We start from the raw sequence: 64,274 nt of genomic DNA, 5'->3' as shown, positions 1-64,274 counted from the left end.
GAGAGAAGAGAGAGAGAAGAGAGAGAGAGAGAGAGAGAGAGAGAGAGGAAGGAAAAGAGAAAGAAGAGGGAGGAAGGGAGGGAGAGGGAGGAAGAGAGAGACAGAGAGACAGAGAGACAGAGAGAGGGGGGGAGGGAGGGAGGGGAGAATTATTTTATTTCTGGTGATGGAAAGGGAAGAAGCAAATAATGAATGATATGTCTGCCAATTTGGTGCTACAGGATTTAGATCTCTTCATCAAACCAATAGTCTAGCAATGCTGTGTACCACCATACTTCAATGGATATATACTCTTAATGATGTATTGTTTTTTTCCAGTGGTGCAGATTTCAATTTCAAGTTCTCATCCTGTGTAACTCTTTTCTATGTCCTCTCACATTCCTATACAACATACACTAGACCTTTTATTGGAACTCTTATTATTTCATGAATATTAATATATTATATTAGTTACATATGTCTTTTTCCTCAGTCTTACCACTTCTTGACAAGCCTCCCTCTTTCTTGTCCCAAATTTTTGGATATCTTACACTCTTCTCTTGCATAGACTACAACTTTTTTTTCACAATATAACTATCTTGAATATGAGAGGAATGACTACTGACCTCTGATAAATATTGGTTGTGTTATCTTTAGCAAGTCATTTAACTGCTTTAAATTTCTTTCTTTGTGTGTAAAATGGGGATACAGTTGTTATGAAGATAAAATGAAATGTTATATGTAAAATGCTTTGAAAAGCTTAAATTTTTGTATCAGTTGTTATTATCATTATTTCTTTGATATTTATAAAATCTTGAATTCAAAACTAAGATTGAAAGAATTTTTATTTAAAAGGTATTAATGGTAAGTTTGAGCTTCCAATTGGAGAGGTATGAAAAAGTTGGAGAAACTCTAGGGAGAAACAAACATGATTAAGAATCATTGGATCATAGGATCAATGGAGAGAAATTAATAGTCAATAAGGATCCTTTTTTTTACAGGAAGAGAAGATTGAGAGATATTTTAGATATTTTCAAGGCATTAAGGAATGTTATATACCAGCTGATGCTCAGCTGTTCTCCATTAAAAACACAAGAAGAAATAAATATAAAAAAGTGAGTGGAATTTGATAACCCAAATAATAGGAACTTTTACTGATTACCAATGAAGAGTGTGAGCTGCTTACTTTGGAAGTCTTTAATAATAATATAAAGTTGTTCATCTATCTAAAATAGTTTAGACAAAACATCCTGGAAGAATAAAGAATAACCTCTGGAAATCCTTCCTATCCTTAATTTTTTATGACTTTTTAGGTTGCTTTTGATTTTGCTTAGTATTCATAGACAAGAGGTACTTCTAATATAGCTGAGCCAGAGGTAAGTTTGATTCTCAGGATTTGTGAGTTTTACTTAGTGACAGTCCTGATTTCTTGTATCACTTTGTCATAAACAAATCACTTTTGACAGATATGTCACTCATGTTAGATGGACTACTATGAAATTGCATTTTCCTCACTAGTAAAACAAGATTAATAATGCTTGCTCCAATGAATAATTATCAAGAAACATTGAAAATAATTACCACTTCTCTTTTCTACCCCAATCCCTTCAACCTTTGAGTGACAGTGAAGTCTTACATAGTGGCTTGAGGTTTTGTAACCAGAGAGACTGTAAGGTATTAGAATAAAGTACTATACAATATTCTTTTTGGCCCTAAATATACTTGTGAGTATCTTCTAGTTTTACTGTGATTTTTTTTTTTTTTTTTTTTTTTTTTTTTAGCTATGCCATTAGATTATTGTATTACTTTTCACTGAGGTGCAAGATTTTAGACTGAAGTCATTGCGTGGGCTGAAGTCATTCAAGGTTGGGTTAGGTAGGTGTGTTGCTCTTTTAGAACTAGTTAGATTAGGTGCAAATATGCATAAAATAAGGGTGGTGATATATAGTTTCTTGTGTGGGGCACAAGTGAATTCTTGGACTTAGAACTAATTAACTAGAGGGAGAAAAGTGTAAAAAAAAAAAGACTTTCATGTGTTTTAAATGGAATAACATGGGAAACACATTAAATACTGTAAATGAAGTATATGTATAAATACCCCTCACTAGAGGGGTAGGGAATGAATGTGATATACATACATATATATATATATATATATATATATATATATATACATTGAGCCATTCAGAATAGGTAATAAGATCTTTTAAGTTGATTAGAAAAAAGTGCTCTTTGTGCATTATATTTTTGAATTATCCCCTGCTCAATTCCTATTTGTGTTTTGCTTTTTTAACTAGTCCAGTGGATCTAACAAAATATCAGAAATGTAACTTAATCAGTACCATAACTAGATTATACACCATTCTGAATACTTACATAATAAAACATATAAATCTGAAATTAACTCCTGGTAAAGTTTTTTTTGACCTTTTTTATTTTTTCTGGCAATCAAGTAGTTGGCCTTAAAACAAACAAACCAACCCCAAACTGAAGCATCCCAGATAATTCTTTTCTCTTTTCAATCTTTACTTTGCCAGTTTGTTTTGTATATGCCTCACTATCCCTTTCCTCAAAGAGTGTTTTAAAAAAATCTTTTTCCTATTATTTTCTTAATTCTTTTTAAAGCTTTTATCTTTTGGAGAAACAGTTATGAAAGGAAATGCATTTGAAATTTTTAGAATTTACTAGTTTCTTTGGCAAACTGACTATTTAAAAATATTACCAAAAATTACCTAGAATTACCAATTGTAGCATTAATGGTAAATATTAATGACCACCAAATGACTCAGTTAAAATAGATACAACATCCCTGTTATAACTTCAGAAAGAGGTCAAGTTCCCTAGTATGTCTCTTTTTAGTCTTTAAAGTTGGAGATAATTTTATCTTATATTATTCAGTTAGATTGTAAGTTTCTTAAGGGCAGGAAGATTTTACTTATATTAAAAAATTTACCTTGATTTGTACTTTTCATTCTTTACTAAACATCTGCACTGTACAGAATTCCTTTTCAGCTAATAGCTTGTCTGCTGGTCTTTATTACCCTCCAGCTTGTATCCTCTTATATTCTTAAACTGATATAACATTTATAAAATCTTTTTTTAATAATGCCTTTAATTGCCCTTATATATACATATACATATATACATATATATGTGTGTGTATATATATATATACATATATATGTGTGTATATATATATATATATATATACAAATATATACATATATGTGTGTATATATATATATATATATATAAAACTATAGACTAATCCCAGACAGTTATTTACTTATAAAGATGCTATGTTGTCCTATAAAATTATGATAAATAGAGCTCACAGCAAAACAACTTAAATTGACTGGGAGCAAGGCAAATGAACATAGCCAGCTTTTCACTCACCAGGATTCTGTATACAATTAAATTTCAATATTTCTTCCTATATATTACTCACAAAACCCATCTTTCCCTTTTCTAATTTTCTCTCTCAAACAAGAGAAGGGATGCAAAAAGCAATAGACACTTATAAGAAGCTTCATCTCTTAAACTGTAGGGGATACTGAAAAACACATAATGCTCCTGTACAATGAGATTAAATTTCTCTGCACTTATCAGGAATCTGAAGCTGAAATTTTCTGCCTATTCACACACACACACACACACACACACACACACACACACACACACACAGAGCTACTTTTATGATCTGATGTTTTTTCAGTCACTTTTTGCTTCAACTATCTCCTTTATCTTAAATCAGAGCTTCCTGGCACTCATTGAGTCACCGTTCATATAAAAGCTAACAAGTCATCAGTTTTTCTTTATGAAGAGGGTTTTTAGTCATCCTTCATTCTCTAAATAGTTATATACTTTTGCATTTTAAAAACAAGTTTGATCTTCTTAAGTCTTAAAACACTTATATTCAAATAAACTAGAGAATCACAATGCCCTACAGTTCTGATTTCTCAACGTAACATACCTTCTCGTTTTGTGTTCTTGAAATAGCTTTTAATCATTTCTCTAATTTTCAATAAATAAAGGTTCTTTCTTTGCCCCTTTACTACTATTACCATTACCATTGACACTACTACTATTACTATCACTACTACTACTACTACTACTACTACTACTACTACTACTACTACTACTACTACTACTATTACTACTACTACTACTATTACTACTACTACTACAATAAGAGCTTGGGACTATGTGCCAGACAGCATGTTCAATGCTTTACAATTATTATCTCATTTGATTGTCACAATAGTCCAGTGAAATAGGTAGTAGCTATTATCATCTACATTATACAGATAAGGAAATTGAGGTAAACAGAGGTTAAGTGATTTTTCCCTTTAAATCATTAAGTTCACATACAAAAAAGGCATCACTCAATAGTTTTCACAACATGGTTTAAGTCTTCATATTTACTACTCAAATCTATCTGAAAACTGTGTGTGTGTGTGTATATATATATATATATATATATATATATATATATATATATATATTTCAACACTATCAAGTCAAGATTCTTTTTAAAAAAACTTTTTTTCAGGCAGAAAAAAATGTTCAGCTATGAGAGAGGAAATATTTTATATTTTCTTCCCAATTCATATAACTTTTCTGCGAGTTTCAGTACCTATCTGATTCATATAGATAAGAATGGTGACTTGTCTGTGCTTCCTTTTGTTCTCTGCATTTCTTATGGACCCTCTTTTCTTTCTTTTTTATTGTTTTATCCCTATCCTCTCCCCACTTTTCTAAATATTTCCTTCCATTATTGACGAAAAAATAAAAATAAAGCCCTTTCTAACAAATTTGTGTAGACAAGCAAAACAAATTCCCAAGTTGGTTGGATCAGAATATATACACCTTATTTCCTACCTTGAGTCGGTTACATTTCATGAGTAACATGCTTCATCATCAGTTCTCTGGAATTGTACTGAATCATTGCATTGATTAGATTTCTTAAGGTTTTAAAATTATTTTATAGAACACTTTTACTTTACAAATTGTTTAACTAGGTTTCTCACTTCCCTTTATATCAATTCAGACAGGTCTTCCTGTTTCAAAGAAACCTCATATTTCTTCATTTCTTACAGTGAAATAATATTCCATTCCATTCATATACCATTTTAAAAAGCCATTCCTCAATAGGTGGTCATTTTCTTTTTTTATCCCTAGTACCTTACTACCAAACCCCATTCTACTTTAAAACAGCTTTAAAAGACAAGCCCCCATCATCACTATATTAAAACCATAGTCTAGGCATCACATTTTCAATTAACAATTCATCTCCCATGTCTGTCTTTATCTTTTAAAATCCTTCCCTTTAATTGGAAACAGTGATGAAAATATCAGTTATCCTAATAAGGTCTTTAGTTTCTTGCTACCAACATCATAAATTTTAGCAATGCTTTCTAGATTTCTTCTGGCAGTATAATTTGTGCCTTTGTCAATCAGCAGAAGCAGGTTCTAGTTACTCAGTTTTACAAGTCTTGGAAGAGTCTCCATTATATAATGGATCTATGCCCTGAGAAGACAATATACTTTTCTGCTGTTATTCAGGTTGACAAATAACTGCCTCAATACCCCTTTAGCAATGAGTCATCCATCAACTGCCACGACTCTGCTTTTTTCCCCTCTGACCCTTAATGGATGATCTCTCACCTGGCCGTACCTGTGTGTCCACATCATCATTTTTTGGAAGGACTAACAGAGGCTTTCTTCTCAAAGCATCCAGCTCCCTCCTCTTTGGGACATAGTTCAAGATGTTCAGTGTTTTCTTTCTTCTCTGCCATTCTTCAAGGACCTAACAAGGATCAAATTTCTCCTTTGCTTCTTCAGATGCTTCTTCTTTGTTTTTACATTAAAACTCTATCTTTTTTTTTCTTTTTGTTAAGGAAATTCTTCATTTTCCCCACATCTCATATTGCTGCTATGGTGAAGAGAGGATAGTCAAATATTTAATAGAGTAAGAGGAATGGGGATGAGAGCAAAAACTGAATGTAATCTCTCCTTAGAAGTTGTAATTCGAAATGGAGCAAAAGGCACTGAAAGCTATAAATTTCTATTAAACATGTCGCTATAAAACAAAAGTGGAGTGGGGATGACTATGATGAAGTTTTGTTTATTTTAAGATATAATTCATGTTTTAGATAATGTATTTTAAATATAATAACTCATATTGATGTAGATTTGAAACTTCACTAGCATTTTCCTCACCTGGGAGGTAGGTAATGAAAGAATCATTATCCCTATTTTATATATGAGAAAATTGAATCATGATGAAAGGTTGTCCAAGGTTATACTGCTGTAAGTGGCAGAACTAGGATATCAACTTAGTTTCATTTAGTTGGATCCATGACAGCTAACCTAGTTAAATAAGACTGATTACAAATCATTTTTCTTGTCTATCTTTTGAAATCTTATCCAAATAATAGTGCTGATAGCACTTATACAGAATTTTAAGGTTTGCAAAAAACACCCAACAAATGTTATTTTGTTTGATTCTCATAAAAATTCTCAGAGGGGAGTGCTATTTTTATCACCCTTTTACAGATAAAGAAACTGAGGCAGATGGGATTAAATTATTTGTTCAGGATCATATAGCTGATAACTGTCTGAATTCATATTAGAACTCAGATCTTTTTGACTCTAGGTGCAACAATCTGTTTATGGAACCACTTAGTTTACTAATCACTTTGGGGACTAAATTTTCTAATTTTATTAGTTAAAACAGTTGTCTTCATGAAAGAGCCTGCCCCATGGGACAAACACAGCTTATATGCCCATCCCTTTTTGCTAAGGCAAAAGAAAAAAAATCCCAGGTATTAATGGAATGATTGGTGCCACTTTTGATGAGACAACAGTGAATTATAATGCCTGTTTTTATAAGGAGGAATATATAAATTACTCATGTCAGAAACAAGAATAGGTATTCTCATTTAATAGGTGGTAATATAAAGGATGAGACCATCCTTTTCACAGAGCCCTAATGATCCCTGGGCTACACATTGGGAACTATTATCTACAAGCTGGAGTATTTTTTATGTCATGATCCTCTTTGGAAGTCTGGTTAGGTCTGCTAAAAATGATGTTTTTAAATGCACATAATAAAATTTATAGTGTTATAAAAATGAATTATAACAAAATGCAAATATCAAATTATTGAAGACAAAATAAAACAAACAAGAAAACAAATTCAGAGAATATAGGTTAAGATGTCCCTTATCTGCAGAAATGACTGTCAGATTTCTACTCCTGTTACAGCTATAAATTCATGAGAAATGAATATATGTGTATACATATATATATATACATAACCTTTTATAGATATATGGAATAGTCATATATTTCTTTTTCTTCAGGTTGTTAATAAAGTAAACATCTTCCACACATCACCAAGAACGTTAAACACCTGGTTCCAGTGTACAGAGATGTACCTGATGTTAGGTTTCTTCAGATATGCCAATTAACATGTTAGGGGCCATTCCTTGGGAGCTTTTTAAGTTTATCTTGGCTGGGACAGTGGCATTTTATTACTGGGGAATTTTGATATGTGATATTAAAATGTAAGCTGTTTTTCCTATCTAGATTAAAACAACTTTTATCTATAAATAGTATCTATAGTACAGAGAAGGAAGGGACCTGATATTGATTTTGTTACCAAAATTTTGGGATGAACACAAATAACTTCTCTCTCCTTTATGAGCCATAATATCTTTTAGTTATAAGAATATCTGTTGTAGTGGTGCAGGGATCATCAGTGTCATGGACCCTTTGGCAGTCTGCTAAATTCTATAAACTTCTTTTAAGAATCATATTTTAAATAATAAAATAAAATACATGGGATTACAAAGAAAACAAATTATCTTAAAATACAGTAATCAAAATGTTAAAAAAATGTACGGATCCCAATTTAGAAACCCCTGCTATCGTGAGTCGCTTTTTTTCATCTTGGCCAACATTACAGTCAAGATAAAAATATTTGAAAAAAAAAGTTTCTTGGCATGATAGTTGACACATTTAAATAAAAAAGATAGCACTGATTCCCTCTGTAAAAGTCCAAATATTAGTAATGGTATTCATATTGAGTTGCTATGGCTAAGAATATGTATCACCTGGCTTCTAACCATCTGTGAGGAATCTCTTGACATTGTCTTTGCTAATCTTTGGACAATAGACACAAGCCCATCACTGGGCCCATAATTAAAAGTAAAATTACTAGCTAAGACCCTCTGCCATAGCCTTTGAGACTTTAGAATCAAGTCTACCATGATTTATCCATAATAATTCCTTGTTTCTGTCTCGATGCCAAAGACACACTTTGGAAAGATGTGACTACCTCCTCTAAGATCATTTTTAAAAAGGCTATGTATGTTCTTCCTCAAATTCCAACTTCCTTGAATTAGATTTAGTACATAGTTTTACTAACGAAGTCTACAATCAGTGATCTACTTTAAGTATAAGGAAAGAGAGGGGGAAAAATCAGTAAATATGATCTGGTCAGAAGTTCAAACTCTTATAATTCCCACTTCCTTTTAGGGCTAATAGGATATTTTTGTAATTTAAACTAACCATCCTGAAAGTCTCCTCTTTCAAATAGCACATCCATGAGTCTTCCTGAGGGTAAAGGTCATGTATTGAGTTGACTGTGTGTGTCTTTTACATCATCACACAAAAATTATATCAGTACAAAAATAATTTTATTTATAATTCTTTAAAAGATGTGTGATTTCATTGGTCTGATACTATCTCTATTGAACTCAGATCTAAACCTGCCTATACCTTAGCAGTGTAGTGCAGGCCATTTTTTATGTTTGTGTGGCCAAAAAATAATTCATACCAACAATGTGGAGATGAACCTTTTATATACTCACTTTGGCCTATCCTTAGATTATATAGATGCATAGGCTGCTTTTGGGTCCCTATTAGCTGGTAGTTACTGTTGGTATAGACTTTGGGAAAATAGTCACTTTTATGGTCAGCTAAAGCATCACTTGCTACATCCTTTCCTTTAGTCTTTTTTTGTTCCCCAATTTCTCACGTCTTCACTAAAAAGTGTACAATGGTAAGAATATTACATTTAAAGTCAAAAGACATGGGTTTGAAGCTTTGGGCTAACCACTTAAACTTTTTGAACCTCCATTTCCTCATCTGTAAAATGGGAGTATTGAACTAGATGGCTTTTGAGGTCCCTTCTAGCTCTAAATCTGTAATCCCACTTGTATGTATTTATACACATATCTTTTAATAGAATGTAACGTCCTTGAGGATAGAGAATTTTTCATTTTTTGCCTGTATTCTCAGTGCTTGGCATATAATTTAACAAAGGCTGGTTAATTAATAAGGATTCTGCAGAATAAGGTTTTTATGCAGGTTATTTTAAATTTCTTATAAATCTTTTTCTTATTTTAGTGAATTCAGGCCAAATTCTTCACTTGCCTAAAGTGACTTTTAGGGACCTTTTCATCATGTTCTCCTAAAGATATATATAAATTAGTTGGGTTATAAGAGCCACTGACATGATTCTGGCCCTGCTTTAATTCTAACTGGGGCAGGCTCCTGTGGTGTTGATTCTTCTGGTGCAGTTTCATTCCCATAACAGGAAAAAAGTTTCTCTGTTTCTCTTTTTAACGCTTGTTCTCTCTTCTACAGTTCTCCTCTCTTAGGTTCATCTTTTTTTTAACTGGTCAGGGTTTCAGTTTCTGCTTATCTAAAAAGGGCATACCTATATGCTTTTAAAATTTTTATTGATGCCTTTGGTTTTATACCCCAGTAATTCCCTGATTTATTCCCCCTTCCCTCTATTGATCCTTCTCTTGTAGCAAATAAGAACACTAAAGCAGGACTGATCTTGACATACTTATGTTCTTTCCGAAGATATTAATGCTATTAATGATTTCTTCTACTTCTATCCCTGAATTTCTTTTCCTAGTTCTAGTGACCTCCTCAGTAAGAATGCTGCATGTGCAAGTAAAGGATTGAACTTCGTGCATCTGAAAGGTAATTTAAAGTCTACTTGGGAAATGAAGAAGAGCAATATATTTCCAAACTCAACAAACCATATTTTGTTAATAAAGCAACTCAACTCCCTGAATAGTTTTGCATGAAATAGAAAAAAAAATAGTGTACAACATATAACTTGACTGGGAGAAAATAATGAGGACTGGCCCATAATCCATGACAGTCCAAGAACTGAAAATGGAAATAGACACAACTTTTACTCTCCTGGTGCTAGCAGGTACCCATCTACTAAGTAAACATTTTCAATGCTGTTGAGAAGGAAACGGTTGCATTCCTGTAATTTCACATTGCTAGGCACCACATACCATGCAGTCTACCTTCTCCAGTGGAGCCATTTAGCTTTCTGCAGAAACTCAGGGGAAACTACCATTCTGGAACCTTTTTTCATCTGAGGAGGAGCAGTCCAGAAGGACTCTGAGTGACTGGCAGTGAGCTGTAAAATGAATTGCGAACAACTAATGATTTATGACTCTCCTATAAATGTTCAAGTCATGAAGTGCTCAAGTCATGAGCCTCATGCTATTATTATATGCTTAATGCGGCTAGTCATTCTTTCACTGACACTGGTAGCCTACTGAATCTAGTGCACTAGGCTGCTCTTTTATATTTGAGAGCCTTTATTTATAGGATTTTTAGCATATACTATAATTTCTGAGCTCAATCCTCTTACCCTAGAACATTACATTCTTTCCTTCCTAATATCTTTCTTCTAGTCCCTCCCTCTTTCCAATTTCCTCCATTCTTAGAAATGTCATATAATATAAATCAGGAACACTACTAGTGTTCCTAGGTGGTTACAGAATGTAGTGGTGAGCTTTAATGGAGTGGGTATTCCAGGTTCAGTCTCAGATGGAATATGCAATTCATCAGGTATTAGGAATGTGTAGTCATCTAAAGATCACCTTTAACCTATTTCATTGTCAACAAGGGACAGACTTAGAATTTGAATTTGCTTAGATCTCTCCAGTATGGAGCAATAGAATGATTTTTCAGTGGAAAAAATCTTGAAGGTGGACTCCTCAGATTTGAGTTCCAAACTTGGCTTTGCAACTTACTACCTATGTCACTTAAACTCAATGAGCTTCAGTTTGCTAACTGTAAAATGAAAGGATTGGATTCTAAGGTCCCTTCCAGATCTAAATATTAAAGTTCTTAAATCAATTGACAAGCAAGTGTATTTAGCATGCTGCAAATCACTGTGTGGGTTTTGTAATACCAAAGAAATTATTTCGATGCAACAGAGAAGAGTATATAATTTTTAAATAGTCTTTTAGAAACTTTAAAAAATATAGCAGCTTTGCTTTCTCATTCAACTTTTCCTTATAATAAAAACAGGTAAGCAAACCAAAACTACTGAATCTGACATCATATGTAACAAACTATTTCAGAAGTCCCCTATATCTTTTCAAAATAATAGAATTTGAAAATTGGAATGGACCTTGGCAGTCATATGGTCCAACAAAAAACACAAACATAGAGTAGCTGACAAATGGTTATCCAGTCTCTGCTTGAAAATCTTCAAGGTGAGGGAGTCTTTCCACTCTTGGACAGCTCTTATTGTTAGGAAGCATTTCCTGAAAACAAGCCCAAATTTGCCTCTTTGCAACATCTGCCCATTGCTCCTGGTTCTGCCCTGTGGGGCTAAATGGAACAAGTCTAATCCTTCTTCACATACTTGAAGATAGTGATCAAGTCCCCCATGAGTCTTTTCTTCTCCAGAATAAACATGTCTGTTTCTTTAATCAATTCCTAAATAAAATGAACTCAAAGTTCTTCACCATTCTGGTTGTCCTTCTGATCAATACTCAAACTGAGAGTGCTCCAGAAAAAGTCCAATAGAGGTTAAATGATGGGACTCTCACTTCCATATTCCTGGGCCATACTCCTTTTGATGTAGCCCAAGATCATATTAGGTTTTTTTGGGTGCTACATCACAGAGTTGGCTCATATTCAGCTTAAGGTCCACTAAAATCTTCAGATACTTCTCAGGACAACCCTGATCTATCCATATTCCTTCGTCTTATACTTTTAAAGATTTTTTAAAAATTCACAAGTGCAAGATATTTATTTATAGACGTATTTATATTTATATAAATATATATATATATTTAAAGATGTATTTATCTTTATTGATTTCAATTTATTAGATTTATCCCAATATTCATTTAATTTCTCACTTACTTTTCAGTGCCTTGCAGTCTAGCTTATGATAAAGTGCTTTTTACAAGGTATTTGCCACAAGGCAGGTAATTAATGAATATTAATTGGTTAACTTTCTTAATTACTAAAACCAATGAACTTTTATAAAGTCTCCTCTTACATTTGTTCTCCTAAGCTTTTGTCACTGTTAATCACTTTCCCTTCACCCCTTGCCCTGAAATTTTCTCCTTCTTCAGCATATAGCTCTTGCTGTGTTCTTTTTCTACTTGTATCATAGTTTGTCCTCAGTATCCTTTGCTGAATTATCATTTACCCTTCAAATGTCCATATTTTGTTGAAAACATCCCCATTCTTCCAGGCATCCAAATTCACAGCCTCAGGGTCCTTTTTGATTCTCCACTCTCCCTCCTTCTTATATCTAATCTGTTGACAAGTTTTATCAATTCTATCTCCACCCCAAATCTCACATTTGACACCTACCATCTATTCACTTGGATAATTCAGGCCCTCACCACTATTCATTTGGACTATCACAATGTCCTTCCCCTTGGTTTCTCTGATTTCTGACTCTTCTTTTCCAAGCCATCCATGTAACTACAATATTCCTAAGACACAGCCAGACAATGTGAGTCTCCTACACAAAAAAAAAAAAAAAAAAAAAAATTCATTGGCTCCTATTGCTTATAGATTAAAATGCAAATCCCTAGCCTGGTATTGAAAGCCCTACCTGATCTGGCTCCTACCTGCCTTTGCAATCTTATTCCGTACCACGTCTTGCCAGATATTCGGTTTCAGCCAAATTTGTCTTTTAGCTATACCCTGAAATCAACCTAGCATCACATATTTAGAGCTGAAAGGGACCTAAGAGGGCATCTAGTTCAACTGCCATATTTTACACGAGAAGAAACTGAGAGATTGAATGTGAATGCACACAGGCACTTTGACCCCAAAAGGTAGCACTGTTTGTTTGCTTTTTGGAAATTGGGCTCTCTGTCCTGGCCAGGCTAAAGTGCAGCAGCCATTTGTGGGCCTGATCCTTGGTGATCAGTATAGGTCTCTGACCACCTCTGTTTCCCACAGACACTGGTTTGCCCTACTTTCATTAGTATGAAGACCTGAGGCTCCCAGAGACTCACTGCATTGTGCTCTTAGTCAGCACACCTTGGTTTGCTTTAGCTGGACTTCAGCCCGGATTCCCCCTGGAGAAGAGGTCTACCAGCTTTTGTTTCCCCAAGTAGCAGGGCTTCCAGGTGTGAATCACCAAACCAGGCCCCAGCCCTGCCATCTTTCTGCCATACCCATTTTCCACTTGGATGCCTTTAGATGAGATGAACTGTCCTCCAGTACTTGAATATACTTCTCTTAGAATCCCCTTGCTTCCTTCATTGCTCAGGTCAAGTGCTACCTCACAGAAATCTGCAGATATATTTATTCTCTCTGTCTTTGTCTCTGTCTCTGGTCTATGTCTCTGCTTCTCTGCTTCTCTCTCTGTCTATATGTCTCTCTCTGTCTCTCTCCATCTTTCTCTTTTTTTCTTTATCTCTGTCTGTCGGTCTCTGTATCTCTCTGAATTATCTTGCATTTCCCATAGGCACTATACTTCTTTGGGACACAGATTTATTTTTCTCTGAATCAGTAATACTAGAGAGAGAGCTTTGCACAAAGTAAGCACCAATCAACAAATGTTGGTTGATTTAAATTGAAGCACAAAATAATGAGCTCTCCAAAGGGGAAAAAAAAAAAAAAAAAGAGCAAGAAAGAGGGCCAAGGACTGAAATGTTTACACTTTAGGGGTTGGAGAAGAAAAGGAACCAGTATAAATCGTGAGTTTTCTCAGCCAACCAAAGATTTTAGGAACCATTTTTAGGGCTTGCATATTTCTGAAGCTGAAAATTCTGAGTAGTTTGCCTTATCACCAGTAGACACCCCATAAATGTTCAATTTACATAAAGTGGCAGTTTACATAGTTTAATTAGGCCTAATTGCCCTGATTAAGAACACATTTTGACTCAGTGTAAAGCAGAATTACATCATGCTTTCCTTCTACAACAGGGCCATTGTCAAAAGAAGGTGAACGATTCCTTAACAAGGGCTGACTCCATCACTCAGTTTCTGGGGGCTTACTTTGGCTGAGGATTGTCTATTGTATTGTCATCTCTCGGGTCTTTTGCGTATGAGAAAACTAAGGCAGCATGCTTCAGTTAAATTGATTTTTTTTTTTTTTTTGGTAAAGCAAAGACTGTCCAGGAATTGAGAGGAATTAGCTGAGACTAAATAAAAAAAAAAAAAAAAAGAGCAATTTTGCCTTTGATTTTTAGCGGGACCTCAGTTATCTTTGAGTCACACCTTCCAACTTCACCACCAGAAACAAGTTTCTACTCCTGCCTTGGAAAAGCAGGAAAGGTGCAGCTGTGGGAGAATGAGTTGTATGATATTTTGCCTCAAGCATCTTGTACTCAATTGTCAACTAACTTTTTGATTGCAGAATCTTTCTCGATGGTAATAATGATGTAAGAGGCAGAAAAACAGCGCTTAGTTTTCAGATCTCGGGTTGGGTTTGCAGTGTTGGCAGTTGGGAAAGTCATGTTTTAACTTGCAAAACTGAACTAATTTGAACTAAAAGTCACAGAGATGATAAATGTCATTTACAGATTTTTCCCCCGAGAAAAGACTCATGTCAAACTTTTGTGACAGAATGAAATTTTATATATCTGTAGACTGGGTAATAAAAAAAATTCGATGTTTAACATTAAAAATAAGAATTTAAGTGAGATGCATATTAAAGTGTGTTCTCCATAATCCCAGTTTTTTTCTGCTCTAGTATATATTTTACTTAGCGAAAATCATATAGCCAAGAATCTTTGCTTACTCCAATATAGGGATGCATATTGGTGTTGTGGATAGACCACTGGAATTGGAGATAGAAAGACCTGGGCTTAAATATCATCTTAGGTATTTTCTAGTTGTGTGACCTGAGAAAATCAATTAACCTCATGCAACCCCAATTTCCTCATATGTAAAAGGGGATAATAACAGCACCTACCTCACAGGTGTGTCGTAAAGATCAGAAATGATAATATGTGCAAAATGTTTTACAAATCATAAAGTACCACATGAATGTTATTGTTATGATGATGTTGATGATGATAATGATGATGCAGAGAATATTCTGTCTGACCTCCATCCTAGGTTGGCTACTCTAAGTTCCCATAGATATGCTAAATTCATTTTTAACAGCCTATTGCCAAATTTTCTTTTTGAACTTTAATACCTTGGAAATTGGCAACCACTACACATAAAGCTTGATCTATTGTTTTGTTAATTGTGTAAAACTAAGGAAGTAATAGAGAAATGTTAATAATAAGTATTAAATTTTAAAGAATATTTTGTGTTCATCCTCTCTCTTCACCCTCTCCCCACCTGATTGCTACCACATATCCCTATTTCCTAGGGATATTTCTCTTCTAATGTTTGATCCTGCATTCCAGATATGTGTCTTCCATTGTTAGCCACCAAAACCCAGCAGCCTTAATTCCATTTAACTTCACAATATCAATATTCCTTTTACAAAGGGAAATTTCCTTCAAACATAAGTATAATAAAACCAAAGTACAGATGTTTCTCCTGAACACCTGAAGGATATACTCTCTCCTATACAATTTTGGTCTTCGGGGAAAGTAGGCTCAGGCTTAGCATAGTATCTACATAGTACTGATCCCACCAAGTTCATATCCAGATGGAGAATTATTGATGGCTATATCTTAGCTATAACTGGGCCACATCTGATGGTCCTCAGGGTATTAATGCAAGACCCAGAAAAGACTACTGACTCCTGGCAACTTTTCCTGATCTTTCAAAATTTAGAAAATCTGTCTTCAACTTCTTTCTACAATGAAACAGCCAAAATCTAGGCAAAAAACTGGAGGACTTGTATCCATAGGGCCCACAGCAGCCTCATAGGGAGAAGGCCCAAGGTCTCAACTCTTATAATATTGTCTCTCACTATATACTAGAACAAACCAAAAATCAAGAAGAGTCCTAACCAAGATAAAATGCTAAACTCTTTTGAATCCCTTCTTCCCTGATTCAGTTCTGGTTTTGCAGTTATAACCAATCAAGAAGCTCCTATTAAGTACATAGTTATATATTGAAAAAACATATTGAACGAGATAAGAACTAGTTTATATGGGCTCCGAAATCTCTCCAAGTAACTTCTATTACATGTAATCATGACTTTCCAGGAAATTCAGACTTCTATATAGAATTATATCAAATACATGTTGTTTAGACTCATAAAGATTGGGCCCAAATGTGAAAATTGTTTCAAATGTGAAAGTCTAGCAGTGGTCCTCAAACTTTTTAAATCGGGGGCCAGTTCACTGTCCCTCAGCCTGTGGGAGGGCTGGACTAGAATAAAAACAAAAACTCACACTCTGTCCCTGCCCCTCAGCCCATTTGCCACAACCCGGCTGCTGCATAAACGTCCTTAGCAGGCAGCATTTGACCCGTGGGCCATAGTTTGAGAACCTCTAGCTAGAGCAATGGTATCAAACCCAACTAGAACAGGATCCCTACACATTGACTTGGAAAACTACAAATTAACATCATCTCTATGGTCTTATATTTTATTTTGTTATATATTTATATTTTAATCTGTTTCAGGTATTAGGAGTGTTGTGGGTTTCAGGCATATTTGATGCCTCTAAATCTAGAGGATTCTAAAAGCAAAATGGATATGTTTTTCTTGAATGATTTAAGTATAATCTTACCTAGAATCTGAGAGATGAATTACATATGATTCCATGAACTAATGTTATCAAAACAAAATTCTTTTTTTTGGACCCAACAGATAGCCTCACATGCTAAGAGGAGTTTACCGAGGATACCAGGAAGACAGAAAAGGACTTTTATCCAACCAGGAGTTGTGCTATGAGTTATTTTGTAGCCACATATGCTCCCTAATCTTGAGTCTATTTTCCTCTGGATTCTATATATATTTGTGGGAAAGCATATCCCAGATTTTTAGGGACAATATTTTATACCAATTGTTTTTGCTATACTGTTTTTATACTATACTATACTATAAAATGTTTTTACTATATATATATATATATATATATATACTATATATATTTATACTGTATAATACTATATACTTAGTACATGTTTTTACTATATATATATTATATATATTTGTACTGTATAATACTATATACTTAGTAAATGTTTTTACTATATATATTATATATATATTTATACTGTATAATACTATATACTTAGTACATGTTTTTACTATATATATATACTATATATATTTATACTGTATAATACTATATACTTAGTAAATATCCCAAATAACATTTAGCTAATGTTAATTAACTTTGTCTGGCTAATTGATATCAATTATGTAGTCAATGGGAAATAATCTATGGAGGCTCATGAGCAATAGTATTAGAGATTTCCTTCTATTCCTTTCTTCCCCCCTCTGTAGATATTCAGGACTCTAGAGGTAATAACCTAATATAGAAGAAATGGTTATCTATCCTCTGAGAGACTGATATTCCAAAAGGGGGGAGGTATTGTGTAGCACTGGAGGATTGATATAAGGACATTGTCTCTTCCACATTAGAATAGAAGCTTTTTGAGTAAAGAGACTGTTTAATTTTTTTGTCTTTGTGTTCTCACTATTTAGTATATCTCATGATATATATTAAGCACTTAGTAAAGTTTATTGATTAATTGATTAACAATTGATTAATTGATCTTTTAGACTTCAACCTAGAGTAGAAGTGATTAATATAAGAATTTCAACCACCCTAGCAAGCTCGTGAGAAGATAATATTGTTAGTTATCTCTCAAATTTCACTATGTTCATGTTGGCAATCTATTTAATATGTTGTAAAGTTGGCCTTCCTTGATCCATTCTCATAATATTCAAAAGGCACTAAAGGATAGGGCAGCAGATTATGTATTAAAGGGTATCAAATATTAAGACAAGTAGTGCTTTTGTATTCCTAACACCTCTGCCAGTAATGAACTTATATTTCTTTAAAAGAAGAAGAAGAATCAAGAGGAGGATTAGAATACCACTGCTTGGCTTCATTTTTACTCTTAGGATCTATTATCATTACTGAGAGTATAAACAAACTTTGTGTGGTTTAGAAATGTGCCTAAAAAGCATAGGTAGATTAATTCAGGCTTTTGTCATAGGATCCTACAATTAAGAGACAAAAAGAGCTTTCAGGCTTATCCAGTGAAAATTTATCCTCTTCAGAACTTTCCCAAATGCTTTGTCAGATTCCAGTTTGACGACTGTTTATGGTCAACTTGACCTCATTTTGAGGAACTGTATTTAAAAAAAAAACCTATGGTGGTATCAGGTATCTTTTAGGAAAACACTGTCATACATCATAGAAATATAAACCATCATAATGGCATCTGGGGAGAGTTAAATAGTTGTCACAATTCAGATACTATTCAATTTCAAAAATAATACTATAGTTTCTTTCGTTCACATATATGGTACATTTTTTCATCCTAAGAAACACATATGTGCAAAGATCATTTCATTGGTTAGAATCATACAGAGGATGGCAATTCTTGTGAAAACATAAGGATTACCATAAGCATTGCAAGATTACTCTCAGTAATATCAAACCCTAATGGTTAGAAATTTATCCCTTCTCCTCAGATTAAAACCTATCATCCATTTGTTTAAATTTATTTAAACCTTTTCTAGAATCTATTTATGTGCTTTTTTTTTCATCTGTATAATATTTTAGGGTATATTATGGATATAGTGAATAGGTAGATTCATATCTTAGGTGATTTTTATTCATTCATTAAATATTTATTACATACCTGGTAAGTATAAGACATTGTATAATAGTCTACAGAGATGAATAAGATGTGATCTTGCCTCAAGTCTAATAGAAGAGGTAAGGCATAAAATAGTTCAATTCAATTTAGCAAATATTTATTAAGTACCTGACACTGTAGTGGATACCAGGAATATAAAAGCAAAAATGAGATTTTTTTTCAAGGTGCAAAACAGAATATGATAGGTGCAAAGATCAGAAATAAAGAAAAAGGTTGGAGTAATTTAGAAGATTGAAACATCATTTTGAAGTTGAAGAGGAAGTTTTAGAATTAGGCATTTAAGAATGGATAGAATTTTAATCAGTAGAAATGGGAACAGATAGATGGATGTTTATTAGGTAGGTAGGAAGGTAGGTAGTTAGATAGAAATAGATGATAGATAGAGATAGCTAGCTAGCTAGCTAGATGGATAGATTAACACTTTGAACATTTCTTAAGCCCTTCTATGGGCAAAATATCATGTTAAATCTTGTGAATATAAATACAAGCCAAAAACCCCCACTAGAAATCACAGAAGTCAACAGATTAGAAGTAAGCATACCAGATAAGGGGCCTTCCTCAAATGGAGATTCTGTGAAGGAAATTTTTTCAATACCTGAAGGAGGTGAATGGGATGGAGTCATCCCTAGCATGATGAGATGTCTGAGATACAAGTTGAAAGTCAGGAACTGAATTGGTTGCCAGAGGAAGGGGGAGGAGGAGAATATATTAAAAGAACATGCAATACTGTGAGCAAAAGTATTGAGGAAAGGAAAGTATAGTACATATTTGAGGAATGGTAAGTAATCTAATTTGGTTGGAGCTTAAGATACCTGAAAAGTTTTAGTAGTGTAAGATAAAGCTGAAAGTGTGTTAGTGGACTTTGAATGCTAGTCCAAAAGATTTGTATTTTATTTAGTAGACAAGGAGAACCATTAAAGGTTTTCAAACAGGAGAAATGATGTAGCAAAATTAAGAATTACGAAAATTCAAATTTAAAAAATTCTGAATTTAATAAGCATTGAAAAAAAGAACATTTTCTTATACAGAACAGAACAGAAAAAAGAGGATTATACGTGAAAATGCAAATCTCTATTATGAATAGCTTGGGTTTTTCAAAAATCTGTAATAAATTTAAAATGTTAGTTTAAAGATGTCCTGCTTCTCTGGTCAATTAGAAAGATTAAACTGGCAACAATGTGGCTCCCTGTTGCCTCTTGGATAAAGTACAGACTCATCTCTTTTGCATTTAAAGCCCTTAACAGTCTGGCTCCAGTCTACCTTTGTAGAATTATTTCACATTATTTCCTATTTTACATGCTGCATTTCATTCAAAGTGGTCATTTTCTTGTCCTCCTTCCATCTTACCTAACCCTCCATGTCTTCAAATGCCATGGCTAGAACATATTGCATTTTTGCTTCTTCCTAGGAGAACTTCTAGTTTGCTTTAAGGTTCAGCTCAAGGGTTGCTTTCTACCTGTAGCTTTTCATTAATCTTCTATCACTTTTTGTCCCCTTCCTCATCCTGCCAAAAATGTGTGCATTTTAATTTGTAGACATTTGAATTTCTGTATCTGTGTAAATGTTACTCATCTTTGACCTAGTAGAATCTAAACCCCTTATGGACAGGACTGTTTCTTGTTTATTTTTGTATTTCTAGAACCTAGGAGAGTGTTTTTCACATTGTAGATGTTTTTGGATGAATGAATGTAAAGTTTCTTAAAGAGAGGTATATTTTTTTAATTCTGTTTTTGTACTTCTAATGCCTAATGTAGAGCATATGTTTTATAAATACTTGCTGATTGATAAGTTAGATTGGAGGTGAGAAAGAACAGTCAGGAAGTTATTTTACTAGTTCTTTGAAAAAAACCATAGAGACTTGTTCTAAAGTAGTGTTGATAAAAATAGAAAAGAAGGGACATTCAAGATATATTGAAATGATAGACTCAGCAAGAACTTGGTGATTAGGTATGAGGGAAAATAAGAGGGAGGAGTCAAAATGACTTCATACTATTAAGAATAGATGGAGGGGATAATGGTGCCATTAACAGAAAGAGGGAAGTTAGGAGGCATAAGAACAGGTTTTCAATTTGCCCAGGCCTCCAGAGAAAGATGCCAAATAGGCTACTGAAGATGTGAATCTGGGATTCAAATAATAGAGCCTAGGGTTTGAAGGTATAGAGTTAAAAGCCAGTCACAAAGAGATAATAGTAATAGCAAGTGGGTATGGAAGAGATCAGTAAAAAGGAGGTGGCAAAGAATTTCTGTTTCTTTGAAAAAAAAAAAAAACAAATAAGAGGAAGAGAAAGAGGAGGAGAAAAAAAGAAGAGGAGGAAGAGGGAAACCTAATCTGTTAGGAGGTTAGAGGGTAAAAGATTGACAAGGAAGGAATTAAAAAGGGTCTACTGAACTCATGAAAATAATAAACATATGCTTCTTTCCAAATAGAAGGAAGGTGGATCCTCTGTGGAAGAAACAATTTCTAGTCTTCCCAGAAATAATAATGTGAACCTACCAGTGCTTTACAGTAAGAGATCCTGCAGGAAGGGTGAGAGGAAGAAGGGTCAAGTTGATGTTGGTATTCCTGCTGAGGGGTCATTATATGTCAACATGATCCTAACAATGTAGAAGTCTTCCATCTTGTCTTCATGGAATATGCATCCACTGCAGAATAGTTTAATCAAGTCAATTGCCACCCAAAAATACTAAAAGAATTTAAAGTGAACCTTAATTGATAAACAGTTTTTCTTACAAACATAAAATTTATTTTATTTACAATTAACTAGCATTTTTTTGCCTTCCCAATTCACAAAAAGGAAAAGAAAACTCTCATAATAAATATGCATAATAAAATCAAACAAATTATTTGGTAGCACAAAAAATGCTTCTATAAATATTTTGGTATATCTGGAGCTTTTTTTTGTCAATGATTTCCTTAAGGCATATGTCTCAAGTAGTAGAATCTTCTGGGTCAAAGAGCAGTAGGCATTTTAGCCATTTTATTTTCATAATTCCAAGTTGCTATTCAGAATGGTTACACTAATTCACAGCTTAACCAAGTATGCATCATTGTACCTATCTTTCCACAATGTTTCCAACACTAACTATTTTTGCTTGGCATTTTTGAAGTAGAACTGAAGGGAAATTTTGGTGGAATTTATGACAGAGAATGGAGGAAAGCAGGGAGCTGTTTGATGTGCACCCCAGGTTGGAGGAAATCATATTTCAAATGGTTCAGTGAAGGAACAGGTAGAATGCCATGAAGTAAAAATCTGTGTAGGAAGTCAGTACAGAAAGGATGGGAGGTAGAAGGAAAAAAATCCAAAGACACAAAGAAAAACAATTACAACGAGGAGAAAAAGAGGCCTTAGAGCAGTGGTCCTCAAACTTTTTAAATAGGGGGGCCAGTTCACTGTCCCTCAGACTGTTGGAGGGCCGGACTATAATAAAAACAAAAACTATGAACCTCAGTCTAGTGCTGGAAGTGTGCGATGCTAATGCGAGTCACTTCTGGTCTGATTTTGCCATAACCCGCCACCGGGACACATAAACGTCCTCAGCGGGCTGCATCTGGCCTGCATGCTGTGCCGAAGTTTGAGGATCCCTGCCTTAGATCTTTAAAAAGAGATATAAAAAATATGGAAGCCAGGACAGGTAATGAAAGGTGAATAGAAAAAATATGTAGCATGATTGTTTTGGAATAGTGTTTAGATTTAGCTCAGACTGAGCTAACTTTGATGAAGAATGCTAAGAACAATTAAAAATACATTAAAAAAGCTATAGACAGAAAAAAAGGATAGTTAAATAATAGGATTACTTATGGGGACATATGAGACAGTCTTCCTCTCAAAATATCTTGGAATATTTTGAGTTTACTTATCTGCATAAATATTGTTTCTCATCTCCCATTTCCCAGCAGAATACAAATTCCTTTTTGTCAAGGGACCCCCCAATGCCTTTTTTTAAGAATCTTACATATAGTAGGTACTTATTAATTTGTTGAATTGATAGTGGGGGAAAGGCAGAACTATTCAATTCATAATTCATTTCTGTTTTCTTTGCAAAGGAGAATAATGTTTGGATTTTACACATTAGATTAAAAATGCTTAATTAGTGGGTTGAAGCCAAAGATAAGTAGGAAGATAGTGAAATCATACTTAACTTCTTTGATAAGTTACAAGTCACAAAGCATAGATGAACTGGATCATTTCTGCACACTTTTGAAAGAAGTGGCTGTTTTGATTACTGAGCAATTGGTGATCTTTGAAAGATCATGGGCAGACCACAGGAGAGGTATTATGGGCCTGAAAATAGCAAATGCTTTCCCCACTTTCAAAAAAGACATGTAATTTGTGAACCATAGGCCAATGAGCTTAATTTCAGATATTGTTAAAATTCTAGCATATATTATCAAAGGAACGGTTTGTTAATGAATATCCTGGAGAGGAAATGGTGATCACAAAGGGTCAGAATGACTTCATCAAGAATAAGTCATGCCAAACTAATCTCATTTCCTTTTCTGACAGTATTACTAGATCAGTGGATCAAGGGAATGTTGTTGATATAGTTCACTTAGATTTCTGAGCAAAACTAGAACCATACAACCACATGAGGTGGAAAGGATCTCAGCAGTCATGTATTAAAAGTCTTTTTGACAAATCTTTTCATATCATTCTGGTGTATATGATGGAAGTTGTGGGCTATAATGATAGTACCATTATGTAGATTCTGTTCTGGTAGAAAAAGCAGGGATCAAATTTTTTGAAGATGTTACTGGAAGTAAATGTATTATTAAGTGTAAAATACTCAGGACTTTGTGCAAAGGCTGGTCATTTTTTTCTACTTCCTAATAATGATTAGAACTTTGTTGACATTTTGTTCATAGCTACTCATTGAGTAGGATTTTCAGTGCAATGAGATTTTAAAGTAATGGTTATGTGTTAACCACATAAAGGTGAAAAATGATATATTTTCTGCCCTTTAAGGGCTTACATCTTCCTCAGGGGATAGGTTGGAATAAGCAGAGGAAGAAGCATATATATATATATGTAAATCATATGTAAATAAAAACATATAGATAAATATGTGTGCATACATATATATGTATGTATATGTGTGTGTGTGTGTGTGTGTGTGTGTGTGTATACAATTTAGGGAGTCAGATAACTAGAACAATAAGGGAATGGAATTAGGGAAAGCTTAATGGATGAGGGGACACAAACTGAAACTTGAAGAAAGATGATATTGTGGAGGCATGGGGCCCTTTATTATAATTTGACTATTGTGGATGAAGCACTACACTTGGAGACAGGAAGACATGAGTTCAAATCCTGCTATAGATGCTTACAATCTTTGTGATCCTGGCCAAGTCAGTTAACTGCTCTCAGGTTCAGTTTCTTCATCTGTAAATTGAAGTTGATAATAACACCCATCCAATTCACAGCTTTTCGGAAAGGGTGCACAACATGTGTGAAATGCTTCTTTCTAAGTCTTAAAGCATGATATAAATTTAGTATTACTATTACTATTAGTATTATTTAGAATGTGTGAGGAAGAAGAATGTGAAATTAGGTTACAAAGGTAGATTAGAACAAGATTATAGAAGGTATTAATTTCAAGACTGAGGAGTACATATTTTTAGCCTAAAGGCAAGAGGGATCTACCAGTTTTGAAGCAGGGGAATGACACAGTTAAACTAGTGCCACAGGAAGATCATTTTAGTCACAAATCCAGGATAGAATGGAGATAGGAAGCAAAGAAACCAATTAGGAGGCTCTATTCATTCATTCATAACTCCCTTATATTTGTCAGGCACAACTCTAGGTAGTGGTGATATAAAGGCATAACAAATACTACTTGCCCTCAAGGAACCTATATCAGTAAGAGCATGCAAATATATACAAATTATTTACATAGTTCTTTCTGGATAGGAGGGCACAAACAACTTTCCTCATAATAGTCTGTGTAGGAGGTAATATTTCTGCTTGTAACTTGATAACTTGATAATCTTGATTGATAATTTGGGACAGTCTCAAATAGACATTCATACCAGATGACAATTTGAACAGAAAATGTTAAATATTAAAACATAAATTTTTCACACGCATAATTTTACACTACATCAATCAACAAGTATTTATTAAGTACCTGCTATTTGCCACACACTGAGTTATTTCAAGTGAGAGATAATGGGAGATTGGATTATGATTATAGTAGTGTGAATAAACTATAAACATGTGTGGGGTATTGTGAAAGAATAATGAACAGGACTTTCTACTTCTTTGCCATGGTGAGAGAATTAGAGAGTGAGAAGAGGGATGATTCAAAAGTTATAAACTTGAATGACAAAGAAGATTCTTAGCATAAATAAGGAAGTTTGAAGGATAAGGTAGCTTTATGGGAAAAGATGATAAGATTTATTTTGGATATCCAGAAGGCTGAACAGAAATGAAGGATTGCATGTACTAAATGATACCATCTATCTAGCTATCCAAAGATAAATGTAAATAATGCATAAATAATATACAAATATATGCATTATATTTTAAAATATACACACATGTGTACATATATATGTATATATATGTACACATGTGCATGTGTGTGTATGTGTATATGCATTTCCTTCCTAAATCTTTCATAGTCCAGTAGGTGGATCCCCCTGAAAATTCTAATGGATTTTACTGAGTTAATTCTCAGGACAAAATGGAAGCAGGGATGGCTCCTTGGATATGAGTGGGGAAGAACGCCACCTACTGAATATTAATCATGAAGGTTTATCATTTTATCATAAAAACTTAATGATCATAATAATCTTAATGACATATAACACTTTAAAATCATTATTTAATCTCCAAAAAAAAATCTTTGTGAAGTTGAGAGTGGTCATTACCCTTGTTGTATCATTCAGATGATCCTTAGATAAGACAGCTGAATCATATAAGTGTCTATATATCATCAAAATGTCCTGCCTCTTCATGTGACTCAAGAAGCAGCTTTGGTTCTACAAGTTTGACAATCTATGTTGCCTTAGGTTTTAAATATCTTAAATATCAAAGTAGAATTAGTTAATTCTGGACATGAGGAGTAGGATTGAGGGATTCTGTCATCATGTCCCTTTTACATTAAGCAATTGATAGAAATGCATTATTTTTGATAATTATGTTTCAATTTTCCCCCGTCCCCTCTATGCCCAAATGTTTTCTTTTGTGGTCTAAACATTCTAAATTATCTTAGCCAACCTTCATATGGTATGATAGTATAATATTTGTTTTTATGTGTGTTTATGTGGATATTTCTTTCTTCTAGATACACTCCATTTTATCAGTCATTCATAAAATATGGCTCCTAGAATTAAACAGAAAATAATACTAGTGGATAGCAGAGCAGAATACAACAGGAGTATCACTTTTTCATGTTTTATCTCTGAAAATTTAGTTCATTTAGATCTCAGCATGCTTTCTGCATCTCAACTTCTGTCATCTATGGATCTGTATAGCCATTGATTCTGGCTCCTATTAAAGGTGCCCATTCCATTTTGATGAAGGAAAATAGAACAATTGCTTAGTAGATATTTTTGTGATTGATGTTATTGTTATTTTCAAGAGATGATCTAAGCTATCATAGCCAACTCATTAGGCCATAGATTTAGAGTTCAGTGGAACCTTAGAGGTCATCTAGTTTATTCTTCTTCATTTAGAGAGGAGGGTGAGGAACTGAAGCTCAGAGCTGAATTGACTTTGCAAAGTTACTCAGGTAATAAATGAGAGAACTAGGATTTGAATCTGTATCCACTGATTCTAATATTGTATTATTGCCCCACTACTTCTATTTAAACATTTGCATTTGTTTCTTTATTTTATGTTGATTGTGCTCCTTTAATTTAGTATATTTCCTAAAGGCTTTAAATGATTTTTATTCATTTCTAGGCTTTTTAATACATTGTCAAAATTCATATAAATTATTTTGAAGAATCTGACTTTGATTTTCAGATGGATTGTGTAGCAGTCCAAAGACCTCTGGTAAATGTGATAAATTGAAGGCCAACTAGACGGTGGATGCGAAGACCCCAGCCCTATCTCAGTTATTTAGATCTTCTTGAAAGCATTTTGCAGTTCACCACCTAAATTTTTTGCCTATTAGGATAAATTTGGCATATTTTATACTTATTGAGTAACCCAAGAATGCTTTGAAATGTTTCAAGTTCTATTTAGTTAAATGTTAAGAGAACTGCTTTGCATGCTGGACTTCAGAATGATTCAGTGAAAACCTATTTCATGTCAGCTGGTGCAATGGAAGACACTTGCCTGGTGACAGCACTTAGAGGTGAAAATGCTGAAGTGTGTCCACGAGTTTCTATATTTAGGTAATCATATACCAATGACAGAAATTTATAAGAATAATGAGGAACTAGGGCCAGGTTTTCAAAGTTCTTTGAACTGTAGTGCAGGAGGAAAACCAATATGAAAGCCAAAATGAAATTCTCGAGGATAAATTTATTTTCATGGTTGAGAATTTTGGCAGTACATCAAGAAGTTTGGAAACAGATTAAACTTTCTTGAGCTTCAGGAAAGATCCTGAAGATGAGGGATGCACATTCCGTTTCAAGTAAGGGAAAAGCTTCAACTGCTAGAATTTTGATGTGATTTAGATATCTCTTAAAATTAATAACATACCTAAGTTAGTAGCTGTTCTCTGCTACACTCACATGCTCTGCCATACTCTTATGCCATCATGTTCTTCTCTGAAAGGTTTGCTAGGATTCTAGTTGTGGGGAGTCATATTATTGACATCTATCTCCAACTTGATTTTCTTGGAATTTTATTGTTAATACTTTCTTTGTTTTGCTGCCCCTTTTTTATACATTCATTGGGCTGGGCAAAAATGAAAAGTAGGTTGCCCTTTTAAAAGGGTAAGGACTCCTGATTTAAGGAGTCCAAATAACTTAGGATATTATGAAAGTAGGACTGTTAGTTATATTTTACCTGGTATATATCCTGTAATATATCCATGAAATGAATTGATTTTTGCTTTGACTTTTGCATCAACAAAATGAAGATGATACTTCTAACTTATTTCTTGGGTTTGTGTGCTCACATATCACATTGTGTGTGTATAGACTTATGCACACATGTATATGTAAATATATGTACATATATTATATGTGTACATATGTATGCATATATAACATATAGGTATATTTTATATGTGTACATATGTGTGTATTTATGTCTGTGTGACAGTGTATGTGTGTGTACACCTGTTTAAGTTTCCGTAAGGAAATTTATCCTCCTAACAGCTGATCAGCACCTGACTCATCACTGCTTTTCTTAAGAGGAATAATTAGAAGCCACTAATTCTATTAAAGTTCATGTTTTTCATGTAGGAATAATATCAGATTTATATATGTTATCATTGGGTTAAAACTTTTTTTCCTTTGATATATCATATTGCAATATTTTATTTTCTTTTTTTCATTCTTGATGAGTAGTCCTTTGCTATAATAAATGGTTTCCTCCTGGCAAATATCAAAATTTTTTTGAATAATATAAACAACAACAATAACAATTTTTGTACTACCTAACTCATTTTGTTAAGATAATAGTGCATCATAAAATTTAAAGTATTATATAAATTGAATGATTATTACTAAAATTTATTCTGAATTTTGATGTTTCTTCAAAAAGTTCTCTCTCCTTAATGCATTTTCTCCAAATCACACAGAATTATTAAATCTATGCTTAAAAAGCCATTTAGTCCAGTATATATATGAATAAAAATTCTTTCTAAAACATGGGCATGCAATCACCTGGCATTTGCTTGAATTCTTGAAGTGCAGTGGATTCCAAGGTATTTTATTTCAGTTTTGGATAGGTCTAATCATAGGAAGTTTGAAGCTTAAAACTCTGGAGATCAGGAACTACAATTATATTTGAGTTTATTTTGGAGTTCCTTTCTGACTGTGATTATATCAAATTATATTTTTGCCTCTCATGCTAATTTTTTCAAAGTAATTTTATTGAATAATTTCCTTAAATAAAGCGTTTGCAATCTTTGCTTCATCATAGTATTTTGGAAAGCCAATCACTCTCAGATTATTTCACCTGGATTCTTCTTTTTTTTTCTTTCTTGTATTTTATATTTTAATTAACAAACCATTATTTTTTGCCACCTATTTTCCTCACTCTCAGGAAGTACTCCCTTTCCCCTTCACCCTAGTCCTTGTAATAGATATCTATGGTCAAGCAAAACAAATTCCCACATATTAACAATGTAAAAATATATGTTCCATTCTTAATCTTAAATCTACCACCTTTCTATCAGGAAATGGGCAGTGATTTTTCATTTCTGGTCTTTTAGAATTATAGTTTAACATTGCATCAATCAAAGTTTTTGTGTCTTTCAAATTTGTTGTTATTGTATAAATTTTTCCCCTGATTCTGCTCACTTCATTCTGCATCAGTTCTTATAAGTCTTCTCAGATTTATCTGAAACCATCCCTTTTGTCACTTCTTGCATTTGAATTATTTTCTATTACATTTATGCAGCATATATTCATTTATTCTCCAACTAATAGGTAATTTTAAATTTCTAATTATTTGCCACTACAAAAAAAGCTGCTATAAATATTTTTAACTATATGGGTCCTTTTCTACTTTCTTTGTTCTCTTTGTGGCATAGGCACAGTAATAGAATTGCTAGGTCAAAAGTTATATAAAATTAAGTAACTTTCCAAGCATAATTCTTACCTGTTTTCCAGAATGGCTGGACCAATTAACATCTCTAATAACTGGGCATTAATGTGTTTCTTTTTCAACATTTGTCACTTTCCCTTTTTGTCAACTTTCATCTAGTTCAGATGTAGAGGTTTAATTTGTAGCTACCTTAATAGCCTTCTTTTTTCTGTTATTCACTTTGCTTTAATATTTCTTGTTACAACTCTGTATTTTTGTGTCCTCTATTTTCTATTCAGTGATCAATGTCTTATTAATTTTCCAATTAGTTTTAAATCATTAATCCTCAAATATATTTTCAAATTTTTTTCTTGACAAATTACTTTCCTTATATATTTTAGTTATTTTAATATGTTCCTCAATTCAGTTCAACAGTTATTTCATATAATAAACATTATTACATATGTATTGTGTGCAAAGAACTATGCTGGGTGACAGTGATATGAAGGCAAAATAAGGTAGTTCCTGCCTTTAAGGGACTTGCATTCTATTCAAGTGAAATTGCAGCATGCATATAGGTAAATAAATACAAAGTATATTAATCACTCTGGGAGTTCTTATGGCTTTCTTCTTTTTTGGGAGGTGGAAAGTGGTTTAGTTGCTATTAAAGCATTCTTTGTATCTAGACATTTTCCCTCTTTTTCTTTTTGTTAGATTTTTTTTTTAATTTACAAAACAAAACAAGCATTTTTATAAAAGTATAATAAAACAGCTTGTATATGAAACTGCAAATCTACTATATACAAGCTATTCCTTTAAAATCAACAAAATTATCATGTAAATTTCTTTTAAATTTCATTGTATTTAGTTACAATTTATTTGCAATTTTTAGTTATCATATTAAGATGTCATTTCCTTAATCTCCTGGTTTGCTGTGAGATTTTCCTTATAGGGATTCTTTTCCCTTATTTCTATTTCTTAATATTTTTTTTTTTTGGTCTTTTTCATGCATTTTCTGTCTGAGGTAGTGAAGAAAATGTAGCTTTAGAGAGGATTACTTACCCAAGTATCTGATTAAAGCCAATCTTTCTCTTTTCTTCAAGCTTTTTCTTAATGTCGACTCAATGGACAGAAAGCTGAACCTGAAGTCAGGATGACCTGGGTTCAGATTCTGCCTCAAACACTAACTGTATTATCCTACAAAAGTCACTGAATCTCTATCTGTCTACTTTTTCTCATCTTTAAACTGGAAATCAAAGGACTTACCTCCCAGGACATAAAATTAAATAATATTTTAAAAGAACTTTATATCCATAAAGCTCTACATAAAGACCATTATTATTATTATTTATTAGGTTTACATTTTCCACTTTAGAATCTCCTCTCTTTGTGACTTGATTGTTCAGTTTTTTCTTCAGCCTTCCCTGGAAATAATCCTTTACCCAAATACCAATGAATTTTTACAAACCAATAGCAACAAATTTTTCAAGAAAAATATCTCAACCAGAGATCTATTTTTGGAAAACAGATAAATCTAGGTTATTAATCTTAAGGTATAAATTAGTACTGATGATCATAGAAAAGGAAAAAAAAAACAACACTTTTTTGTCCCTATATACTCTTCTAACTCTGAGCTAGGAAAAACTAAAAATATAATTAATCCACAGCATATAGGTCTTGATGAATAAGGAGGGAAAGTATGAGAACAAAGAGGCAGCAATTAGACATTGTTACACAATGGAGGGAGAGCTGACTTCAGGGTCAGGAAGCCTTGGGTTCAAGTCTTATCTCTGATGTACATGTGACCCTGTGGCAAAAAACCTGCCCATTCACTGACCTAGGAAACTATAAGTTGTGGAAGAGTTTCCTCACTGAAAACATAGGTCCAGTCCTTATGTTTTTTCAATTCACAGAGACTTTCTACAAAGACTTGGAAGGATGTTAATCTGTATCATTAGAGGGAATACTTGCAGCAATGAAATGATAGATCTGTAAAATAATCAAAAGGACTTTATGGATCGGGTTTTCTGATTCACACATTAAGTTCATGTATTGAAAGCTGAGATTGTTACCTGAGTGTCCACTGAGGCTTTTGAATAGAAACCTACTTATAAAACGTATATACAAAGGGCAAGATAATTAATTTTCTGTAGTTTCATGGCATCTCTCTAGAAATACTTCTTCTATTTCTGTTCTCCACACACAAAATGGTGAAGATAAACACAAATTATTTTAATTCTTTCTCATCCTTTAAATGATCTACTTAACTGATTTTTTTCTTGATTTCCCTTTTTAATTTATGAATTAAAACAAATTCCATAACATAATTAAGCAATGATTGTACATAAAACTGAAATTCTGTTATATACAATTTTCTATTCCTTTTAAGTACATAATGAAGTTATCATATACATTTTCTTTTTTTCCCCTTTTCTTCTCTACCCTCTTTCCCTAGAGATGGCTACTATTAGACCCAAGTACATATACATGTGTAAAATCATTCTATCCATATGTCTACTTATCAGTTCTTTCTCTGGATACAGATAATGTCTTTGTATGTCATTGGTAGGTAATTTGGGTTTTTATAATAGTCAAAATAACTTATTCAGTCAAAGTTGTTCTTAAAATAGTTGTTTTTTAAAAAGTTGTTCTTTAAACAATATAGCTGTTACTGTATATAACATTTTCTTGCTTCTGTTCATTTTGCTCTTCATTATTTGGTGCAAGTCTATACATGTTTTTCTAAGGTCATCATATTTATTTTTCTTTTTCAGTTTAAACTTTTCAAAAACTAGTTATAGCCTAGTAGGCCAGAATAAATTTTTTAAAATAGTATTTTTTCCAGTTACACATAAAGATAATTTTATTTTCTAAGATTTTGAGTTCCAATTTTTTCTCCTTTCCTCTCCCTGCTCCCCAAATTAGCAAGTAATTTGATATAATATACATTTACAATCATTGAAAACATATTTCCATATTAGTCATGTTGTGAGAAAAATCATAACATAAAGGAAAAATCAGAAGAAAGAAAAACATGAAAATAGTATTCTTTGATCTGCATTCAGCCTCCGTAGTTCTTTCTCTTGTGAATGGCATTTTCTATCCCAAATCCATTGGAAATATCTATGATCATGTATTGCTGAGAAGAGCTAGGAGTATCAGAGTTGATCACATAATCTTGTTGTTACTGTTTATAATGTTCTCCTGGTTCTACTTACCTCATTCAGCATCAGCTCATATAAGTCTTTTCAGGTTTTTCTGAAATCAGTGTGCTCATTATTTCTTATAGAATAATAATATTCCATTACATTGATATATCACACCTTTTTCAGCCATTTCCCAATTGATGGGATTCACTCAATTTCCAATTCCTTGCTACCACAAAAAAAGGTGTTGATGATTTCTTATAGCACAGTATTGTTCCATCACAATTATATATTGCAACTTGTTCAGAAATTCTCCAATTGAAGGTCACCTCCACAATTTTCAGTTCTTTGGAAATGGAACATCAAAGAAAACTACTATAAATATTTTAAAATGTAAAGATTCTTTTTCTTTTTTTTCTAATTTGGAAATAGACCTAGTAGTGGCACTGCTGGTTCAAAGGATATAGTCAGTTTTATCATTCTTTGGGCATAATTCCAGATTGCGCTCCAAAATAGTTGACTCGTTTCATAATTCTACTACTAACAAACTAGTATCTCAATTTTTCCACAATCCCTTCAACATTTTTTTTTTTTTTTGCTTTTCCCTTCAATCATTTTAGCCAATCTGGTAGGTGTAAAATATTTTAATTGGCTTTCTTTAATGGTGATTTAGAACATTTTTATATGACTATAAATTTTGATTTTTTTATCTGAAAACTGCTTGTTCACATTCTTTGACAATTTATCAATTATGAAATTATTCATATTCTTATAGCTGTTGAAATTCTTTATATATTTAATACATATGAACTTTATCTGATAAACTGTCTATAAATCTCCTCCCCCAATTTCTGCTTTCCTTTTCATCTTGGCAACAAGATCAAACATCAGTTTTTATTTGTATAAGCCCTTTTAAATTTAATGTAATTGAAATAATCCATATTATAACTCCTCTGTTCTCTATCTCTTGTTCATAAATTGTTTACTTAATCATAAGTCTGATAAGTAATGTTCTGTATTCTTCAAATTTTCTTGTAATATCTCTCTTTATATCTAGGTTATATATCCATTTTCACCTTATCTTGGTAAATGATAGAAGATATTGGTCTATGCCATACTACTTTCAAGTTTTCCTAACAATTTTTTTTTACCAGATAATGAATTCTTGTCCCAAAATATTGTTTTTACATTTGTCAAATACAAGGTTATTATATTTATTTGCATCTGTAAATTATATGTCTAATCTCTTATATTGATCTACTTTTCTGTTTCTTAGTACCATATAATTTTGATAATTACTGACGTATAATATAGTTTAAAATCTGGCACTGTTAAACTTCTTCTTTTACACATTTTTAGTTCCTTTGATATTCTTGATTTTTTTGTTCTTCTATTTGAATTTTATTATTATTTTTTCTAATTCAGTAAAATATTTTTGGTAATTTAATATGGATAGCATTGGATATATGTTAATTTAGGTAAAAGTGTCATTTCTCCAATTATTTAATTAAATGGTATTTTAAAATACCAATCTTGTTAAATTTCTGACTTTTTTCCATGCAATTTTATTCAATTATATTTCATTGAACAAAAAAAATCACTTTCACTGCCTTTCATCTCTGGGGGAAAAAAACAAACCCAAATCCTTGCAACAAACTTTATATTCAAGCAAAACAAATTTGCATTTTGGCCATATCCAAAATACATGTCTTATTCTGCATCTTAAATCTATCACCTCTCTGTTGGGAGGTTTCTTCACTCCACTGGGATAATGGGAGATCATGACATTGATCAAAATTCTTAAGTCTTTCTAAGTCATCCTTACAGTGTTGTTAGTGGATTGTAGCTTATATAAACTCTGAGGATTCTTATCCCAAGTCCGATTCCCACTGATGATATCTAGAGATAACCCTGAGGGATCAGGGATGTTTCTCCAATGCCATTGACTGAAGTCTCTTCTGCTGTGCTTTCCTTCCTCCCAAGATTATCAACTGAAAATAATTTAGTTAGGTAGCTTCAAGTGCCTTTTTGAAAGGGGTATTGGCAAAGGTAGTGCAATAGGAATCATTGATACAACACATTTTCTGAAACATTTGTGACACTTTCCCCATAAGTACATATATAGAGACTACAAAAGAAAATGTGCTTACATTTATAAAGCATATATGACAAAGGGGTAAATTCACATTTCCTGGTTGCTGGAAGTTTTGTTTTTTCATAATAGATTATGCTTAGGAATTTTCCTCTGGTTACAGTTTGCTATATTTGGTGGGCTCCTTCTAAAGCCATTAGACATTAGCAGTTTTTAGCTTCCAATAATGCAGACATTGTCATCTGCTGATCTTGTACTTTTGTTTAGAATGCTAGTGGGGAGATAGGACCTGCTGATACTTTGGGAGTATAATGCTAGATTCTTCTGGCAAGAGGTACAGTTTGGCATTACCCTGATCTTCTGAAGCTGGTAGGATCTTCTTGTAGTCAAAAGTGAAGGATGCTAACTAGCCCAAACCAATGCCTGTCCTCAGCCCACTGCCAGGTGATTTTTTTTCTTTTTAGTATGGTAGAAGACTATATACTCTACCATTCTAATGAACTTGATACTTTTAATAAAGAACTCTTAGGGAATAACGAACAAACATCTTCTCTGGGAATCATTTCACTTCATCACATGGCTTTCAAAGATTTTTTTGCACTTAACCTAAGGTCTTTTTGATGAATTGAGACTATCATGCTGGATTGGGTGATGCAGTTTTGATCCTTACAATATAAATAATTCTCCTTTTGTTCACTTTTCTGGACTTTTCATGCATATTTTCCAATGTTTCTCTGAAACTTGCCTTTTCACAATTTCTTATATGCAATAGTATTACATCACATCCATTTGCCATAATTTGTTCAAATCTTCCCCAACTGGTCAGGACTCCCTTTGTCACTTCACAAATTATTGCTATAAAGATTTTTTATACTCACAAGTACTTTTCTTCTTTCTTTGATCTCTTTGGATCTTAGTTTCTTTATATGGATATTCATTGATGTAAAGGTAGATTGCTATTAAATACCTTTAATTTCTTCTAGACATACTTACAGAAGAGGAGAAGGCAAAGACATTTATTCTGTTGGCAAAGTAAGTTTTTACTCATTTTTCCCTCCTTGTACTGTGGTAGTGCCCTGAGAAGACATTTTTTCCTGCATTGGCCACACATGCACTTTGTTTGTTATTAACTGCCAGATGGTCTCTGATGACACTTTTTTCTGCGTTTTTCAGACAAATGAAATCACAATTGGGGAAACTAGAGAACATGGTCTTGCAATTCCTGTAATATTGGCTGCCTCCCAGCAGAGACCTAAGTCTACCCTGAGGTTTATATGAGGCTTTATGGTGTATTTTGCTTAGATGGAAGGGTTTTTGATTGGAATTCTTTTTCACTGTTGTCTAAGAATAAATGGCTTTATCACATCACAGAGATATATGTTAATGACTGAACCCTCTTAAGAGAATATAATTTATTAGGGAAGATATCTAAGTGCCAAATATAGAGGCACCCTTCAGTTTGACTTCCAAATTGAAGATCTAATTCATTTAACTGATTAATGGATTTAATCTAATTTTTGCAATTTTTTATTTTGTTGCAGGAGCCTGAGGACCTCTGAGCTGTATACATGTTTTAAATGAATCATATACTTAAAATAAATTTGACATCAGCAAATAGCCTTTCTGTGGTTTTCACTATACCTTTGTCACCATCATTTCAACTTGCCATGGTAAACAGACTAATAGGTTTTTTTATTCTTCTATAAATGGTTACCATAAAAATAATGAGGTCAATGAATCCTAGGGCAAACATACAAGCCCAAATTTCTTCTGCTTTTTACGTCATCTGAAAGTGGTTCAACTTTGTAGTCATAAATTTTGTGCTATTTTCTTATTGGCCCATGTCCAGGGAAAAAGGAAGCAAGGCTTTATTGCTCAAAGCCATCATGATGTAGGTTCAAGAATACCAATTTTCACTTTTCATGTATAAAATTTGGGAATCTATCATGAATCCCCACCTTGTAGACTTCAGTTATTATCTTCAATGATATATTAGAGATAAAATTTTAGAAAACCATATAGTAATCCAGGTGATAATAGGGGTTGGACAACCATAAGAAGGGGAGACAGGATCCTAAGATGCTAAACCTGGAAGCAAAATTTTGATTTGATTAGTATGGGTATTCCTTCATTATTCTTGATTTACTCAGAGAAAAAATGTTGAGAGTTCAAGGTCTTCCACATCCATTGATGTGAAGATAAGTGGGAGATGGGGAAAGAAGAGATTATTTGCTTCCCTTTATTTTTTCTTCTTTTCTATATGTCAGCCTTTGCACTTTCCTTTCTCTTGCTCGGAGAAAGGATCACAAAACAAAAGGTTCCTTAGTGAGTTTTTCCTACTATTCAGAGGTCATTGATCTCATCCAATAAAGGCCAAAGCAGGGACTCCCATAGCTCAGACTAAAACACGAGGCAGATAATTCCATAAAAATTGGGGAGCAGTATTATAACTTTGTTGGTTGTGTATTAAAAAGTTAGAAGCAAGGGATGAGTTGTTTGTAGCCAAGGGACCAGTTTTTAAAGCAGCTAATATGAGGTAGAATGATCATTGCATTTTAAATCAAAAGACCTGGTTTCAAATCCCCAGTTCAGCTACTTACTATTTTTGTGATTTTGAGCAAGCCAGTTAACTTTGTATATCCTCATATTTTTTACCTATAAAATAAGTATGATAGAATGTTTTTTATTCTCTATTCCAGTTCTAAAACTTATAAGCTATACATTATATACATTAGACATTATTTATATTCAGTGATTCAGTAAGCAAAGAGGGGCCATAGGAAAGGAGCATGTTGGAGATCCAGAAGTCCATTTCAGCAATGTGGCCCTCTGGGAAAAGTTGGCAAAAGGGATGATTTTAATTTTTCAAGAAGGTTTGAACTTATATGGAGAAGTATGTTTCTAGTTCACCTTTTTAAACTCTGATCTTGCTGTTGTCATTTTGAGCCTTGGTGCACTGAGCTAATGCCAAATTTTGTGAAGGAGCTTCAGCTGTGGACAGCTCCCTGCTGCTGCTAGCCTTCCTGGAGTAGGAAAAGATTGCAGGCAGACAGGGTACAGGGAGTAGAGTGAACTTAAACCAGAATAACTCCCTTCTCATTCTATTCTCCTTGTCCACAAGCTACCAAGGAAATACTCTTTTGTCCTAGGTAGTTCAACCTTAATGATAACCAAAAAAACAGAACACAGAATAGGCGCTCCATAAATCCTGTTGATTGATGTTCCTGCTCCAGCCAGCTGCTTTGTCCTGCTGCATGTGAACAGTTATGATCTAAAACACAATGTTCATTAAGGCAGTATTAACTACCACCAAGATAAACATGCCAAGCACAAAAATTATTAAAAAATAAATGCTTCAGAAATCTGTGAATTGATCAGTATGGATATTCCTTATTTCAATTCTGATCACATTCAATGCCTTAGGAAACAGATTTCCTAAGTTGCTGCAGCTAATAATGATAATAGTAATAATAATAACCAAGTGGCCAGCCTTCTGGCTATGAATCTTCTTGAATTCAGGCTGGTACATGACAAATATATAGATCCACACTCTGAAATTGGTAGGACCTGAATGAACTTGTTTCCACTGGCAAGGCCCTCATTAAACCAGTGACATCTACCTGCTGGAGTGACATTTCAGAATAGGACTACATTTTGCCTAAATAAATGAATTTTGGCCTGAGCATGTTATTAACTACATGTAGAAAGCAGCCTTTTTGTAGATCTGGGCAACTATGTTTAAATAGTCTTGCTGAAATGCAGAAATTTATTATAGACTATTCAAAACTAAATGGGAAGTCAACATACTTTAAAAGAGAACTGTTGATATTTCAAAGGTGACCAGTCCTGGTATAATAAGCATAATTAACAATACACTGAAATCAAGTAGGAGAAAACTAAAAGGATTCAGACTTGGTTATATTAGGAAGGCAGAGAAAAGGAGGGCTAAATACTACAAGGGTGGAGGTTTACTCATCTTATTTGAATATAATGAGAATCAACAAGACTGATGATTTTGAATGATATTAAATTATAATACTCTATGCAGGTTGTTTGTATGTTGTTGTATTCAATTAATATTGTATATACAAATTATAATATAATCTAATTATAATTATAAATTATAATGTAAATTATATATACAAATTGTATATCATTATAATATGCAATAACAATACAATATTGTGTATTGTTAAATACAATCTCCTCATTAAAATGTGATCTCCTAAAGAACAAGGATGGTCTTCTGACTTTGTATCTCCAACACTTTGTATGGGTCCTGGCACTTAGTTAATATTTGTTGACTGACTGACTGACTATTATCATAGTTTTATAGTTGGAAGAGACTTATGATTCACCCAATCCTTCCTCCTCATTTATAGGGAAAAGTAAAATGACCCTCAGAGAAATTAAATAATTTGGCTGAGATCATACTGATTGTAAAATGATAGAGCTAAAATTCAAATCCAGATCATGGTGCTGGTAGAGTTAGCTTTTAGAGGCTATCTAGTTCAATCTATTTCTTTTACAAATTGGAGAACTGAGGCTTAAGGAAGCCTAGTAACTTATACAAGTTCACACAGTTTAAAAGAATCAGATGTGATATGAACCCAGGGACTCTAAGACCAAAATTGGTAAGATTCTTTCTACTTTATTATTCTTTGTTACAAATCTTTCCCTGCATTTAAACAGTGTCTTTTGGATCATTGACAGATATTCTGTAATTGTCCCGTCTCTGCCTTATAGGCCATAGTCCACTGATAATATAATTACATGTAAATACATATATCATATATGTGTGTGTATATATATATATGTGTCTGTGTATATATATATATATATATACACACACACACATATAGAAGCACAAATACATATGTTAATTGTTCAGACATGATTCATTTGTGTAGGAAAATCTTGTTGAAACTCTCTTTACAGATATGGATTGGTAACTTCTCTGTAATTTATAGTTTAAAAGAATTGAAATGTTAAGTGACTTGCTCAGGTACATAGAGTTGTGTTAGAGAAATGGTTTGATCCACCTCCAGGGCTGCTCTCTATTCATCAGGTCATAAAATATTTTATATATATACTAAGATCTTTCTAAAATATGTATATGCACACCATATAGATATGTATTATGTATATGTCTCAAAATTTCCTGTATTAGGGGATAAATGAAAATATCATTGGGTGATTTAGCGCTCGAAAAGACTTTTGAGGCTATCTAATCTGATCTAGTTCACATTTACATATAAAAAAATTTTAAGGTCTTAAGTACCCAAAATGAAGATTTGAACTGAAATCCTCTGATTCCAAATCTAGCACCTGTTAATTTTGTGACTAGGAAATATACATTTCCTGAAAAAAGATTATTGGAAGGTTTTCCAAACTTAATTTTGTACCACTGCTATGAGTATGTCACAGCTAAAGAATAATAACAATAAATGTTTAAATAGCTCTTAAAAGTTGAAGAACAATTAGCAAATGCTTTATTGTGCTTCAGTTTTTGCAGGTCTTGTGCAGGCTGGCCCCATTAAGGGGAATGGGTGGGAGAAGGATCAGGAAGTGACTAAGAACTTGGTGGTACCTGAGAGTCATCCAAGATATCTGCTGATATATAGCAGTGCACTCTTCCCTAAGTCTCAGTCCCATAAGCACCAGCCAACTGGTGGCAAGTTAGAGGAGGGGAGGGACAGTTTGTTTTTAATAAAGAAATTGGCAATGAATCAATCAAAACAAGGCTAGAAAGGGCCAGAGGCAAAAGGACAAGTTTGAGAGCCAGGTAACAGTGGAATCCAGGAGCAGAGATGAAAATCAATGTATATGGGCCAAAGGAATAAATCAAGAAGACCAGGGATAAAACAAACAAACAAAATAACTAAATAAACCAATAACAGATCAAGAGATGGGGTCTGGAGTGGTTACAAGTAGCTTACAACAGTGTTTTGTGTTCATTTAGTTGAAAGTTCAAACTTTTTAAACTAGGAATCTCTGTCATGCTTACCTAATCTCCTCCATTGGTTGACTAGTCTCCTTAGTCTTCTGAAGGAGAGGTGATTCTTGTAGTGCCAGGACTGAATAAGGCTTAGTTTTCAAAGAAAAATGTCCATTTAATGAAGATATTCTGATTTGATTTAAATCATTAGTTTCTATTTTAAAAAAATGCTTTTGAATTTAACATGCATGTTTTTGTCTTAAGAAAATTTTATTTCATGCCAGAGATGCACGTACATCAATCTGTAATGTCTTTTAAATAATTACCTTTGAGACTAGAAGCATAAGCAAAATTATTATTCATAATTTCCCAATTGCTTTTCCATTGCTGTGGACATTATTCCACTCGATTAGACCCTGAAGAATCCTAACTAAAGATGGATAAAATCTTGTTTGCCAATTACCTAATATGTATCAGTTGTCATTAAAATTAGTAAATACATATTCATTTATACATTTAATCTTAATTTAACGATTTGTTTATTTAACTTTACTATTACATTTATCAAATATGTTAGGAAAAATACTATGAAATCAGCAATTAGTTTTAAGAACAAAAAGGTTCTTAAGTCACAAATTTAACTTCTTATTTAATTTCAAAACCAAAATAATTTGTTATGAAACCAGTTTCTAAATGGAGATGGAAAACTAAACATTTAGGGTGAGGGCAGATAGATCAACATAGGCACAATCTATTGTCTATCAATAGGGAACCTGGGTTTCAGTCCTAACTCTAGCACTATGATCTTGGGTAAGATACTGCCCTTCTTTGTTTCTCAGTTTCCATGTCTTTAAAAAGGGAATTTTAATAACTGCCATATATCTGAGAGATAACATAGTTTAAAAATACACGAGTCTCAGAATAAAAAACTGGGGTTTTAAACTTGGTTCTGTTCATCACTAGCAGTGTAGTCTTGGGTGATATAGTTGCCCTCTTTTTAAAATAGTGATGATAACTGTAGTAATAATTATCTATGTCAAAGGACCATTTATAAAATAGTGATGATAGCTGTAGTAATAATTATTATCTATCTCAATTTATAAAATAGTGATGATAACTATAGTAATAATTATTATCTATCTCAAAGAATCATTGGAAGAAAGCAATTTTTTAAATCTTGAGGGGGACTTCCAGCCAAGATGTTGGCATGGAGGCAGACAGCTGCTTGAGTTCCGCGTTTTCTCTCGGGACTTATTTCAAGACAAGCCTCAGAGTTAATGCTTGACCGGAAAAGAAACCCACAAATACTCACCAATAGAAGACATCCTTGAAATTCACCAGAGAAGGTCTGTGTTTGCTCGGGGGAGGGGACGAACAGACTGGGCACAGTCTGAGGGCAGGCAGCGAGAGCGAGGCAGGCAGCTCACACAGCTCAGACCGGAGCGGGGAGGGGTATGATCTCTGCCAATTCTGCAAAACGACCTTTAACCCAGTGTGGATACTTTGTTTTAGCAGCAAGCCAGGATCAGCAGAGAAGGTTTAGTTACTGGAGGTGAAGAATAAAACCCCAGAAAGCTAGTCTCTTGGACCGGCCACCACCACCCCCACCTGGAGTGACACAGCACCTTCTTAGAGCCTCAGAGCGCAGATGCAGCATCTCCAGTCCCATCCCCCCCCAGAAACAGACCAATTGCTTCTCTTGTCAATTTGTTTTCTTCAATTCCCTCTCTGACAAAATGAACAAAAAATTGAAAAGGGCTCTAACCATTGACAGCTTCTATATGGAGAAAGAACAGGCTTCAAATACTGAGGAGACTAAAAGCAGATTGTCTCCAGAGGAATCCCCAAAGAACATATGCTCTGCTCCTCAACACAAAAGAATCTCAAAGAGGAAATCAAAAAGGCTCTCACTAGAGAGCTAGAAGAGAAATGGGAAAAGGAAAGGGAAGCTTGGCAAGAGAGCCTGGAGAAATTATCCCACACATTTAAAGACAGAGTGGATAAAGAAAACAAATCATTGAGAAATAAAATTAGTGAGCTGGAAAAGGTAAACAACTCCAAGGAAAACAGGATTAGTGAGCTGGGAAAAGAAAACAGCTCTCTAAAAAATAAAATGGATGAAATGGAAAAGAAATTCCATAGAAGATAAAAACTCAATTGGACAATTACAAAAAAATATAAAAAAAGTGAGTGAAGAAAATACATCATTGAAAATTAGACTGGAACAAGTAGAAATGAATGACTCAAGGAGAAACCAAGAGGTAGTCAAGCAAAACCAGAGAAATGAAACAATTGAAAAGAATGTCAAGTACCTTATTAGAAAGACAACAGACCTGGAAAACAGATCCAGGAGAGACAATTTGAGAATAATCGGACTCCCTGGAAAAATGTGAGGAAAAAAAGATCCTAGACACTATTTTCCAGGAAATTATCAAAGAGAACTGCCCAGACATTTTGGAAACAGAGGGTAAAATAGACATTGAAAAAATTCATCGATCACCTACTGAAAAGGACCCTAAAATCAAAATGCCAAGAAATATAGTGGCCAAGTTCAAGAATCATCAGACGAAGGGAAAAAAATGCTAGAAGCTGCTATAAAAAAGCAGTTCAAATATGGAGGAGCCACAATAAGGATAACCCAGGATCTAGCAGCGTCCACATTAAAAGAACAAAGGATCTGGAATATGATATTCCGAAAGGCTAAGGATCTTGCTGTGCAGCCAAGAATAACTTACCCAGCAAAAATGAGCATCTCTTTTCAGAGAAGAAGATGGACATTTAACAAAATAAATGAATTCCATCTATTCTTGATGAAAAAAAACAGATCTACACAAAATATTTGATCTTCAAATACAGAACACAAGAGATTTCTAAAAAGGTAAAAAGAAATCTTGAGAACTATATTTCTGCCATAAAGATATGTAAGGAACACATGTATAATTTGTCCTAGAAACTAGAGGTGGAAAGGAAATTATATCATAAAAAAGGGTAAAATGGTGGTACTACATCTCATGAAGAGGCAAAGGTAACCTATTATATCTGAGAGAAAGAAAGGAGGGGGATGAACATAGTGTGTATCAATAGACATATTCGATTTATGGTGAAACTTCTTCCACTTAATTGAAAAGTGGGAGGGAAGGAATAAGCTAAGGGGAAGGGAATACGGAAATTGTGAGGAAAAGGGGTAAAATAGGAGGAGGAACTTTAAGGTGGAGGAGGGATACTAAAAAGGGAGGGTTGTGAAAAACAAGTGGTGTTCACAAGTTTAATACTGGGGAGGGGGGCAAGAGGGAAGGAAAGGAGAAAAACATAAGCAGAGGTTAACAGGATGGCAAGCAATATAGAATTAGTCATTCTAACCATAAATGTGAATGGGATAAACTTCCCCATAAAGAGGAAGCATTTAGCAGACTGGATTAAAAGTCAGAATCCTACTATGTGTTGTTTACAGGAAACACACCTGAAGCAGGGTGATACATTCAGAATAAAAGTAAAAGGGTGGAGCAGAATCTACTATGCTTTAAGTGAATCCAAAAAATCAGGGTTAGCCATCCTCATCTCAGATCAAGCAAAAACAAAAATTGATCTAATTAAAAGAGATAAAGAAGGGCATTATATCTTGCTAAAGGGTAGCATAGATAATGAAGCAGTATCAGTATTAAACATATACACACCGAGTGGTGCAGCATCTAAATTCTTAAAAGAGAAATTAAGAGAGCTGCAAGAAGAAATAGACAGCAAAACTATAATAGTGGGAGATCTCAACCTTGCACTCTCAGAATTAGATAAATCAAACTACAAAATAAATAAGAAAGAAGTCAAAGAGGTAAATAGAATACTAGAAAAGTTTGATATGATAGATCTTTGGCGAAAGCTAAATGGAGACAGAAAGGAGTATACTTTCTTAGCATTTCATCAAACCTATACAAAAATTGATCATATACTAGGACATAAAAACCTCAAAATCAAATGCAGTAAGGCAGAAATAGCAAATGCATCCTTTTCAGACCACAATGCAATGAAAATTACATTCAATAAAAATCCAGGGAAAAATAGACCAAAAAATAATTGGAAACTAAATAATCTTATACTAAAGAATGATTGGGTGAAACAGCAAATCATAAACATAATTAATAACTTCACCCGAGAAAATGACAATAATGAGACAGCATACCAAAATGTGTGGGATACAGCCAAAGCAGTAATGAGGGGAAATTTTATATCTCTAGAGGCCTACTTGGATAAAATAGAGAAAGAGAAGGTCAATGAATTGGGTTTACAACTAAAAATGCTAGAAAAAGAACAAATTAAAAACCCCCAGACAAACATGAAACTTGAAATTCTAAAAATAAAAGGTGAGATTAATAAAATTGAAAGTAAAAAAAAAATATTGAATTAAATAATAAAACTAAGAGTTGGTTCTATGAAAAAAACCCAACAAAATAGACAAACCCTTAGTAAATCTGAATAAAAAAAGAAAAGAGGAAAAGCAAATTGATAGTCTTAAAAATGAAAAGGGAGAACTCACCACTAATGAAGAGGAAATTAGAACAATAGTTAGGAACTACTTTGCTCAACTTTATGCCAAGAAATTCGATAACTTAAATAAAATGGAAGAATACCTTCAAAAATATAGCTTGCCCAGATTAACAGAGGAAGAAGTAAATAGTCTAAATAGTCCCATTTCAGAAAAAGAAATAGAACAAGCTAATAACCAATTCCCTAAGAAAAAATCCCCAGGACCAGATGGATTTACATGTAAATTCTACCAAACATTTAAAGAACAACTAACTCCAATGCTACATAAACTATTTGAAAAAAAATAGGGATTGAAGGAGTCCTACCAAATTCCTTTTATGACACAGACATGATACTGATACCTAAACCAGGTAGATCGAAAACAGAGAAAGAAAATTATAGACCAATCTCCCTAATGAATATCGATGCTAAAATCTTAAATAAAATATAAGCAAAAAGACTACAGAAAATCATCCCCAGGATATGACCAAGTGGGATTTATACCAGGAATGCAGGGCTGGTTCAATATTAGGAAAACTATTAGCATAATTGACTATATCAATAACCAAATTAACAAAAACCATATGATCATCTCAATAGATGCAGAAATACCACTACACACCTGTCAGATTGGCTAAGATGACAGGAACAAATAATGATGAATGTTGGAGGGGATGTGGGAAAACTGGGACACTAATACATTGCTGGTGGAGTTGTGAAAGAATCCAGCCATTCTGGAAAGCAATTTGGAACTATGCCCAAAAAGTTATCAAACTGTGCATACCCTTTGATCCAGCATTGCTGCTATTGGGCTTATATCCCATACTAAGAAGGGGAAAGGGACCTGTATGTGCCAAAATGTTTGTGGCAGCCCTTTTCATAGTGGCTAGAAACTGGAAGATGAATGGATGTCCATCAATTGGAGAATGGTTGGGTAAATTATGGTATATGAATGTTATGGAATATTATTGCTCTGTAAGAAATGACCAGTAGGAGGAATAAAGAGAGGCTTGGAGAGACTTACATGAACTGATGCTGAGTGAAATTAGCAGAACCAGAAGATCACTATACACTTCAACAACAATACTATATGAAGATATATTCTGATGGAAGTGGATATCTTCAACTTAAAGAAGATCCAACTCACTTCCAGTTGATCAATGATGGACAGAAACAACTACACCCAGAGAAGGAACACTGGGAAGTGAATGTAAATTGTTAGCACTACTGTCTATCTACCCGGGTTACTTATACCTTCGGAATCTAATACTTAATGTGCAACAAGAAAATGGTATTTACACACATATATTGTATCTAGGTTATATTGTAATATATGTAAAATGTATGGGATTGCCTGTCATCAAGGAGAGGGAGTAGAGAGAGGGAGGGGATAATTTGGAAAAGTGAATACAAGGGATAATATTATTAAAAAAAATTACTAATGCATATATACTGTGAAAAAAATTATAAATAAAAAAATAGATGCAGAAAAAGCATTTGATAAAATCCAACATCCATTCCTACTAAAAACACTTGAGAGTATAGGAATAAATGGACTATTCCTTAAAATAATCAGGATCATATATTTAAAACCGTCAGTAAACATCATATGTAATGGTGATAAACTGGAACCTTTCCCAGTAAGATCAGGGGTGAAACAAGGTTGCCCACTATCACCATTACTATTCAATATTGTACTAGAAATGCTAGCCTCTGCAATAAGAGCCAAGAAAGAGATTCAAGGAATTAGAGTAGGAAATCAGGAAATCAAACTATCACTCTTTGCAGATGATATGATGGTATACTTAGAACCCCAAAGACTCTGCTAAAAAGCTATTAGAAATAATTCAGAACTTTAGCAAAGTTGCAGGATACAAAATAAATCCACATAAATCCTCAGCATTCTTATATATCACCAACACAATCCAACAGCAAAAGCTACAAAGAGAAATTCCATTCAAAATAACGGTCGATAGTATAAAATATTTGGGAATATATCTACCAAAGAAAAGTCAGGAATTATATGAGCAAAATTACAAAATATTTGCCACAAAAATAAAGTCAGATTTAAATAATTGGAAAGACATTAACTGCTCTCGGATAGGCCCAGTGAATATAATCAAGATGACAATACTCCCTAAACTAATCTATTTATTTAGTGCTATACCAATCAGACTCCCAAGAAATTATTTTAATGACCTAGGAAAGATAACAACAAAATTCATATGGAAGAACAAAAGGTTGAGAATTTCAAGGGAAGTAAGGAAGAAAAAAAAAAAACCAAATGAAGGTGACCTAGCTGTACCTGATCTAGAACTATATTATAAAGCTGCAATCACCAAAACCATTTGGTATTGGCTAAGAAATAGACTAGTTGATCAGTGGCATAGGTTAGGTTTATAGGGCAAGATAGTGAATAAAAATAGTAATCTAGTGTTTGACAAACCTAAAGATCCCAACTTTTGGGATAAGAATTCTTTATTTGACAAAAACTGCTGGGAAAACTGGAAATTAGTATGGCAGAAACTAGGCATGGACCCACACTTAACACCACATACTAAGATAAGAACAAAATGGGTCCATGATTTAGGCATAAAGAACGAGATCATAAATAAAATAGAGGAACATAGGATAGTTTACCTCTCAGACTTGTGGAGGAGGAAGGAATTTGTGATCAAAGGAGAACTAGAGATCATTATTCATCATAAAATAGAAAATTTTGATTACATCAAATTAAAAAACATTTGTACAAACAAAACTAATGCAAAAAAGATTAGAAGGGAAGTAACAAATTGGGAAAACATTTTTACAGTTAAAGGTTCTGATAAAGGCCTCATCTCCAAAATATACAGAGAATTGACTCTAATTTATAAGAAATCAAGCCATTCTCCAATTGATAAATGGTCAAAGGATATGAACAGACAATTTTCAGATGATGAAATTGAAACTATATCCACTCATATGAAAGAATGTTCCAAATCACTATTGATCAGAGAAATGCAAATTAAGACAACTCTGAGATACCACTACACACCTGTCAGATTGACTAAGATAACAGCAACAAATAATGATGAATGTTGGAGGGGATGTGGGAAAACTGGGACACTGACGCATTGTTGGTGGAGTTGTGAAAGAATCCAACCATTCTGGAGAGCAATCTGGAATTATGCCCCAAAAGTTATCAAACTGTGCATACCCTTTGATCCAGCAGTGCTACTTAAAGAAGGGAAAGGGACCTGTATGTGCCAAAATGTTTGTGGCAGCCCTTTTTGTAGTGGCTAGAAACTGGAAAATTAATGGATGCCCATCAATTGGAGAATGGTTTGGTAAATCATGGTATATGAATGTTATGGAATATTATTGTTCTGTAAGAAATGACCAACACGATGAATACAGAGAGGCTTGGAGAGACTTACATGAACTGATGCTGAGTGCAATGAGCAGAACTAGGGGATCATTATACACTTCAACAATGATACTGTATGAGGATGTATTCTGATGGAAGTGGATATCTTCAACATAGAGAAGTGCTAATCCAATTCCAATTGATCAATGATGGACAGAATCAGCTATACCCAGAAAAGGAACACTGGGAAATGAGTGTGAACTGTTAGCATTTCTTGTTTTTCTCCCCAGGTTATTTTTACCTTCCAAATCCAATTCTTCCTTTGCAACAACAACAGCAACAAAATTCAGTTCTGCACATATATATTGTACCTAGGATATACTATAACATACTTAATATATATGGGAATGCCTGCCATCTAGAGGAGGAGGTGGAGGGAAGGAGGGGAATATTCGGAACAGAAGAGAGTACAAGGGATAATGTTGTAAAAAATTACCTATGCATATGCACTGTCAAAAAATGTTATAATTATAAAATTAATAATAAATAAATAAATAAATAAAGTTGAACCAAAAAAAAAATCTTGAGAGAATAGAATCTATTTTAAAATATCTTCCCCATTTACTTCACTTCTGCCCCTGTTGCTCTGTTGTGGAGTAGAAGTGACCCTGGATTTCCAAGGTCTAGCAGGTAGAATTCAAGCAGTGTCACTTTGACCAGCCTGCAAAGCTTGCATTTATCATCATCATTAATTGTGCTTGTTTTGTCTGAGAACCAGTCTAGCTAAATTGGAGAGATTCATCATCACTAGATTGGCTCTGGGCTTGGAATTAGGAAGATTCATCTTCAAGAGTTCAAATGTGGCTTCAGACACTTCCAAACTGTGTGACTTGGCAAGTTACCTAATCCTGTTTGCCTCAGTTTCCTCATCTGTAAAATGGGCCGAGAAGAAAATAGCAAACCATGTTAATATCTTTGTCAAGAATACTCCAAAAGGGGTCATTAAATGTCAAGCATAACAGAAAGGACTCAGCAACAGCAAACTCAGTGACCGTGACTATATTGTTGAAGGTTATAATCTGCTTCAGGAGGGACTATCCAAAGCAATAAAATCATAGATACATGAAGTATTGAATTAAGTATTATCATATCTACCTGAAAAATAAGCTTATGTCAGTTTCCTGCTTTAAAACATTTGGTATCTTTTGAATAAAGGGCAAAGTAGTTGTCATTCTGGACCTTTCATGTTCTAGAGTCTAGACCCATTTAAAATTTTTTTAGTTTTCACAGCACTCCATGCTCTAAAGAAACTATTTTACTTGCTCTTCCCCCAAATCCCTTCCATACTTTCATACTATTGAACATTGGAAGGTAATAGAGCTAGGATATATGGTCCTAAATTTCTCTTTATGAGAGTGGGCATGATATATATTTCCATACAGATAAAATATCCACAAATGAACCGATAGTTCTAGGAGTTAAGTCTCTATTTAAGCCATAATTTTCTATTACTGGTTCTCTCAAAAATACCCCAGGAAAACTTACCCAAAACTGTTTCTCCCACTTCAGAAGATGAAGCCTTAATTTGCTGTATGTGGCCCATAGAAATTAACTTTCCCTTTTGTGCTAAAACTCACACTATGCGGGTTGCTGTAGTGCACTCTGGATCTGTTGTCTTCCTTGAGAACTTCCAAGTGAGTTCTGAACAAGACTCATACTCACCCTTTTAAGTCTTTACAGACAGAAACATATACATATATTTTATAACACTTAGTATGTAATCTTTAATTTTAAATTATAATTGTATCCAAATAACATACTGCACCCTTTAGGTTCTAATCGGCTAGAACTTTGGAAATAACTAGTCTTTAAGAATTACTCACAGGTCTTCTTGTTGGCCTGTGATCAATACCCTAATGCTGGCTAATTATAACTGTTTAAAATAACAACCATGACTTTTTCTCTCCTGCTTATCATTGCCTATCCTGCCTTCTTCCTCACCTCTGCCTCATAGAATCACTCACTTAAGGATTCACCTCAAGTACCACTTTCTGCAAACCTTTCCTGGTTTCCTAAAACTGAGATTGTGCTTCTTTTCTGACTAATTCAACTGTGTGTATATGTGTGTGTGTAGGATTTTCATCAATATCCTATATTCATTACTTCCTCTCCCATATTCTTCAATATGATCAAAATGACTTCTGTTTCTCATGCACAGAATTCCGTTTTACATTTTCTTGCCTTTGAGCTAGCCATTGCAAATTCCTGGAATGTACTCCTTTTTTATTTCTATTTTATAGAGTTCCTTTTTTCCTTTAATATGCCTTTTGCTCTATTTTGCATGAAATCTTTCCTGATTTCCCCCAAATGTTAGTGCTCTCCCTCCCAACCTACTTTGGATTTAATTTGTATATATTTACATTTATTCACTTTATATTATTATGTATGTATGTCTATAGATATACATATACATGTCTATATGTAATCATATATACATACTCATATGTGCTAAAAAGTCTATTAGTAGAGTTTTAAACTATGAAAGCTTTGATATATATGTATATATAATAAAATATGTGTAATAAGAATGTTATATGTGATATATCCATATTATACATACTAGTATATGTACTATGTACACATATATTATACAAAATTATTGTCTTTGTTATTAGAATGTGTGTTCTTTGTGAATAGGGATTTTTTTCATTTTTTTAATTTGTATCCCTGGTGCTTTAGGATAGTACCTAGAACATAATGCATAATAAAAGTTTTTTCTTTTTCCTTCCTTCCTTCCTTCCTTCCTTCCTTCCTTCCTTCCTTCCTTCCTTCCTTCCTTCCTTCCTTCCTTCCTTCCTTCCTTCCTTCCTTCCTTCCTTCCTTCCTTCCTTCCTTCCTTCCTGCCTTCCTTCCTTCCTTCCTTTTTTTTTTTTTATCTTTGAATCTCCAATTACTAGCACAGTCTCTGATACAGAAGAACTTTGTTAATGCTTTTTGAATGGTTGATTGATTTTTCTCTCTATTGCCTTCTCCCATGATATCATGGTCATATTTGCCTCTGTCATTGCTTCTTTATAGTCTGCTAACTATGGTTTCCTTCTTATTATTACTGGTACTTTACACTTCTACTTCTTTTTCTATCATTTATTTATTTATTTTTAACTAGGAATTAAACAGTGGATGGTAATTACAAAGGTGATTGGTAATACATTCCTGTATCATATAAAGCCCATATCATATAAAGCTATATCATAAAAAGTCTACTAATGGGAACAAAATATTTAGAGCCATAAAATTTGAATTTGAATCTTTTTTCTTTTTTTAAGCTTTATATTTTCAAAACATATGTATAGTTTTCAATTTTCACCCTTGCAAAACCTTGTGTTCCAAATGTTTTCTCCCTTCCTTCCCCCACTCCCTCCTAAGTAATCCAATATATTGAACATGTGCAATTTTATATATATTACCACAATTCTCATGCTGCACAAGAAAAATCAGGATCAAAAGGGAAAAAATGAGAAAGAAAATAAATGGAAGCAAACAAGAACAAAAAGAGTGAAAATACTATATTGTGATCCATACTCAATCCTCTCTCTCTGGATGCAGATGGTTCTCTACATTATAAGACCTTTGGAACTGGCCTGAATCACCTCACTAATGAAAAAAAAAGCCATGTCCATCAGAATTAATCATTATATAATCTTCTTGTTACTATGTACAATGTTTTCTTGGTTCTACATACTTCGCTTTGCATTAGTTCATGTAATTTGAGTTTGAATCTTAAACCCAAGTATTAAAATACTATCTACTACCTATCTGGTCTTAGGCAAGTCACTTAATCTTAGGTGATCCTTTGTCACTCAACAAGATTCTGTCTCCTTCATTACTGAGTTCCCTAGCCTGAACTAATCTTGCACTTATCTGAACAAAACTTTATCAAGCTACATACAGATCATTTCCCTGTAGGCTGAAGGAGACATGAAACTCCATCACTTATTCCATGCAGCTTACTGTGTAGTTGGAGGATAAAGAACCCTAACTAAGCTATAACTTAACTATTATTTGATAAGTACATTAGAAGGTCATAAAACACAATGCTTGTGAAGGATGAGGGATCATGAGAAGAATTAGAGTAGTGAAGGAAGCACAAGAATCTTGGAAAACTTCCTAGAAACAAGCCATTTGAGTGAACTTTTCACCATTCAAAAATTTTTGGAGGAAGGATTCTATAACTGCGGAAGTTTTTCTTTCTCTTATAGTCTTGAACATATTATATGTTGTATTTTAACTAATTATCGATAGATAATTATATATATGAGGATATATATCCTCAGACTCTATAAATCTTGAAGGTCTCAGCTCATGTTTTATGCATCTTTTTAATATAGTGATTTGTATTATTCCTAGCACATAATAGATATGAAATCAGTCTTTGTAGAATGATTGAAAGTTCTTTGAAAAAGTATAGAGAACTATACAAATGCAATATTAAATTTGGTAATTGTTATCTGGTGGATGAATTTTATCCACAGTATACTTATATGCTTCAATATTTTCACCATAGTATATTTATATAGAGGTATTTTTTTTTATCCAAGACTTGCAATTACTCAAACTGTCAAACAAGTGGCACATACTGATAAACTTGTAGAAAATTTCACATTTCCTTGAATGTTATATGCTTTGATCTTGAGGTTAAACTGAATGTGAAACAGAAATATATGTTTGTCCTAGGCACTCTGAGGGAAATGAATTCATACATGCATTCCTCTTCACTTAACCTGGTTATAAAATGTCTCTCTTATGCTTTTCCAAAAGCCATTTCTTTTCAGTATTGAGCAAGCACAAATTAATACTTAATTTCCTTTTGGTGATATGATAATGTGTTCTGTACTATACTTTGAAAATTAGTTTGGGCTCATGTTAGTACAGAGTATAATATAGGTATCACAGACTGTTAAATAACATATTTTTCTTACCTTGTTGGCCTTCTAAGGTAGTGTAAAATAGATTATTTCGATTTCTCAAAGATATTTTCCCTTTTTTCTTTAATTGGCAGATATATTTTTAAAATTATTATTTCTTTTTTTTATAGATCTGAGATTTCATCATTGTAAGCAGCTCATAGATCTGGAAATTCCATGTACTATGTAGATGAAGAACTCTACTTCAAAGTACAATCTTAGAGAGCCTCCTAGGATACTTTGAACTTTAATAATTTGCTCTAAGTTACACAGCTAGTATATATTAAGAAGTAGAATTTGAATCTAGTCTTCCTGATGTCAAAGGACAAATGTTTTAAAGTAATGAATAGATATTTCTATATATGTAGATATGCATAATGAACATATATGCTATTCATAGATACATACACATAAGATGTAAATATAGTTATCCATATATACATACAATATATAAAATTAACATGCTTATCTGAAGTTGATGGAAATATTGTAAAATATAAGAATTTTAGCTCTGTCTAGTCTGCTTGTCATAAGCCTCTTCATTTTTAATAAAAAAACAAATTAAATATCCAAAAAGTTCAACGTTAAATCCAGAAAAAATTGTGAAAGGATTATGATCCAGAGACATCACCGCTGTCCCCATCCTTGTTCTCCATCCCTCTCTGCCAAGTCCCTCCCCCTCCCCCAACAGAAAATCTCAACAGCCACGAAACAAGTTTACAATCATAAATAAGATTTCAGGGAAAAATCAATTGCCTAGTGGTCAATATTAATCTCCCATCAATAAAGTCCCATATCTTTCACTTTTTATGGTAATTGCCCCAGTGATCTCCTTAAAGTGGTTCTCAAGTACTTAGAGGGCCCAGCTGATAGCATCTTATCAGGGCTCAGAGCAGTGGTGTCAAAGAACATCCAGGAGCTGGGGCCTATTCTAAGAAAAAATGTGGTCTTTCAAAATGTGCTATTTAATTTGACAAAGGGTACTTGGGTGCTGTAGGCAGCAGTTTGTGTTTGCTCAGTGAAGAGTTCTCTTGGATTCAGCTGTTTCCTTTGCTATTGCTCTATTCCCCCTTTTTAGTGCCTCTCCCCCACCCCCCATTCAGTAGGAACTTGGGTAGATTTGCATCCACAAAAGCTTTAAGGGTTCATTGAAACAAAATAGGCCAGGAGTCAGCTTCACACTTAAGATAGTCTTGTTAGGTATTGCATTGTACATGCTCCAGAGGGCCTTTGGAAATGACACAAATTACTGTGTTGGCAGCAAGACAGACCCCTCGCTTCTCCAGAGTGTATTTAAAAGAGCAAATCAAGGCCTGGAGAATATTTAGAGCTTTTTCCCACCTTGTTCTCCAGATGTCCCACCAGAGATGGGACAAAAACAGGGGTCGGATTTAAAAATTCTATCCTCATTCTTTGTTGTAATACATCCAACTTGACCTCATGGAAGAGATACCTTATAGAGAGAGCAGGAAGGTATGGTGGAAAGGTGGCTGGATTTTCAACCTTGGCTCCAGTCATACCTTTTTGTGACTTGGGGTGCACAGTCCCAGGTTCCACATCTGTAACAGAAGGGGGATGTTCTTCTAGCTCACTACCTACTCCTGTAGTGGCCTAAGTAATAAAAAATAGCTAGCATTTATTTATCACTAGCATAAATGATTTTTTTTTTACAAATAAGAAAACTGAGGCACACAGCTATTAAATGATTTGCCCAGGGTCACACAATTAGTAAGTATTAGAGGTGGATTTGAACTCAGGTCTTCCTGCCTCCAGGCCCTATGTTCTATTGAGCCTTTTCTGTGATATAAGTAATAATAAAAATAGTTAATATTTATATATTACTTGAAGGTTTGCAAAGCATTCTATAAATATCTCATTTTATTCTCAGAACAAAACTAGGAGGCATGTGCTAGGACCACCTCCATTTTGCAGATAAGGAAATTGAGGCACACAGCTATTAAATGATCAGACTGCTAGTAAATATCTGAGATCAAATTTGAATTTAGATCTTCTTGATTTGAGGTCTAGCATTCTATCCACTGTACCACCTAGTTGAGTGAAATAAAATTAGAGAAAGGGTGGAATCTTCTAGTATCAATTATAAAATCTATAAGAAGCCATGTGTGTAGTTAAGCCATGAGTGTCTGCCTACCTTGCCTAACTGTAGATCCAACTCTTGTTTCCTACTATCTCCATAGAAATCTTATTGTCTGCTTACTCAGTTGACTTTGAATAAGAGCCAGAGAAAGTATATGAACTAATCCATTGGATTGGTTAATCCAGAAGAGCTTTTATGTGTCATCTAATCCAACTCCCTATTTTGCAGATGACAAACCAAGACTCAGAGAGGTTGAGTTCAAAGCATTAGTGATAGAATTTGTCCTAAGGTTCCATGACATCAGAATGAATGCTTTTTGTATTGTGCCATATTACCTCCTTTTCAGGGTAGGGAAAAATTGTTTTTTAATGGCTACTTAGCAGTGAGTATTATATCTTAGATATCCTTCTATTTCTAAAGTCCCTCCTACTTCTCTTACAAAAGGAAGTAGAGGAATGAGGAAAGGGGTTCAGAATGAAGAACCTCTTATGCTGGTGTAAGGGGCTGTCAAGCCTTGCTAGATTCAGCAATACACACAACTCTCCCTCATGCCCCAAACAATTCTTTGTTATTTCAGGGTTCTGGTTCAATAGGCCCCAGCCCTCTTTTTTGTTCCCCCATTCCCTCATGCTTTGTAGTCTGTGAAAGTATTAACCTTTTTTATTTAAGAGTTTCCCTAAAGGGAAAAACATCATTTTCCATCTAGGTAACTGTATTTCACATGTACAATTTTGGTCTTTTAAAAATGATGACCTTGAAATTTGTACCCCATATCCAGATTTCCCCCTGAAAACTCTCCTTCAGCCTCTTTCACATGTGTTTTTAATATATTGACATGCTACCTTATGACATACTTCCCATATACTGTTAGGTTAGTTTTTAATTTGTTCTTTGGCTTCCAGAGTATTTAGCAGCTATTGTCCAAACCCTTCCAAAGGTGGCACATTTTGTTTGAATTCATAAGGGCAGATACTACTTTGATGTTCCTTTTTATCCCAAACTTAGTCATCCTTCATAGAAGTTACTGATTCTATGGGACACAAGGTCTTTTCTTTTTCTAACAAAAAATGATATGATATAAATTAAATTTTCATGGCCTTGTGATATAGTAGAAGATTGCAACATTCTGATTTGCACTTAGGATGATAAATGAACTTCAAAAGACAGAAATTTAAAATGAAGGCAAATTTTCTTGTTGCAAATTACTGCAAAGGAAGATGATACTAGATAGCCAAAGGATTGCCCTTTAGAACCAAGAGAAGAAGCTCCATTCCTTTCAGATCTATCTCCTTATATCTATTTAAAGACCATGCATACTTTTTTTTTTTTTTTTTTTTTTTTTAGCATAGGGGATTCATATACTGCCCAGGGGATGCTCAAAAGGAAAGGACCTATGAATGCAGGGGCTCCTCTTCCTAACAATGAATACAACTTGGTGAAACTATACATTGTGCATAAGTCAGGAAGACCTGAGTTTTAATTCTGCTTTGGATACTTACTAGTTTGTTACCCTAGATAAGTCACTTAACCACTGTTTGCTTCAGTTCCCACAACTGTAAAATGGTCATTATAGTACTTCCAGGATGGTTGTGAGTATTAAATGAGATAGCATGTATAAAGTATTTACTACATAGTTATCATTCAATAAATACTTGTTTCTGTCCAAACAATAATAGATCTTAGAACTCAGAGACTTTAAGAGGTCATCTCATTGAAGCCCCTGTTTTCAGACAGCTGATTTGTTACAGATACCATTTTCCTGATAAGGTTATTGATAATATTAGTCAAGCAAGAAGATTCCATAGAGAGAGAGAGAGACTGGACTTGGAGTCTGAAGATCTGAGTTCAGGTGTCAAATTCTTAGCTTATTTGTAAGTCACTTAGCTTCTCCCATGGGAGAATCCTTTGCAGGATTGTTGTAAGGATCAAATGAGATGATATTTGTAAAGTACTTTATAAATCTTAAAATTCTATAGGAATGGGGGTAGCTAGATGGTGCAGTGGATAGAGCACCAGCCTTGAATTCAGGAGGACCAGAGTTCAAATCTGGTCTTAGACACTTAACACTTCCTAGCTGTGTGACCCTGGGCAAGTCACTTAACCCCAGCCTCAGGGGGGGAAAAATTCTACAGGAATGTATACTTATTCTGCATACATTTTTAAGTTATATTTATTGTCTCCCCTATCAGATTATAAATTCTTTACAGTTATGGATTGTTTCATTCTTGTATATTCCAGTGACTCGCACAGTGCCTGGCACATAGTAGGTTCACAATAAATGCTTGATTGTTCTGGGATTTTTATCAGCATGACATGTCTATCAAGGCAAATCTTATCCTTTCTACAATTTAGCCAGTCATTTTTGTGAATGGTTATGGGAGAAAATTTCCTCTTCTGATTTATGATCTGGTGATGAATTCCTCAGCCCTTTGATCTTCCTACAAATACATACACATTCTCTCTCTTTTATTTCTTTTCTCTCTGTCTCTCTGTCTCTGTTTTTGTCTCTCTATCTCTGTCTGTCTCTCTGAGTATCTCTATCTCTCTGTCTTTCTCTCTGTGTCTCTCTTTCCCTCTCTCTTTATAGCTTAAAGGCTCTCTGAGCTTGCCCTATATTTGTATAGCTTTGAGAATCCAGAATTAACTTCCATACTGTGACAACAGCTTTAAATGGCAGGCAGTCCCCATTATTATTATTTTCTTTATTTTATAGATGAAGAAACACTTTGGCAGAGTGGATAGCGTGCTGAACTTGGTTTTAGGAAGACCTGGATTCAAATGCTATCTTTTATAAGTACTGGATATGCAATCTCTTTAAGACTCTATTGCTTCATTTGTAAACTTGATGTTGTCTAATGTCCCTTCTTTTTGATCCTATGAATGGTCCAAAGTTGTGTAGCTAGTTAGTAGCAGAATCTAGGAATCCAAATGTCTTACTAAAGATCTTCCCAACCCTTATAGGAAGTCTCTTTTATAATTATCAGAGTAAGAAAATTCATTTTTGAAATGTTTGATAGGAGCCCAGAATTTATGAAACTGTTTGAATTATTTATCAATTTTTATAACACAAACCTTATTATTCCTTGCCTTCTCTGACTCTTTTTTGTCTTCACTGAGCAAGCCTTTCCTAAATAATTGGAAGGTTTTGCTGTTGTCATTATCATATGATGTGACACCCATCCTCTTCCAAGGGGTTCTGTTTGGTGTTTATCCTTCAACTTGATATTTTACATCTTCTCCTACAATTTTTTTTAACCCATCATCTTTCTCTTCTTATATGAGAGGCTTTAAAAAAAAACCCTTTTCTTTGTCATATACTCCTATGACAATCTGGAGAAGCCTTGGGACCCTGTAAGGGTCTTTTAAATGGGTGGGCACAGTGCAACAGGAGATTGAGTACCCCAGGAAGTAATCTCTGTGTATATAGGACTGCCCTGTGGTTGGGATCCTGGCCATATGAGATAGCTTCATATTGGGTGACGGCTATCTCTCTGGTTGGCTGTGTATGTGACCTCACAGGATCTTTATAAGTTCACTGCAGACAGCAGTCACTCTCTTTAACCTGGCTCCCTAACCTGGGGTAGCTCAGCCAAGCTGATGGATAGCTGAGATGTAAGGAGTTTGGTAGTGAACACCTGGATGGTATTTGAGTGTTAGTGTGGTCCCCAAATTCATCAATCTGCATTCAAACCTGGTGAAGAATCCCTCTGACTTAGTTATAGGTAACCTAGTCCTTGGAGGACAGACAAAAACTCTGTCACTTGGAACATCCTTCAGTAAGTTAAAAAGAAAATCTAAAACATTAATGAAGGTTAACATGGTTTAGTAGAAAGCTACAAATAGAAGTCACTTAATCTCTCTCTGCCTCCATTTTCTTATCTGTAAAATGGTGATGATTATACTAGGACCTACTTCCCAATGGTATGAGGATCTGGCCCATTATAAATCTTTTGGTCGTCTATCTTTTATCCACATCGTGGTAGACACCTTTTTCAGGATTCACATTTGCAATGCCAGCAGCAAAAGAGACAGCCTGAGTGGTCTACCAAACTCCTTACCTCTCGGCTATCCATCAGCTTGGCTCAGCTACCCCAGGTCAGGGAGCCAGGTTAAAGAGAGCGACTGCTGTCTGTAGTGGACTTATAAAGGTCCTGTGAGGTCACACACACAGCCAACCAGTGAGAGAGCTGTCACCCATTACGAAGCTATCTCAATATGACCAGGATCCCACCCACAGGGCAGTCCTATATCCACAGAGATTACTTTCTGGGGCACTCAATCTCCTGTTGTGCTGTGCCTGCTCATTTAAAGGACCCTTACAATTCCCTTCTCTTGTTTTGCGGGAACCACATCCTTACAGGACCCCTTCTCACAATGTTTTTAAATAAATAAAGTAAAATACATAGGCTTTCAAGGGAAACTAATTAATTATTCTCAAATGTTAATTTTTTTAAAAATCAAGTTTATAAACCCCACAGACTTACAAGGCGTAACCTTTGTGAAGAAGCAAAGAACTCTGCACACCTTAATAGCTCCTAAGGATATCATTATATTATGGCCAAGTATGACAATTCATGTCCATAACAACTGAAAGACAGCATAGCACAGCTGTTAGAGAGTAAATCTCTTGGTTAAGAGTACTTGGAGTCTCTGATCCATACTGGCTATGTAGCCTCTGCCTATATAATTCCACTAAACTTATTATTATTATTATTTTTTAAACCTCAACCTTGTCAGGATCTCCGGTGGCTTTCCCATTCACAATTCATTTCTTTGATTACATCTAACTTTATCTTACCCATGAATAACCTTATCCTTACCCTTCCTTATGTCAGGTTTTCTCTTCTCTAAAATGCAGCTACATGGCACAACTGATGGAACATTGGATTTGGAGTCAGGAAGTTCTGTGTTCAAATCTAAACTCAAATACTCATTAGCTGTGAAATCCTGCTCAAGTCACTTAACCTCTATACCTATTTCCCCCTCTGAAAAATAGGAATTGTTATAAAGATAAATTAGGATATTTGTAAAAGTGCTTTGTAAAATTTAGAGAGATACATAAAATGATGATGATAAAAATGAAGGAGTTATACTAGAAAACACTGTCCCTTCCTGAGTTCTATATCTATAATGCTTTAATCCCAAGACCTCTTTCCTGGCCTGTCACTCTCTTCATTTTGACTCTGCACTCATTAACACTATAAACCAGAACCCCCTCCTTGACTTTCCTCTGTATGCTAATCACTTTCTGATACTCACTTTTCATGCTCATATGCTTCAGAATATAAATGGAGACAATCACAGAATGACACGTGGACCTTCTTAAATTCACTGATTGTAATTGTGCCCTTCATGCTTCTTGACATTCCTTTAATATGCCCCTTGTTGATTGTCTGACATACTTTTCACAGAAGCCTGAAACTTTTTCCATTTTTCTTAAGCTTCTGTTTTCTTCTTTCAGAGCCCCCTTCCTCCAATCCCATTTTTACCTCATGCTTTCAGATACAAACTTCAGGCAGACAATTGAATCATACCTTCTAAAAATGTCATTTAACCTCAGAGCCTCAGTATTCTTATCTGTATAATGGGATAGAAATATTTATAAGACATACCCCACAAAATTGTCAAGGGGAAAGAGCTTTGTAAAAAACTTAAACTACTACGGAAACTGAATTATTATTATTGCTCTATTGAGAAAATTGAAACTCCCCCCTTTAGAAAGCTTATTATCTCTGCATATTAAAGTATTTTTTTTATCCACAGCATTCTTTCCTCTGTTCCTCTCATCTCAAAGGAAGAGTACTTCTTCCTTTACTAAAGCTAAGCTACTTGTGTTTTAAATCACCAAAAGTTTTGTACATATGGATCTTTTTTCCTTGTTGATCTCTTTGGAGTATATGCCTAGTTAATGATATTTGTGAGGTCAAAAGATGTGTATAGAGTAGTGACTTTTGGGATATAGTTCTAAATTTCTTTCCAGGATGGTTGAACCAATTTGGAGTTCTCCCAATAAAGCATTAATCCTTTATCCAAAATAATCCTTTATCCAAAGCCTTTTGACTCATCCATAATTTCATATATATATATATATATATATATATATATATATATATATATATATATATATATATATATCATCTCTTTATTTTCTCATACCAATCCTGCAAGATCAGAGCTGTTATTCCTACATATGATATATATATATATATATATATATATATATATATATATATATATATATATATATATATATATATATATATATATATATATATATATATATATATATAATCTCTTTATTTTCTCGTACCAATCCTGCAAGATCAGAGCTATTATTCCTATTTACAGTTGAGGAAATATGTTAAATGACTTGCTCAGAGATCATGTAGCTAGTAAAGCATTTGAGTTTGGATCCAAACTCAAGTCTTTATGACATTGGACCCAGCACTCTACCCACTGTGCTTCTAATGCACAAGCTACTTCCAGTAGTCAGAAGCAGAAAACTAGAAAGGGTTTGGGGGCTTCTAGAAATGGGTACCCTGACAATAAGAAATATAAAGGAATTAGGAAACTTAAAAAAGTTTACACAATAAACATAATCATCTATGAATAATCAAAGTCCTTTGTGTGCCTTAATAACTACTAAAGCACTACTGGATTATAGCAGAGTATGTCAATTAAAATTTACTGCAATGGAAGGAGAATGTAACATGGTAGATAAACAAATGCCTTTATAATCAGAAAGACTTGAATTCAAGTCTAACCTCTGACACATGCTGGCTGTATGAGGTTAGGTAAATCACTTAAACCTTTTTGTGCCTTTGGCAACTCTTTAAGATTATAAATTGAGGGAAAGTTCAACCCTGCTCCTGGGTCCTTGTTCCTGACAAAAGGCCTGCACCAAAATAAAGAAAGAAAGAGAGAGAAAGAAATATTATATTTAGTATAGTCTGCTTAAGGAAATAAGAGCATGTTTAATTTGTTTGAGCAGATTTCTATCCAAATTGGTTAAAATGTTCCAGAAAGTTGACACTTAAAGGATTGTTCTTGAGTTCTCAGGAAAATTCACTTATGTAGAACACCTCATAACCAGATGATGTCAAGTACATAACATATTTCTGTAATGCAGTATTCTTCATACACTCTTCATTACATACTTCATACATTCCTTTTGGAATTCTTTTTTTTTTTTGCTGCTTCTTTCCTCCATTAAAAAAAAAAATATATATATATATATATACTTTTCTGAGTTGCGATCGATCCATCCCCACCATTAGGAGGCTAGAGAAGCTTGTCTATAAGATTGGCTCCATTATTTCAGGATGACTTTCAAGGATTCATATGATAAATTTATTTATTTTTGAAGTTGAAAGATAATGAAGGTGAATTTCATAAAATAACCCTTATTAGAACCATCATGTAAACACAATAACTGGTGATTTATTCCCTGTCCACACATAAATAAACTAAAATGCTTACACATCTCCATTTATTCTTTCGCCTTGGGAAAGAAGCTTTTCACATCAGCTGGAAAAGCATGTCTTACCTATGGATTCATTGTTCACAGTGATTACTGTGCCTTCTATCTTAATGAAGGAGAGATCTTCCCCAATGAAATATTTATTTCTCTGTAAAATTTTGTTGTCCAAGAGGGAAATGCCACTTGTTCTTTTTTGTTTATGAAGGCATAGTGGACCAGAAAATAGATAAATAGATTGATAACATCTCTTAAAATAATAATTGTAGTCATCTAACTTAACATATTTTGACAGGAGGGCATGTTAAAAGCCATTAAAAAACAGCTGTTTAGCTGTAGGGAATTTCACTTCTAGGCCGAATCCAAAGATATGTGTTGGTATTTATTCAGTAATCAATCATAGAAAGAAAAGACCTCGAATTTCAGTTGGAAGTTTTTATTTTTATCCTTTTCCTTACTACTGGTCTTTAAACCTGCTCTAAGGAGAGCTATACATGCCAGGCTGGTGCTCATCAAAAGCAAGCAATCACAGCTAAATCAGCATGCAAAATGCCACTCAACCTTGGGCCTTTATTAAAATTTGCTGGGACTCAATTTGAGATAGCGATCATTCTTATTAAAAAGCAAAATGTAAGATAGTTTTTTTATATAAATCTCTGGATGGAATGGAATTGTTAATCAGCATAGGCTGATGTGATTTCTCTGTTGCAAATCCTGCCGAGGGCTCAGAAGTGGCACATTACCATAATTCGCAGGCTAGAGCTGGCAGCTCCCAGAAAGACCTGCAAGAATCTTTCAAATGCTTAAGCAAAGCTGCAAGTCACAGCAAAACAACACCCAGGGAGAGCATTGCTGTGGGTTTTTCCTGTTATATAACAAAGTTTCTGTCTCTTCCTCGCTGGCTGCACTCTGTCCTTTGGATGGGGCTCTTGTTTATGTCTCTGAGTGTTGTTTACAAACAACTTCCCAACATATTGCTTCTTCGCTGCAAAAATGGAC

At 33.9% G+C, this 64,274-nt stretch overlaps 1 long non-coding RNA gene across 1 annotated transcript; it reads left to right on the top strand.

The window, feature by feature from the left end:
• Positions 1 to 9,923: 9,923 nt before the first annotated feature.
• LOC141542568 (uncharacterized) lies at positions 9,924 to 36,550 on the top strand. Its single transcript, XR_012482206.1, has 3 exons — positions 9,924 to 9,984; positions 35,918 to 35,966; positions 36,476 to 36,550. It is a non-coding gene; the product is annotated as an uncharacterized LOC141542568 (long non-coding RNA).
• The last annotated feature ends 27,724 nt before the right edge of the window (positions 36,551 to 64,274 follow it).

This window comes from Sminthopsis crassicaudata, chromosome 5 (assembly GCF_048593235.1).
Source record: "Sminthopsis crassicaudata isolate SCR6 chromosome 5, ASM4859323v1, whole genome shotgun sequence".
Classification (NCBI taxonomy): Eukaryota; Metazoa; Chordata; class Mammalia; order Dasyuromorphia; family Dasyuridae; genus Sminthopsis; species Sminthopsis crassicaudata.
The sequence above is the reverse complement of the archived record's forward strand: the minus strand, read 5'-3'. Positions and strand labels throughout refer to the sequence as shown.